General features: G+C 49.2%; 5 protein-coding genes across 5 annotated transcripts; 1 reads left to right on the top strand and 4 right to left on the bottom strand.

Moving 5' to 3' along the window:
* Positions 1 to 3704: 3704 nt before the first annotated feature.
* On the bottom strand, positions 3705 to 6793 carry LOC149282039 (phosphoenolpyruvate carboxykinase, cytosolic [GTP]-like). Its single transcript, XM_089498657.1, has 9 exons — positions 6570 to 6793; positions 6296 to 6477; positions 5872 to 6075; positions 5402 to 5589; positions 5152 to 5314; positions 4837 to 5061; positions 4535 to 4666; positions 4257 to 4352; positions 3705 to 4159 (listed from the first exon to the last, which is right to left on the bottom strand). The coding sequence occupies exons 1-9, from the start codon at positions 6791 to 6793 to the stop codon at positions 3705 to 3707; spliced, it is 1869 nt and encodes a 622-aa protein (XP_089354783.1).
* A 20449-nt stretch (positions 6794 to 27242) lies between these two features.
* Positions 27243 to 31446, bottom strand: LOC149282038 (RNA-binding protein 38). Its single transcript, XM_089498697.1, has 4 exons — positions 31279 to 31446; positions 29270 to 29393; positions 28838 to 28892; positions 27243 to 27540 (listed from the first exon to the last, which is right to left on the bottom strand). The coding sequence occupies exons 1-4, from the start codon at positions 31444 to 31446 to the stop codon at positions 27243 to 27245; spliced, it is 645 nt and encodes a 214-aa protein (XP_089354823.1).
* Positions 31447 to 35130: 3684 nt separating this feature from the next.
* LOC149282037 (mRNA export factor-like) lies at positions 35131 to 38074 on the bottom strand. Its single transcript, XM_089498652.1, has 11 exons — positions 37991 to 38074; positions 37808 to 37912; positions 37271 to 37363; positions 37069 to 37155; positions 36871 to 36957; positions 36289 to 36360; positions 36072 to 36179; positions 35742 to 35848; positions 35591 to 35666; positions 35296 to 35490; positions 35131 to 35217 (listed from the first exon to the last, which is right to left on the bottom strand). The coding sequence occupies exons 1-11, from the start codon at positions 38072 to 38074 to the stop codon at positions 35131 to 35133; spliced, it is 1101 nt and encodes a 366-aa protein (XP_089354778.1).
* A 713-nt stretch (positions 38075 to 38787) lies between these two features.
* Positions 38788 to 43002, bottom strand: LOC149282036 (meiotic recombination protein SPO11-like). Its single transcript, XM_089498696.1, has 13 exons — positions 42880 to 43002; positions 42518 to 42654; positions 42124 to 42212; positions 41797 to 41863; positions 41307 to 41415; positions 41083 to 41169; positions 40767 to 40803; positions 40535 to 40644; positions 40326 to 40425; positions 40069 to 40106; positions 39593 to 39669; positions 39110 to 39221; positions 38788 to 38907 (listed from the first exon to the last, which is right to left on the bottom strand). Exons 1-13 carry the CDS (start codon positions 43000 to 43002, stop codon positions 38788 to 38790), a joined length of 1206 nt encoding a protein of 401 aa, XP_089354822.1.
* Positions 43003 to 51790: 8788 nt separating this feature from the next.
* LOC149282035 (bone morphogenetic protein 7) lies at positions 51791 to 67781 on the top strand. The gene is made up of 7 exons (XM_089498648.1): positions 51791 to 52121; positions 62856 to 63048; positions 63639 to 63787; positions 66301 to 66498; positions 66869 to 66945; positions 67129 to 67239; positions 67632 to 67781. Exons 1-7 carry the CDS (start codon positions 51872 to 51874, stop codon positions 67779 to 67781), a joined length of 1128 nt encoding a protein of 375 aa, XP_089354774.1. The 5' UTR covers positions 51791 to 51871.
* Positions 67782 to 69545: the final 1764 nt, after the last annotated feature.

Raw genomic sequence — 69545 nt, 5'->3', positions numbered from 1 at the left:
GTACAGCAAATATGACAGCTAAGCGTGTTCCTGAACGAGCCCTTTGGACGCCGGTTACGTGTTCTTTGCTCCTTGACCCGAGTTGACAGTTCTTTATGTTACAAGCACTGATCTGACACACATTGGCCCCAAACCTAAATGACCGCTGACCCACGCAGGTGATGGAGCCTTCAGCTGCTTCCTACTCGCAATTCTCCAATTTACTGGAATCAGGGTGCTTCCTAACTGGAGGGCAACTTCTGGGGGAAGACGCAGGGGTCTTGGAGTGTGGCAGAAGGCATTTTATGTCTCATGAGAGGTGGGGCATGGGGGGTGATCAGGGAGCCCACCCTCTGAGGGCATCTAATGGAGCCCTAAACTTCAGCCCTAACAGTGAATCCTGGGCCTAGGGTTGCAGTCAGAGGTCCTGAAAAAAACTGAATGGTTCTGATATACCGGCAGCAGAGCAGGGGGTCTCGCAGGGTATTTGGGGGGAGTAAAGTTACAACGGAGCCCATATAACACAATACTTCTAACCACATAGCGACGGCTCTTATCAAACATCTCCTAACACCTTTCAGAGACTGAATCAGGGCACTAAGACAGGCGCCCAGCAGGTTCATTTGACATGAAATGTAATGGGGAGGGAGAACTGCATGCGTGATGTATGTGTATGTGTGTATGTGTATGGCCCTTGAGCTTATGTTACTGTATAGTAGTAGTGTGTGTGTCAGTGTATGGTGTTAGCAAGAGTGTGTGTCAGTGTGTCTGCGTGTGTCAGTGTATGGTGTTAGCATGAGTGTGTGTCAGTATGTCTGCGTGTGTCAGTGTATGGTGTAAGCATGAATGTGTGTCAGTATGTCTGCGTGTGTCAGTGTATGGTGTTAGCATGAGTGTGTGTCAGTGTGTCTGCGTGTGTCAGTGTATGGTGTGCATGAGTTTGTGTCAGTATGTCTGTGTATGTCGGTGTATGGTGTTACCATGAGTGTGTGTCAGTATGTCTGCGTGTGTCAGTGTATGGTGTTAGCATGAGTGTGTGTCAGTATGTCTGCGTGTGTCGGTGTATGGTGTTAGCATGAGTGTGTGTCAGTATGTCTTCATGTGTTGTGTATGGTGTTATATAGCATGAGCGTGTGTTAGTGCTTGGTTCTAGAGTGTCAGGAGTGAGCCTAGGGTTAGTGGTGCAAGGGAGAGAAGGGATGGAGATAGTGTGAGTGTGTGTAAGTGTTATAGCGGTGGGTGTTAGAGTGAGTTTGAGTGTTAGTACACGTATGCATTTTAATTGGGCGGTAGAAGACATTCTACACCCAAGAGTCACTAACCCTAGGCTCTCTAAACTGTACTTAAAGAGACGATCGAGGGCCCAGTGGGGTCTCAATTAGTTGAGGTTTCGGTTTGTGCTCCCAGGTTCGAGGGTCTCAAAGGACCAGGAAGACTTTATAGAACAATCATTTCTTGTAACCAAACCCTGAATATAAATCAGCGGTGGTTCGGAGGTAACGGAGTTGTGCTCGTCCTAGTGTTTTTTTGCCCCCTGCTTGCTGTGCTGATGGGGGTTGGCTGCATAGATTCTACCCCCAGAATTTAAATGAAAGCGCGGCGGTCGCCTATCTCACTGAGTGCCTGATTTGCTGGCGCAGGAAGGTGTGAAGAGATCACAGACTTGGGATTCCCAGCCCGAACGAGACATCTGATGCAACAAGAGCCGCAGATGACAGCCAGCGTTTGGCCAAATTCCACCCTCCACCCGGCTGAGCACACCTCCTACTTACCCCTCGGATTTAACCTCTTCACTGAAAGCTAGGAATCTGCCTGTCCCTTTAACATGCACACCTAACTCTGAACAGAGAACCAGGGGCCACAGGGGCCAATAATAACCAGAAGAAAGAATCAGGACCAAAACGCACCTCACACATACAGGCGAACTGAGACGTGAATGAATTAACTCTTTAAAGACCAATTCTTTGTACATCCGCTCCTTTTGTGCATTTACACAACGAGCATTAATTCATATTTAATGGGAGCAAAGTCCCCCAGTGTTACCCGCCGCGCATGAACCCGTCACCCCATCCTGCCGCTTCCGAGCCACCGCTTTACATGAATATCAAACAAAGGTTAGCAGGAGAGGTATGGAACAAAACATGTTTACCCGAAAACACGGCAGACATTCCATGCTAAAGGTTTCAGGGGATAAAAAAATTCTGTGATCTCCGAGCCGGGAACCCGTACGCTGCACCTCCGTCTATCGTTCAACACATCTAGGGGGATTTAAAAGGACCCCGTAATAAAGAATAGACTATAACCCACTTCCTGATTGTGTTCCATATATTCCGTGTCTAGATTGTAAGCTCTGTGGGCTATAAAACCGCGATTACCCCCATCTGGGCTGCAAAGTTGGAAGTGCCGTATATATATATACCTGTAGGAGCCATTACCATACACACGCAGTGGTGAGGAATTATTAATCCCTCTGCGGCATCATCCGCCGCTGATACCAGAAGCGTCCGGTGAGTCCGTGACCCCGTGGCCTAGTTGGAAAAAGTCCATTAAGCGTTAATACGAAGTATCCGGCCAGTCTGGGGCTCCCGCAGAGATGGCTCCTGGCCGCCGTCCCCCAGAGGATACATCCTTCTGCCCCGGTTGCTGCTGACTTGTATGTAGAAGTAGTTTTAATTGTCCGCCTGGTATTTGTGACATTACAGGACCCACCCAATAAACAGCAAGATCGGACAATACCGCCCCTCTCAATATACTGGTGGCCCAAATTCCGAGACATACCCTCATACCCAGCAAACACTCCTAGAAATGAGGGGCATCAGGGGAGGAGAGAAGGGCATCGAGGGGGCATCAGGGGAGAAGAGAGGGCCATAAAGGGGGCATCAGGGGAGGAGATACGGGCATCAGATGGAAGAGGGGAGGAAAGAGGGGCTTGGGACAGCAATTGGGCAAACTGAACAGGGACACTCGGCAGGTATGTAGTACAAGAATCAGGTGATATTCTGGGTAATATTTAGAGATGATATCAGATTTCGTGAGACGTTTGTATCTTTTTATCACACTTATAAATGGTGCTTAATTAGAGTAATGAGCAGGAACATTCCAGTGGTTACTACGGTGATTGCTCCACTTTTATCTCTTTCTGAAGTCTCCGTCTTATAATGTGTATAAAGCGGACAGAGTTTGGTATTTTCTGCTGAACGTTCGCATGCAATACAGATGACAGAAAGTGCAGCTTTCTTATAAAATTTAATACGTGAATTTAAACAAAACAGCAAGAAAATACAGTAGATATTGTAAAAAAATGTAGAATAACTTGTTTGCCATAAAATCCAGTAAACCCAAGAAATCTATAAGATTACCTAAACATGCAGCGCTAATCGGCCGGCAGCCCGGCTTCTGTCTCCTCCGCCTCTACTAAAGGACCCTCTCCTGCCTTTCAGCGTCTCCCTCTTCTCCTGCCTTTCAGTGTCTCCCTCCTCTCCTCCCTTTCAGCGTCTCCCTCCTCTCCACACATATCATACAAAAGGTTCAGCGCAAGAATGGAAGACAGGAAGTTAAAGGTACAGTACATAGTTTGTCTTTGCGATTCTGATTGGTCCTGACACAGGACACGAGGGACGGGGTAAGACCGCAAGAGGCCCCTTTCCGTGGTTCAGAAAAGGGTCTTGCCCCTCAGTAATTCTCTATGTCTCTGTGAGATGCTCCTCACGCTCCTCCACGTGTTCTCACAGCTGTTTGATCCTCTCTTCCAAGCCGTCTAACTCACGCTCTATCTCATACGGGAGATCTGCATTCACTTGATCGTCAAAGTACTTCCTAATGTCTCGGACCTCCTCTTCCCAAAACTCCTTGGATATTTCGAAGAGCTCTTCCACATGGATGTCTCCCAGCCCCTTCAGATTGAGGGAGCCCTCTGCCGGGATGTAGCCGACGGCCGTCTCTTTGGCGCAGTCTTCTCCGTCAATGCGGTTGAACATCCATTCGAGAACGCGTATGTTCTCCCCGTAGCCGGGCCACAGGAAGCTCCCCCGCGTGTCTTTGCGGAACCAGTTGACGTGAAAGATCTTGGGGAGCTTGGCTGAGGGGAGATGCTCCATGCTCAGCCAGTGGGCCAGGTATCGGCCAAAGTTGTACCCAAAGAAAGGTCTCATGGCGAAGGGGTCGTGCATGATAACCTTGCCTGTTACAAAAAGAGAGAAGCTTTTAGTTTGATGAATGATGGTGGATCATGAGTTATTCATTCAGTGGTCTCTGTGCATGCACATTCCGATATATACCTTTATGCTCAGCAGCGGCCGTTGCCTCGGACCTCATGGCGGATCCAATGAAGACCCCATGCTGCCAGGTTAACGCCTCGTATACCAAAGGCACACCTATAAATCACAGACAGGGTAAAGTTATACGAAACAATAAAATGGACAATTAACACTTCATATGCCCGAAAATCTAAAAGCAAAGGGTTCCCTGCAGAGAAACAACCAAACTCCTTACTGCATTACAGAATGTATTCCAAAATCAGCTGCAGAATACAAGGGATTTGCATTAAAGCACTCACCTTCTGGTCTACGGCCGCCGAAAATTATGCCTTCTATAGGGACTCCCAGGGATGACTCCCAAGCGGGGTCGATGATGGGGCATTGGCTGGCTGGCGTGCAAAATCGGGAATTCGGGTGGGCGCAGGGTTCACCTGGAGAGAGAAAGTAAAGCAGGTTTCAGGACACTATTAGAAAAACAAATCAGTAAGACGCCGTGACATTTTGTTCTTCACGATCTGGTGAATCATGGGGTAACTATTCTGCCCCTTCCCACAGACGTAAAGCCAGTTTAGAGTTTAGTACGTAAAGTATAAATTGTTACCATCCTCGGGTGTCCATTCCTTGTTCTTCCACGAGGTCAGGGTAAGTCCGGGTTCCAGGGTGGCGTCCATGCCCTCCCAGTAGATTCCGCCATCACTTGTCTCTGCCACGTTCGTGAAGATAGTGTTGGTTCGAATGGTCTCCATGGCGTTTGGGTTGGTTTTCACAGATGTTCCAGGCGCGACTCCAAAAAAACCATTTTCTGGGTTGATGGCCCTCAAGTTTCCTGTAAATCACAAACCGTCTCATTGTCAATAAAAGCAAAAGGAGACTTATCCGAAGTGGCGCATGTGGGTTTGACTTGCAGAATAATTACCATATTCATCAAACTTCATCCATGCGATGTCATCCCCCACGCACTCAATCTTCCAGCCCGGGAGAGAAGGCTTCATCATGGCTAAGTTCGTCTTTCCACATGCGCTCGGAAACGCGGCAGCAAAATACTTTTTCTTGCCCTCAGGGTTGGTAATCCCCAGAATCTGTACATTAAAGACACAATCGTTACATGCAGCGTTCCAGACAATGGCGGGTATCTGAATCTTCAAAAGTTGGACTGGTCTTCTTACCAGCATGTGCTCGGCCAGCCACCCCTCTTCCTTGGCAATGCGGCTGGCGATTCTCAGGGCGAAGCACTTTTTACCCAGAAGAGAATTGCCTCCATACCCGCTGCCGAAGGAGATGATTTCCCTGCGGTCCGGGATGTGCGCTATGAGTGTCTGCTCGGGGTTACAAGGCCAGTTATTGACCAGAGGTTCTGAAACAAGAAGAAATGAGGCTTATTGACCGTTGCGGGACACGGAGTCTCGTCAGCAGTCAGTAGAAGAATAAACCTTCTCTACAGAGAAAGAGTCCTGTCCGTTACAGGTCTTCCTTGGGGAAGGTCATTTGTGATCATCATGATCCAACAAATATAAAGACTTTTGTCTCACTGCCTCTTTCTATTAATAATACTTATTCTGCCAGCGTCGGAGGCAATGTGCAGAAACGGTTCATTTAATGCATGATTTCAGGTGTTGGGGTCCCTATAAATCCTTACTTTTCAGGGGTAGAGGGCAACCAACAGAATGAAGGCACTTCACAAACTCTCCGTCCCCAAGCGACTCCAGGACAGCTTCCCCCATGCGCGTCATGATCCTCATACTTGCAACTACGTAAGGAGAGTCGGTCAGCTGGATCCCAATCTTGGATAAAGGAGACCCGATCGGCCCCATGCTGAAAGGGATGACGTACATCGTGCGGCCTGCAAAAAAATGATGAGTTGAAAGAGGAACAATGACCGTGTACAGGGTAATAGGTATGGGGGATTCAACGTCAGGACTGGCCAGCAGGAGAAGGGCCTGAGCTCATACACTGGCCGCCGCGTTGGGCAGCAGCCGGGGGAAGTCATGATGAGGGTTAAAGGAACATTTTTATTACTGAGCCCCAGAAGCGTTAGTCCCTCTGAGTTTTCACATTCGTACCTTTCATGCATCCCGGGAATCTCGATTTGAAAGCTTTTTCAAAATCGTCTTCCGACATCCAGCGCCCCAGTTGGCTGATCCCGCTTTTGGCGACGGGGACAGTGTCCCTCTGCTCCTGAGTCACTATCACCGTTTTGCTCTCTATTCTGGCAACGTCCCGAGGATCCGTCCGCGCCAGCCAGCTGGTATACAGAGAGAGGGAGGGGTGAGTACGTTGTCGACGTCTCCAGAGAGGGTAGATTCCCCAGTGCGTTTGTTTTTTTGGGACACTCACCAGTTCTCGTACTTGTGCAGCTTTTTCACCATCCCGGTCTCCTCCATCTGCTGAAGGATTTTCTTGTTCTCATCTTCGGAGCCGTCACAGATGTGAATGTTCTCTGGTTGGCAGAGACGTGCGTTGGTGGCTATGTAAGCGCAGACCTCGGATGGCAGACTGTGCAGATCACTGTAGGTCACGATGCCAGTGACAAGGAGCTCTGGCTTCAGCTGGGACGGCATGCTGGCGGTTAAAGGTCTCACGGGTATTCTGGGGAGAAGTAAAACCCAAATAAACTGTCTGGTACCGGCAGCTAATGTGCAGTCTGTGCCGGTAGCAGCAAAGTCTCAAACTGGCTGAGGGTTCCCGGCAAAGCTTGTGATTCTACTCAAAATGCACGAAGGGGCACAACGTATTCTGTTATTGTTACCTAGGAAATAATAGATAATATGTAATAAATGGATTTATTTCTCATTAACTCTTCAAGTGCCTGGGGAGAGATTACAGGATCAATCGACGATACATAATAGTTTCGCTTAGAACCACGGGAGGTAAAGGAAGCCATCGCTAGTCAATAACCAAGGCCAGGGGTAGAACATTGGGGGGGGGCATGGGGATATTGGAACTACCCCAACAGGGTGGTAGGTTACAGATTCAGGATAAAGAGGGGTCTCTTAGACTCAACCCACCAAAAGTTTGATCCATACAGAGATGAAGACAAATACACAATATACACGAGACGTATATATATGTTAAATGTCACCGAGAGGCGACGCGGCGCTGCTGGGGAGGAATAGAAAGCCATCTATAACATAATAATACAATAAATATTTGGCTTCTATTCTACTCACCGCTTGGAGCTTCACCTCGGGCAGAATGTGTATCGATCTTCTCCACGTCTTCTCCAGGTAAGAAGTGAGTTTTCTTCTTGCTATGACTCCGTCCTCCTTAAATACCCCAGGTACGTCCCTCCTACCACCACTCCTCACCCCTCTTCCGTTATACCCCAGAAAAACACCCCTCGGGGGAGGGGGGGTATTTTCGTCATGTCTTTGTCCTGAGTCAACAAACAGGTCTCGTCCCAATAGATTTGAGAACAACAAAATGCCTTCGAAAGCTAATAATTGAAAGGCTGGTTATGACATACTCATTATCACTATACAGTAGCAAAGATCAAGCTCAGGAACAAAGATTAACCTTATGAATGCTGTGCAACCCATCCATCACTCAAAGGGTTAAAAAGCCTCTGCTCGGGATAACACTGTCACCCTTTTGCCATTAACCTAGAACGCAGAACCCCAGTAACCCAACGGAACATAAGGGGTCCTTCCAACCCTTCCCAACCACATATCAACTACTAGAGGGCACTTACCCCCACGTACCCAATATTAAGCCATTCTCATTAAATCGATCCCCACTATGGGACTACCTAGACATGGGCAACAAGGGGTGTAGAGCCTTCAAAGGAGCCCAACAGGTTAGATGCCTTCCAGCTGGGGGTGTATTGGGAAGTTCTGCCCCTCCAGCTGAGGGGTAATGGTCATTTCTGACCCTCCAGCTGAGGGGGTAATCGTTGAGTTAGTTCATATCGAACGACATTCTGTCCTGCGCCCTGGAGCCACCTTCGGGGTGAGGATCTGGACCCCGGGGGGTTACAGGGGGTTGGGGGGTTAAATGGGGGTCTCTCTCGCTTGGTTCTGCAGGCACAGTAGGGGTTATGAATCACATTAGCCCTTACAGCTGGGGCCCTGACCTCCCCTGAGGGCCACATTATTCCAGGGAATACCGGCTTGTATAGCACTGGCAAGGGATAAAATAAAGAGGGTCCCACTCATGAAAAGCGCAGGACTCTCGCAGGTCTCTCTTGCAGAGACTGTCACCTCTGACCCAGTTGTAATGTGATGCCACAGTCGGGAGTTACATCAGACGCAGTCAGCCGCAGGCTCGCAGGTGATTGGCTGGGGCCTGTGGGCTCGTACAAGGTGTGTGGACTCTAGAATTGGAAGGCGATGCCGGCCGGCTGCAGGGAGGCGAACGGCACAGAGATACCATGAGGTTCTACCACTACCCAACAACAAAGCCCAGAACCCGCACTGCACCCTCGCCTCTGACACCGTCGGAGCTGCACATCTAAAAGCAGAGGGGAAAGAAAGCCTAAGAAGTTTCTTAGTATAAAAAAAGATATTTGGAACATTGTGAAATACTTTGTCTAAAAGTAACTGTAATTTAGTGATAATTTAGTAAAATATAATTTCTGGAATGTGAATGTTGCTGATCCATTTATAGAGTTATAACAGGTGAGTCTGACAGACTTCGCATCCAATGTATTTATTGGAGTTGGAACAGAATTATTAACTCTACGAAAGTCCCCAAATTACATTATAACCTCATTATTCCCCATAAAGACCCCATATTACCATATAATCACTATAAAGACCCCAAATTACCATATAACCCCCATAAAGACCCAATATTACCCTATAATCACCATAAAGACCCCATATTACCCATTAATCTCCATAAAGACCCCATATTACCCTATAATCACTATAAAGACCCCCGAATTACCCTATAACCTATTACCCTATAATCACCATGAAGACCCCGAATTACCCTATAACCTCATAGGGTTCACACACATATATCCTGGGGTTTTCACAATCCATCTGTACCCACCGCCGTATACATCGATCTGCCAGAGAGTCCCCCTATAGTATCATTAACCTCAAAATATTTTGTTCCCTATAATACCCGGTTGGGTTTGGGGTGCCCCCGAATAATGACGTCCTGTAATCGAGCAGGAGAACCATTTCTACTTCTAGATTGTAAGCTCCTTGGGGCAGGTCCCTCCATACCCTCTGTTTCTACCCAGATTGTTATGTGATGTGCTACATGATTTGTCCTGTTTACCTGTTGTACAACACTGTGGCATGTGGTGGCACTTTGTGAATAAATACATAATAATTACACCAGCAGCACATTGAAGGACTTCTACAAGGTCTGTTCTCATGGTTTAGAGCTCATGAGTGGATCGAGCACTTGATAAGCAGCCATGCTGCTTCCATCTGATGTGTTGAGTGGCATAGGACCTCGTGGGGGGGTTCTTCCTAAATCTGATGTCAGGCCGGGCCGATCCAGGTTATATTCAGGGAATAACAATACATGGTGATTTTGCAAGACGTGTCCCTTTGTTGCTGTCCCTAAGATTCTGTCGGTGGGAAGAGGGTAATCGGTCATTAATCTGGATATTATCTTTAATTACCCGTCCGGTATTATACCACACAAACTTTTATCAGCACTGTTTGCACATTCTGTATTTGTGGCGGGTGGACGCTGAATGTGGGTGAAGGATCAGCACAGCCCGAGCGTGACGTCCCTTCAGGTTATTCTACGAATTCTTGGCACCCGGTTAGCGGTTAACGAGATCCAACCTTACGCTGGAAAACAGACTTCGCAGGAACAGGACAACCCAGGAACCTTGTAAACAGGCCCTTTCTCCTGCTCATCTCCCACTGGGACTACCGCCAACCTAACCAGCGTCATAACAAGTGGCTTTAGGGGACAACATTACCGCTTCGGCCGTGATTGAGCCATGGGTGGGGGACTGGTGGGCACCCCAAATCCCCACAAACTTATACACAGTCCCCACTCGGACACGAAAACTCAGGTGGGGTTTGTCAGAAGCTTGAGGCATCATAGCGTTCATCTGCTGGAAGGTGTGGGAGATCAGGTTCCACACTGTGTAAAAGTACAAAACTGGAGACCCCAACAGAAGAAATTAAATAAAATATCGAGAATGGCTTTTTATTAGAAAATTATACTTCAGCACTCGGTGGGGGCAGCAGTAGGGGTGCATCTCACATCGAAGACAATGACGTGTTTCGCTCTCCGCGCTCGCTCATAGGTTCCGTACTACAACAAGGGCCGGACCCTGGGGTAGTTTAGTAGAAACATCCCATTACTTGCTACGGGGGGGGGTTAGGACACTTTTTAGACATTACCCCCTCCATATGTATTTATAGACAGCTGAAAAAAAATAAAGACAAAAATAATATAAATACACAGGTCTGGGTTATCATGTTCTGAAGGTCTGTCATATGTGCCAGGAGACAAGGGGTTAATGTTTGAGCTAAACGGAAACTATAATAAGCCTGTTTTTCCTCCCCTCCCTGGCAGGGACCTTTCACCCTCAGTGACAAACACAATGTTCCTATGCTTTATCTCCAAGGACCGAGCGTTGCTTTCTTTACTCCTCGCCCTGGCCGGAACGCTCTGCACCTGTTTATAGTAACACCTGAGGTATTAACAGGGGGCAGAGGGCCAAAGCCCCCCCAGCTCTCATAAATAATTTTAAGTTTTAAGTTTTTCCCATTTAGTAAAAAGTGCCATAAAAATGCTGGTGAGATGAAAATGCTTGCAAGTTGGGTGCACAATGTATAGATCAAACCGCCTGCTCGGCACCAAGCAAACCCCGATTACAGAGAAGCCACTGAGCTGGAAGACTTTAGCCTTTAGGCTGATAAAACTACATGCCCCCCCCCCCAAGTATTTGCATTCCCAGACCCCCGGACCCTATATCTCCCTTGATGCCAGCTTCATATGACTCCTCTCAGCCATCAAGTACCCACACGGCAGCTCGAGCTGTGGTGTTGGGTCTTTAGGACACCATTGGTCTGGTGATGGGGCATTAATGGTCACTGGACCTCATAAAATGACTGTGAAGGTGAAGCTTGGGGCTGCTGGACTCCCATAGGGGTAATTAAGTACCTAGCAGTACACCCCAGGCAGCATGCATGTCCTATTTGGGGGGTTCAGGGCTGTTTCCCAGCAGATTGCCCCAGGTAGACAATGTGGTCCTTTTCAGGTACAGCCCGGCAAGGACGTCCGTCGAAGGCATCAGTTTGTATCCCTATAAACCAGCTGGAGATTCCAAACTCAGCACCGGACCTGACTGCGCATGCAGCACCATTGAGCGATCGGGGTCCTGAGCCTGCGCTGAGAGACACACAAGATTGGGGGATTTTGCTTCAGGACTCAGCCCCGGGAGTCGACGTTACGTGATCGTGACGGCGATGTTATTTCACGAAGGAGCAGAGTCTTCTGAGAAAGCGGCTTCTGGACAAAAAAAACCCCCGAATGACCGGGAAGAAGCCCTCGGCTCGAGTAACCGGCCTCCTTATCTGCCCGTAGAATCTCGGCTTTATCGTCGTCTCTCCTCATCTTTATGGCTTTGTTTTTGTCTGTTTCACAACATTCTCTTCATGTACATTATGGCTCAGATTGCCCCACGATGGTTCCTGGAGGAAGAGTTCATTACCTGCTAATGTCTGCTCTGTAACATCAGGGGTAAAGTCCTGAAAACACTTTCCACGACCTGTCAGAGGGTCAAACCGCCGGTACCGGCACCAACATTCTAGCCAAGGGGTATGTAGATAAAAATCACCGAAGGTCCAACGATCGGAGCACATTCAGACCCTAACCCCTAATAGGGGCCACAAGCAGCTGCCTAAGGAGGTTACATGGGGGTGATCGTTTCTAATCAGCCGCCAATGAAACGCGGTTTTGCTCGATCCCCGTTATGGAGAAGGCACCAGTCGGGTCTCGCTAATAACTCGATGTCGGAAATGGCCGGTTTGGTGCAGTTTGGGCAGCGTTAGGCTATAGTTAAGCCCGGATGATAAATTATATTTTTGTGTTCCGAGGATTCAGGGTACGTGAGCGAGGCCAAAGGTCGCAATAACAAGACGTTCTTTAAAATGTTTTCAAAATGGAAAACAGTCCTTGGAATTTGACATAAATAGCCGGCCGCGGAGGCGAAAGTTCGGGTTTTCTGTAAGAATGTCTCAACTTTTTGCAAATTCATGGTTTTAACAACGAAAAACAAAATAACTGAGAGAACTCGTCAGTTTCCATAACACGGGGCGAGACACCCCAACGGGGTGATTTCCGAGTGTAATCAGCGCAGGTCGGGGGCGACGTCCAGATGCAGATATAGCGTTCCCCCGACTCATCCACAAGCGAGGGCACGAGACGCCTTCACTTCCACCGCGTGGCCTCTGCTGTGGCCCCCCAAGGCAGGGGCGGCGGGGGGGCATATTTCTGCTCTAGTTCACTTTATTAGCTCATGGTTATCCAGAATGTTCCTGATCTGCCCCAAAGCAACAGACGGGGGACATTAACCTGTTCTCAATGAGGGGCGTTGGGTTAGAAATGGGGCGATGCCCCCCCCCCTCCGCGGGACAGGTCTGCGTCTCGTGATTTGTGGGGAAGATGAGGCAGAAGCTTGGAGTTTGTAACCCGACGGTCGGCATTCTTCTTCAGCATTCAGAACACCCCGCGGCCCGTAAGAGGCCCTCACCTAATATATCGGGGATCTTTAATACAACATGTGGAGGCGGAATAAAGGGTGCTCTGCGCCCCCAGAAAGTGGGGTGAACGCGGACCCCAATAACCCCGCCCATTCTGTGAATGGGAAATAAAAGAAGGCAACCTTTTCACCCCTCAAACGGGGCGTCCTGCTGCCTTGATGTGGCTGTGGAGTAATTAGCAGGTTGCCATGGTGACTGCTCCACATTCAGAACTGGTTTGTATCTGAAGAGGAGTTGGCACCCCCGGATCTTCTGATTTTCCTCTTAAAATGGGAAAGTGTTTACGTTTTTAGTTAATAAAATCCTAGCAGAAAATGGACAAAAACATTGTAAATCTCCCCGTCATTTAAATTCAGTTATTGCCTCATTTCATTCTAATTAACCCCCTGGGGGTGGGGGGCCCCGGTGGGACCCCCTGTATGTGTAACGCTCCGACATATCCTTACACAGAAGAGGAAAGCGATGGAGGCGGCGGACGTCTGACGGAGAAACCGCCGGCGACATCAAACATCCCACTGCAAGGGGAGCACTGCCCCCAGGAGGGTAAATTTATCTACTACAACTTTAGTTCAAAAAGGCTAAATAACTGGAGCGTGAAGACATCCAGCGATCCGTTTAATTGATCAGAGCGTGCTGGGCCGCCTCCGCCGTGCGGTTAATCTGTGTACTCTCTCTCTCTCTCTCTTGTCCGGTGCGTTGGGCCGGGGACTCGGTCGGGATCGTGGCATTGCAGAAAGAAATGGATGCTGATAATACGGAGAGTAAACGTTACTAAAGCCCCTTCTGCCCCCGTCGGAGTAACCGGCCGGCGACGGGATTAGACGAGCTGATAACGGAAACGTTCAGTGTGTTGCATGCGTCGATGCGGACCCGGTGCCGCTCGGCTCTATCAGGCTCTCCAAAAATGACGTCACCGCCGGCGGGAGCCGTGTGTAACGCTCTAAAAAACTTAACAAACACAGAAACTGCCATTCAGCCCATCTGGGAGGCTGTTCCACGTATCTACGCAGTAAAAGGCCTTCCATTATATGGAGGCCCCCTTTCCGAGGTTTTAGATCACGGCCTCTTCGGTTATTACCGGCGGACTTAAACAATCTTTATTTAGACGGATGTGAGGACAGGCGGCGCGGTTATTGGTTCCGCCAGTAGATGTCAGCAGCGCGCCATCCGGGACGCTTCAGTGAGTGAGCACTCTACCGAGACAGCCGTGAGGGGCATAACAGGCGAGAGCCGTGAGGGGTGTAACGGGTGAGAGCCATGAGGGGGGTTATAAGGGGTTGAGAGCCGTGAAGGGGTACAATGTTTACAATGGCTTTTGGGCTGAGGAACATCTCGTTTGGTTCCCATGGTGATTATTCCATATTTTGCACTCTGCTGGGTTTTCAGAGATTCCACTGTCAGGAACCCGGCGGATTTGCCTTTGGGTCAGACTCGGACTGGCGACTCCCTCGCGAGGAACGCGGTGGGTAAAAGCCGGAGGCAAGATAAGAGTATGACGTGAGTGTGGGTTGGAGTGAGTGAGTGAGTGTGCTTGCTTGAGGGCACTTGTCATCTGGGAAAGTGTTCTTCTCAGGAGGGGTCCCTGATGCCCCCAGACTTCACTTTCGCCTCAGTAAGAAGGTGTTACCTCTGTGAATGTTTTTTACCCTGTGTGGGGTAAATAAAGTCTTATCAGCTCCTTTAACCAGCAGCGTGAATCAGCAAATCTCGGGGGCACCGCGCGGCGTAAGCAGCTACACGCCCCGGCCAGGGATAATTGGTCCGCTGGGATGGGGCATGTATGGGGTCAGTCTCCTAAGCAGTGCAATGTGAATGTAAGGTATGCTTAACCCCAGGAATGTTTAATGGGAATGTATAGATCGAGACCCTGCATGAAATACACCTTATCTACATATGCAAATTGTTCATTTGCATATGGTGCAGTGTGATGATCTCACCAGTTGGGTGGCAGGTGATGGTTCGAAAAATCTGCAGTTCACATCATGATCAGCCAGCCCGACATCTCTGCCACAACGCCTAACCCTGATCCTGAGCAGCGTTCTAATGTCTTGTGATGGGAGTTGTGAGGGGAAGGGCTGGTTGAGTGTCACTGTGCGTCTCAGTTGCTATGGTAACCCATTTGGCTGAACGTTATCTCCCCCCTATGCGTTGCTCCTGTCGTGTCTGTGTGTCTATGCGGAGCGGGGGGCTTGTAACGCAAACCCCACAGAAAGCCACTTGGGAGCAGCATCAGGGGGTCTGGGGGGCTGTCGCTGCCTGTTTACGGCTCGCAGCGAGGTGGTCTCGGATCATGCTGCTTCCCCTCTGGCAATGAAAGGGTGAATGTACGGAGGCAGCAGCACTCATACAGGGGGCTGTTTTTAGGATCGGGGCGTCCCCGTCTCGTGGGGTTTCGAAGTTTGGGCTCAGGTCCAGTTCATTTTATTTTGGGCTTCATGTGTTTGTTTTTGGGACTTTCTCCTCTCGCTGCCAGCGACCTTAAACTTCTTTCATCGTCTGACGATTCATTCATAAAAAGTATCTCCCGGGGCTTTGCAGGTAAACATCGGCCCATATTTAGTAAAAAGGATCGCGCCGAACACAATGGGGCCTCTGTACAAAGAACAATTCTGGGGTAAAAAGCAGGAACGTTCTGTTCGTTACCATGGTGACTGCTTCACATTGTACCATGTTCCCCCGCTCATGCTGCCGACCAGCCGGGGTATACCTTGGATTTGGTTGCTTTATGCTTTGAAGACTGAAGGGACGCAGGGCACTGAATTTAGGGCCACATATTGGCCATTCTTTGCTGACCCATCCACATGTTGGGTGTATTACGCACTTAATCCGACACACTGCATGCGCAGCTCGGTGATGAGGGAAATGTCCTCTATCCCGGGTAATGGATCCGGTGGATCGGGTGGGTTACTGAGGACTAATGGATGCGGTGTTAATCTACGGAGACGTCCGGCAGCTGCTTTTGGTGCCGCTTTAGCGGGTTCTCTACCGGCTGCCGCGCTCGACGTCCTGGAGGGGCTTCGGTGACGTTGGCGGCTTTTAAGGCTCATTCGAAGCGTTTTTACGGTTGGAGGCAGTTATTGCGATTGACCCCAAAACCACGGTGACCAAAGATTTCTATCGCGACATAACACGAAACGAAGAGAAACCGTAATCCGATGGATACGGAGCTGCGTTTCTGGAGCCGTCGTGCAGGAAAAGATTGAACAAAAACAGAGAACTCTTACCCGGTTACTCCACGGAAAGGAAGTTCGCGCCGGTGAGAAGCAGCAACGCGTTCCTCCTCAACACGGATTTTTTCCCATTTCTGATATTTTTTATGTGTTTTTGGTCTCCTTCTGATTTACTATCCGTCCTCCTTCATAAATAACTCATAGAAGTCACACTTTCTATTACGCTGATATGCTCTTAGAGGATTCCACAGAAGGGGTCTTCTCTATTAAGAACAGCTTTTATGTTAAACTGTTCTGGTTCCTTGTATATATGTGAGAAGAGTCTGTCCTCGGGGGTCCGTGTCCGGGTTTTAATGCACCGACTAGCGGGGGGAGTTAATTGGTCCTGGTTTGTAAGATGCCGTCTGACCGCCCCCCTGGGGTAAATATTAACTGAAATGTGCCTATTGGGGGGATGCGAGATCCTATTGGGGGGATGCGAGATCCAGACGTGCACAGACACGATGCACAGGAATATTAATAATAATAATAACCGCTCTTGGACCCGCGAAGCTCCCATTATTCTGTGTCCTGGCGGAGAAACGCGTGGGGCGCCGAGCCAAGGACATTCTATGCCCCGGCACGGCAGCAATTCCAGGAGACAGCTTTCTAGTGAAAAACGGCTGGAGGGAAGCCGGGTCTGGAGAGCCTGGGAAACCAGAGCCTCTTCTCCCCATAACATCCCGTCCGTACCCGGCCCCCAGCCTGCGCTCTGAAACCCGATTTTACAGCTTTGCGCGGCTCGACTGGAACTTGTCACCTAAATGAGGCGGGTGGATGTGATGAGCGTGTACGGCGGGTGGATGTGGTGAGCGCGTACGGCGGGTGGATGTGGTGAGCGCGTACGGCGGGTGGATCTGGTGAGCGCGTACGGCGGGTGGATGTGATGAGCGTGTAGCGCGTGGATGTGACGTCTCTGCGCCGAGCCCCTCGCCGGGATCTCTTCTGATTAATCACAAGTCCTCTCGCTCGCCGGGTAGAAATTACCCCCGCTGTGTTTGGAATCGCAGCTGCGCGCAGGTCTCCGGCAGGGCAGACGGGGTAATAAGTGGGTTAGAGATTCTCTCTGGAGAGGGGCAGAAATCGCTAATTCGGGGGGCTTCCTCGCGTTTATTCAGCAAGTGCGTCACAAAATCATAAGGAACGCACGCAATGCAGCAGACATGTCACAAACTGGGAGAGAGCCTTCATTAATAATCTGTAGAACGGTCAAAGGCTGAGAGTGATGGGAATGGGATAAATCCGTTCACCGCAGGCCGCCATACGCGGAGAGAGTGTTACTCTGGTCTGTGAGAAAGTAGAGCAGCCCTTCCCTGTGGAATAATTAATGGTGGATCTTGTTATCGGATGGGTTAGCTTCCCTGCGGTGCTGCGTCAGCCGTGGTGCTCTTTAAGGATTCTGGCTGAGATTAATAGGAGTTGCAGTTCAGTAGCAGCTGTCCGGCCCCTCCGGACAGCGGCTGTATCTCTCTCCATATATATATCATTCAGGGTCACAGAAAATTTGCAAATAAAACCCAAAGGTTGGTAAACAGGTGACTAGTGGCACGTTACATTTATATAGCGCCAGCAGATTCCGTAGCGATGTTAAAATCAGTAACATAAGAGATCGCTGACCTGTTGGGGTCACCCCCCCCCCCCCCCGTGCCAACATCCCCCAGGATGCACCGAGTCACAGCTTCCTGATTGGTCGGCAAAACTGGATTTTTGTGTTTTATAACTGGTTCAGGACTCAGATGAGGCCACATGGTGTTTGCAAACCACCCCATACAGGGGCAGTTCTATGATTTGTAGCAGAACGCGTTGCAGGATTCCTCCGATACAAACATCTCTTAATGAGACGGGAGGAGCGGCTCTGGGGTCTGACCTTTATCCGCGTATTAAACAGATTTCTTTCATCTCCTTCTCCATATACGGCCGTGAGATAAAAATAGCAGATATGCTGAAACTTTCAAACCGCCCAGGGGCATCCTGGGGCCGAGAGCGGGAGCCTGTGCTGCCCCCCACAACGAGGGTAAAAAGCTTGCCGTATGCAAACATTTCCCCTACCTGATTTTATAAAGAGCCAGCCCTGTATAAGGTATAGTTAAATCAGTGAGCCGGCCTCCTGTATAATGTATAGTTAAATCAGTGACCGGCCTCCTGTATAATGTATAGTTAAATCAGTGACCGGCCCCCTGTATAATGTATAGTTAAATCAGTGACTGGCCCCCTGTATAATGTATAGTTAAATCAGTGACTGGCCCCTGTATAATGTATAGTTAAATCAGCGAGCTGGCCCCTGCCTAATGTATAGATAAATCATTGTGCCGGCCCCATGTGTAACGTGAAGTTAAATCTTTACTATATTAACCTTTTTGGCTCCCGGTCGGCCCTGCTCGGACAGGGTACGCACTAATAACACAGCAGGTATCAATGAGTTAATAGAAGCTGTGTATAAGCTGCAGCATGGGGGTTTGAGAATATTTGCATCTCATTTGCATAGCAACGTCCTGGTGTGATCTCTTCACACAGAGCTCTCTCCTCCCTGTCCAGTGACATCACTATAATTATCTGTCTAGGCCACAGATTAAGGGGTGTGGTTAGAGGCTATTTAAGTAACTGGGCGGGGCATTTAAAATAATTATGCCGATTTCTATACACATTATCGGGGCTTTTAGGGCAGTAGAACCCTGCATTACCCTCATACCCAGCAAACATTCTGCCCCTCGTGTCCGGCACCCATATATATCATTGTGATACCCGGGGCCGAGCCGGCCCTTATTACTGTTATTAGTGAATATCGCTCCGCTCGTCTGCTTATTGCCCCCCATTAACTATCCAGTCTGCAGCCTCAACCCTGCCTGCTCCTTTTAACTTAACACCCCGGGGGTTTTAAGCATCACCAGTGCGTTAGGATACCTCAGCGCGGGGCAGTTAATTGGAAGCTGGGGCAGGTTAATCCTCCACCTCGTGGCGCCTTATTGCCGAGGGAAACCTGCGCCGCCGGGAACCCAAACGCAGATTAAACACCGAAACCAAAATAAATGGAGCTTTAACCCTTTGTGCATCCCACAGACACAATGCTTCTCACAGCTCCGGGGTTAACCCCCAAGCGGCAGGGGCATCATTAGCGTGACGTTGGCAGCTCGCGGTGAATGGGGCTGTTTGTAAATGATTGAAGCGGAGTATTGTGCCCCAGGGGCCCTCGCCAGATGCTGCGTCACGATGTCCCGGGGGGGGGGGGGGCGAGTCGTCAGTAATGTCCTGACACTGAATTATTTATTAGGACGGGAAAAGTCACACAGAGGAGAAGGAACATGAATAAAACAACGACGAGAGGAGGCCGCGGCGCGCAGGAATGCGATCGCCGCCTATTAACCGTCACCCCTGGAAAACCGACGCGCATGTCCGGGGCCCGGCCGCAGGCCAGGAATCTGCATTGTGTGAAATATTTGGGGCGGGCACGCCCCGGCGTGTAAACATCGCGTTTAGGACAAGAGGTTTAACGCTTTCAGTGCCAGCCGGCCACCCATCGCAGTCATCGCCAGACGGAACGCACCGAGCCCCCGGTGATAGAGGGTAAAATGGGCAAAAGTAAATCGAAAAGCTTTAATGCCCTGGAGCGATAGATACGTTTCCGCTCCACAGCAGAGCCCTTCCATCGCAGGTGCAGTGCATGCGCGACGCGGGTTGATTTTGTCTCACCGTTATGGAGTCCCGATCCTGCGCGTTCCCAGCATCCTCTGCTTCCCGCCTAAGAATATGTGGCTTTTTTTAACGGGTCCCTGGGGCCCCCCTCTTCAGCTCTCAGAGACATTAAAATAAAATCCCTCCCTGAGAGCCGAATATAAAAAGAACGGAAACGCTCCCGAAATCCCTCGACGGACTCGGCGACCTCATCTGCACCACGAAGCCTTATGATAAAGGACACGGCGCCCGAGTCCTGCACCGGTACCCAGAACCAGCAGGCCACGGGTCGCCTTCATCCTATTGGCTGATGCCACTCATTAACCGTTTGGTCTCTTCGGGGCTTGGGAGGAGGATTTCCAGGCTCTCGTCTCCCAACTCTAAACAGAAACCCGCATTATTTCATCTATTCAGATGATTCCTCTTTTTCACTGCGCTTTCCCTAAGGGGGGGGGGCGTCGGGATTTATTTGGGGTATTTGTAACTTTTCCCGAGAAAGGGTTTGAAATCTTTCCCGTTTCTATAAAGTGTTTACAGGAGGAGCCGCCGGCGGGGACTCCTCATGCGCGGCTTGTTGTGGTTACAGAGTGAAGTTGGCAGTCATGGCCGCTGATGGCACTTTCTGAGGCTGAGCGCATTTGTGTTATTCTGCCCCTGTCTTCTGTCTGCCCGTCTCTCTCCCTCTCTTTAAACTAAGAGAGGTCTCTGCCAGCTGCAGATAACCGTCTCTCCGCCCCAGAGATCGCTGGCAATTATCACCCATGAGAGAGACAATCCTTTTATTTAACTGTTTCGGCATTGCGTTCTTCTCCCTCCTGCATCTGGAAGAGCTTCCCCCCCGCGAGTCTGGCCAAGAGGACCCTAAAAGATGGCGCGCTACAAATTATTATAGCGTGGAATAAAATAATTGGGTTTCTTCAGTTTTTACTGGCTGTGTGGCCCCGCCATTGGGTTTTACTGGCTGTGTGGCCCCACCATTGGGTTTTACTGGCTGTGTCGCCCACCATTGGCTGTATTGGGTTTTACTGGCTGTGTGGCCCCCTCATCTTCTTTATTGGGTCTTTATGTTGGGGGTGTTTTCGGATTCTAAAACAATTATGCGGCAGCCGGTGCGCTGCGGGTCATGACCGCCTTCCTTCTGTTATATGTTCTACATTCCTAAAAGTTCTATGACATTCTACAACGGGGCAGACGGCTCGGCTCCCCAATCACACCGCAGACGGCAGAGAGAGCAACCACCCGACGGTCCTGCTGGAGAAACGTGGCGGCCCCCACAGGCTCTGAAACTCACGCAGTTCAGTCAATATTTACCCGCGGCCTCGCCGCCCAGAGCGCGTTCCAGAGCTGAGCCGACGCGCCTTTGTTTGAGAGTCACACCGAAGGGGCCGCTAACCCAAATAATCAATATTTACTTTAGAAATGCTGTTGGGGAGCGGAACGCGGGGCCGGCGGCGCATTCAGCAGAAGTGATTCCGGAACCTCCTATCCTTTCGGTTCCGATCCGTGAAACGCTGCGTAATGTTTGGGATAAAAACCTTATTTATTCACAATCGTCGCTTCGCCCGCCACACGGAAAGTGGCTTTTTGTTTATTTATTTATTCGTTGTTATTATCAGCATTATTATTATTAGTATTATCATTATTATCAGTATTATTGATAATAATAATGATAATACTAATAATGATAAAAATAATGATAATATAACCCTAATAATAATGATACTATATTATTAGTATTATCATTATTATTATCATTAGTATTATTAGTAGTATTATTTATAGTAATAATAATGATTAATAATAATAATGAAACTAATTGACAATAATAAGAATACTAATATTATTATTAGTATTATTGATAGTAATAATAATGATACTAATAATAATAATACTATTATTATTATTGATGTTTTTCTGCCGAGATCATCCCCTGTCGCTGCTTTCAGACGGCTTCGCATCTTCCTTTCAGGGAAATGACTATAATAAACGTTGTGAGACAGCTGACATCTGGGATTCTGATCCGCAAAGTATCAGGATTCCGCGGTCAGCCGCCTCGGATGGGGTTCCTGTCCACCTTACACCCTTCATTTTTACTCAGCGAGATTCCGTTCCTTTGTACAGATCTGTGTCTTTTGCCCGTTTCCCTGTGAATTGTCTCCCGGCGTGGGGGGAGGGGTAGCGGTTTCCCCCCTCCCCTTGCTGGAAGTCACCAACGGTTTGTCGAACATCTGGAGGAACTAACAGGTCTTTGGTTACATTCTCTGGGGACTCAAAACCAGCAGATTGTAAAGACCCCCCAGGAGAGCAGGAGGGGGGCAACGCTCTGTATCTGCCCGCGTGGGGGGGGCTTTGGTGATGAAGGCGGCCGTGCATGACGCTCCCACCGGGTTCAATTCTAAGCACTTCAGATAAATTCGAATTTTGTTTTATCTTTAAAGAGGCGCTTTTGAGCAAACAGGTGTTTTGAGCAGATAAATGCTGCGGAGACATTCAGCGCTCCCGGGGGGGGGGGGGGTGATTGGGGTGTGTTAGTGCAACGCGGTTAGGAGACCCCAGCCAGGTGGGCCGCAGTGTCTTGGGAGGGGGCAGGCAATAAAGTTTTTTAATTTTTTGGACAAACTGCGACCTCGGCTCATTTTCTGTGAAGTTTTGAGTGTAAATCAGTAAAGGTGGCGGCTGACACTTTATTCCACCCCGGTGTGTCCGAGGAGGGCCGGGGTGTGAGAAGATACAGGTTCTAACACGTCTGTGAATGGACGGGCACCTGCCCTGCGCCAAACCACGACTGTTAATCACCCCTGTAGAGAAGGTTATTGTGAAGGAGATTTACTGATCTGTTAACTGCCACGGTGGATAATTTATATTCCGAGGATCTTAAATCCCCGCGGAAGCCTCGGCGGGCCCCCGGAAGAATGATCTTTTCCACGTTTCTCTATGAATCCTGTAGAAGATTCTCATGGCGCTCGGGGTCTGATCCGCTTTATAGACGCAGAGGAGGGATCCCAGCCAGGGGCCACACGTGTCCTGTCACCGCAGGGCCCGACGTGTGCAAACAGTGCGATCTCTGCATTGTGTTATAAATGGGAAGGCAGCGAACGGGTTAAGGGGTCCGCCGTGGCTGTGTTGGCGGCTCCCACCCCCCCCCCCAGCGCCGTGAAGGGCCCCTGTGTTCGGAGCCGATTTGGCAGCCGCGGCTCCTTTTGTCCCCTCAGCGTTTCCACTGCCCCAAAGCTGTCAGCTCTTTAACCCTTCTGTGCCCTCCAGCCCACTCCCGCAACACTGCACACAAGGGGTTAAACGCCTTCACATCCATAGGAGGTTTAAAGGGCCACGTCCCATCTAACTATTTCCCTTCTACAGATTCCCCGCGCTCCTTGCGCTCAGAAGCCCTTCTCTCCCGGGGTTGGCGGGGGTACAGGGGGCCACGATGCCAGCGCTCGGCACCCCATAATCTTTTAACGTTTTTCACTTTCTGTTTGTTGTGGTTTTGCACATTTTTTCCTAACTACAAAAAAAATCGGGGATTATTCCAGCGGAATGTGGAGCGATCACCGTGGCAACGGGGGATACTTTACTCTCCATTTTCGTGGCTGAGCGGGGCCCGAGCCCTCCTTTGCTGCCCCTGTTATTACACATGACGCTGTGTGTTAGCGTGAGGTGGCTGATAGGCACCAATCAGCCTCTTATCGCCCTCCCCAGGAGCCCCGGCGGCCGACCTCGTGGCAGCGAAATTCAGAATCATCTGACTTTGTTATTGAAGTGACAGCCTGAGTCACACGCCGAGAGACGCTTAAAGTGACAGTAACGCGTCTAGGAACGTGGCCCTTGCAGCTTCACGCGTGTGTTCGGGGATCTCGCGGGATTATGTGGCCCCCTCTTTCTTTAGTAACGATTTCCTTGCTAAAACCTCATAGAGATAATCTGCCAGTCGTCTAAAAGACCAGGAGACGAGGAAGCCTTGTCTGAACAGGAGATCTAGGTCTCAAGAGCTTGCAATCTACTTGTGGCTAGGGCTGAGATCAGCTCTTGGTTATTGTAAAGGCCAAGATTTTCCCAAATTACTTTCCACAAACATCATTTCTGTCTTCGAGAGCCGAGCGTCCGTCTCTGAGTCTGCCTGCTTGGTGTGATCCTGGACGATGTACAGAGACGGCGTTCATATGCTCGTGGTACCCGAGGCCAGTACTTCCCGACAACCGGGGAAGCAATGCATCCAGTAAGGGTGGAAATGTGGCAAAAAGATGGCTGCGGGTTATACCATGCGCTTCCCTAGGGCCACATATGGAGCTGTCCAGACATCGGCCTAAAGGATTCTATGCCAGCTCCTGGCGCTTTTCTCATTGGTTACGTCGTGTGCTGAGGGTTCCTCCGACGGGTCGGTTTGTCAGGCCGATCGCGTGGAATTAATAACATTAATCAGGAGTGGGCTTTAACCCTCAGCCTGCTCAGGATGATGTGAATTGTAGTCCGTCTGCAGCGTTATTATAGGACGCGTCCTGCTCCGTCGCTGGCCCCTGGGAGATCAGGGTGCGCAGGTTTGATATCCCTGTAACCCTTTGGTGAAAGTGTGTAATCCGGACACCCCGCCTCAGCCCGTGGCCACTTTCTGACTTAACTACTTGTCTGCCGGCAAGCGAATGTTTCTGTTTGTACAGAACAGCCTTCACAATATGACTTTACTGACGTATATATCCAGAACCCCACACACTCTGCATAGAGCCCAAATCGCTCTGCAGCGGCCCTCACGTCTGTATCTTCCCATCAGCAGTAGAGTGTAAACCTCTGAGCCGAGTAAATGGGGACATTTCCTAAAACGAAATGATATTTCCACGAGCTGCTTTACTGTCTCCCCCAACGCGCCGCATCCGTTATCCGTAAATTATTTTTATAGAACCATTTCTCATGGAGAGCTGGATTTGGAACGTGCGGCGTCAGTAATGGGGGCGCACTTGTTTAAATTATTTAATATTTTTTAAATTAATTTTTTTTTCCAGCTTTTCTCTTTCAGGACGGGAGGAGGAGTGAGAGATGGTTTCTCACTCCCCTCCCTGCAATCCCCCTGCACCGATCACACTGTGATCTCTATGCAGGTCCTCACAGACCTGCATAGAGATCGCAGCGTCTCTGTGCCTCATCGGAGGGCAGGATATCCCCGCAGGGAATGCCCGATCGGGCAGTTTACAGTGTAACAGCTTACCAGCTTTCATGCCGGAAGCTGTTACAGGAGATCGGACAGCAGAAAGCCGGCAATGCCGGCTTCTGCTGTCAGTGGGGAGTCCAGGCTGTCAAACGAGAGCCTGGTCTCCCGTGCAGCGGCAGGGATGTGTCCCTGACGCTGCACGAAGGGCTGGACGTACCGGGACGTCCTTAGGGGATTCTTAATAGGCGGTTTTTGGACGTCCCGGTACGTCTATAGGGGAATGAAGGGGTTAACGAATAACCTTAAAATATCTCACTATTTTATTAAATGGAACTGCACCTTAAGAGAAGTGACTCCGGGTTACTTGGGAGTCTGTATGGTTACAGCGCAAAGGGAAGATCAGCCGCTAACCCTTCAAATCAGTTACAGGCCAGACCCCCAGCTACGGCTCCGCACAGCCAGGCCGGACCCCCAACTACAGCTCCACACAGCCAGGCCAGACCCCCAGCTACGGCTCCGCACAGCCAGGCAGGACCACCGGCTCCTCCCCGGTTTATACAAACCACGCATTTGGCGCAAACATGAAAAGAGCACACAGGCTACTAAATTCATCATTAAATTTGTTTTATTTTGCTTCTTATGGTGGTTTTTCCACGCCAAACGAATACAAACTCCGGCAAGAAAATCTCTTACCGACCAATCGGAGGCGTTATTACTTCTATAGGCGGTGGCAGAATCTCAATTGAAGACATGGATCAACTCGTGGAAACTCAGAAGTGTGTTGGCTTTGCCCCTGCACAGCGCTTTATGTAAATTGACCAATTAATTTGCATACATTGTCATCCAACGGAGGGACTGGCGAGCCGGCCGCGTCACCTCCGTCATCTGATCGATTAATCTCTCTGTAAACACTTTGGATAAAAGGATCTCTTACGGCTCTGAGTAGATTCTCTTCCACGTGTCCCTTGTGCTCCTAACTGCGAGAAATATTAACCCTATTAACCCCGGCCTTAAATGCCACCTGTCTTGATCTTAAGGGGTTAATTGGCCACATCAGCTTGGCCCTTTAAGATATTTTTTTTTCCTATTTACACAGCTGTAATTCTGCAGCACAATTTATATATGAACAAGGTTAAAAATCCTAAAATTATAATAAATACAGTGTTTTTCCTCCCCGACGACATCCTGCACCACACCAAGCCCCATTGCCTGAAAGTGACTCGGCCCTTACCTAAAACTATCCCACTTATTTCTCCCCAGTTCAGGGACGGGCAACATAACCCCAAAGAAGCACTGGGCTGCTAGGGACAAGCAATCCGACGCCCAGCCGCTACAAACACGGAAACCGGCGCAACGTCTGCGAGAGAAGACATTTCCAAACGCCGCACAAAGAATGCGGTGAGGTCGGCCGGCGGGAGAGACATTTGATCTGCACACGTGACAGAGAGCGCAGCGGTCGCTGTATAGCCGCGTTGGCTCCTCCCAGATCGCACCTGTATGCAAATCACACGCATTTCAAAAAGGTTCGGCTGAAACCCTCTGAGCCACGTCTGCGTGACAGAAGAGATTAACCCTTTACTCCGGTCTACCGTTTAACTATTTCACGCTGGGGGACATTTGCCCAACGCGACCTTTATATATTCCTTCCCATCCCGACAACAAACTATTACAGTGCTTGGACTACGGAGACCCTGCACGGGGGCAACGCCTGCCCCTAAACCCCTCCCACCGGCACCTGACGACAACGCTCCTAAACCCCTCCCCCTGGTGCCTCGCTGCAACGCTCCTAAACCCCTCCCCTGGCACCTTGCGGCAACGCAGCCCTCCGTGACGCAAATATTTAAATCAGAAACTTCTTAGGAGAACAAAATCCACAAAATAATTTAAACTGAATTTTTTTTTGTTGGTTTTGAACACGATGGATCGTTCCGTTCACAGTTTCATCCATAAATTTGCAGCTCGGGTGAGCAGGAAAAAAAAAAAAAAAGTCGCAATAAATATTCAAAAATAGTTATTTCTATGATAAGGCATCGCTGAATATTAGTTTATAGAAGAAAAATGTATAAAAAGATTGGTTTTTGTTCAGCTTTTCCGGACGGGAGAGACGTTGCAGTCACTTGAAATCTCTTCCCCGGAGGCAGAGTCCGGTGTTACCCAGAATCCCTTTCTCTGCACGGCGATTAAAAGAAGAAAATAGCGTCAAATAGCCGAGTTTCCCATAATTTGAATGGAAGTCCGCAGCGCCCAGGTTTTTCCCTTATTGTGTGAACATAGATATTTTTCTCCGCGTTACCGGCATCTGGTTTCACGGCATCCGATCCGGCTGGAGTTGCTGAGGTTGGTACTGAATGTACGCGGTCGGTGCGGCCCCCGTGGTGCTCGCAGACATCGGTTGCTGGGCCGCGTTTGTGAAGCTGTAGCCCACGTAGCCGGCGGCAGGGGACACAGCGTAGGGATACTGTTCGTAGGACGCGGAGGTGTAGTGCGTGTACGCCGGGGAAGCGCTGTAGTCGATGTACTGAGACGGGAGAGACGGAAGGGCCGTCGGGATGACGACGCTTGGCTGGATGAGGGTGGGGGGGTAAATGTACTGCGGCGCCAACCTGCAGGAAAACAGAAAAAAAACATCAATATCCCAGAACATGGCCGACTCCTGTAACCATATTCAGTTCAAAACACACCCATGGGCTGTGATGTCACATGATGCCCCCCCCCCCGTCATCGCATCATCACCCCCCGTATGAATCCATATCTCAGCCGGTAATGCCAGAATTTACAACCAGACCCCCTGGCACAGAGCTGGACTCCCCCAAAACCCCCTGTGCCCCATTCCATGTCAAGAACAGAAGTGTCTCCCCGTATGACAGGAAGTTTAATGTCGCCGGCGAAACAGGAAATTGCCTCCAATCTATATCTGGGGTAGATAAAAGGAATCCCTGAGAAGTTGTCAGGAGGCGGGACAAACAGCTGGACAGACAGACAGCCGGAGACCCCACACCAGCCTCGCCGCCTGATTTACACAGCGGAGGCAGGCGACTCCAGCAAACTGCCCCAGGTGACAAAGCTGGGGACAGGGAGGGGTGGTATTACTGGGGTAACAGGGCAGGAACTCAGAGCCCATCTGGACAGACCAACACAGTAACAGGACAGACAGATGCCCGCTTGCAGGGAACAGACTTTCAATGTGAAGCTTTACGGTCAAAACCAGATGAATTCTGAAAAATAACCGGACCCCCTATATGCACTTCACGGCCTCGTCTCCTTATAACCGCCCCCTTAAGACAGGAAGGTTAGACTGCAAGCTCTTGGGAGCAGAGCCTTCTTCCTCTTTCTAAACACACACACACTATTATATATTAAAAAACCCATACGGTCTTCCCAACCCAGCACCCCCCACGGCAGCCAAAACATGCCACGAAGGGTTAAACGAGGCATTGTTTGAGCGCCTATTGTGCTCGCCAGGGATTTTGAGAGCAGCTGCCGGGTCCAATTAGAGGACATGAGCTAAAAGGAGGGGGAGAAGCCATCGAAAGGGCCAGACAATAGCTGGCGACACACGGCAGCGAGAGGCCCGCAGAACATCTGTCTGAGTGTCCCCAACGGCCACCAGCCTGCGGCATTCGGGGGCTCTTTCGATGTGCGAGGAGGGTTATACGGACTGGCCGCAGGGGGGGGGGGTTGGGCTCCGGGTACAGTCTAGGACGGCTCCGGGTACAGTAACAAAAAGGCTTCACAACCTGCTACTAAATACCAGAACAGAGGAGGTGGGGCAGGAGGGTAGTTACAGAAAGAAATGAAAATAAACTTACAACATGAGACAAGCAAAAGGAGTTTACAAAAAAAAAAAAAAAAAAAAAAGTATATAAAAGTAACACAAACAGGAGAATATTAACCGCTTACCCGTACGGTCTCTGGAGGAAGGCCGGGTGTAACTGCTGGACCCCGATGGTGAAACCTGCTGTAAAGCAACACAGAAAGGGTTAATAGCAGCACCCCAGGCACTCAGTTCCACTCTAGAACACATTTAACAGATAAGGGTACGTACGTTAGGGTGTCTTCATGCCCTACACGTTAACCCTTTCAGCGAGTTATTGCGCTACCTGCCTCCTCCTGGCTCTTACACCCCCCCCCCACTGAACGGATCGGCCCAAAGATTAGAGACGTTACCAGCAAAGCACGAAACATACAGAGAAATGGGGAACCCTTAACGTGTCATTGAGCGGGTGGACGCTTAAAAGGGGCTTCACATGTTTGCGTGTCATGTGTGTCAGGCACACGCTACCAGGCCAGAGACGCCAGCTAGGATGGAGCGGGGTAGAAGACAACACTCACCACTCTGGAGGTTCCTCGGCTTGGCTCCCAAGTAAGCGAGGTTGACGTTGGCTTTCCGGCCATCGATAATAGGGTTCGGGTCCTTGCAGGCTCTCTCGGCCGCTGCTCTGTCTGACATGGTCACCTACGGGAAAGAAGCGGATCACTGAACACGCGTGTGCCGATTTGTCTGACCCAGACACGGGCGCCTTACGTTACCCTGCCACCGTGTCACCGAGGGAGTTATTTGGGAAACGGCTACAAAGTGGCTCAATTTCTGCCCCATTCATTCACAGAGCAGACACCACAGGTCAGCCCATTATGTTTCATGCATTTTTTGCCCCCCCCCCCAAAAGAGGAGAAATGTTTCTGATTAACCCTTATCTGTAATTTCTAAATCAGAAAGACCATCAGATTTTCAAAAATAGAGTAACAGCGTCTCCTCTGTGACCCAACGTACAACGCTACGGACCCTGTGGCGATACGCAGAAGGTCCGACTTTATTGCATTTAACTTTAAGTAGGGGAAAAAAAAATGAAGTTCCATAAAATAGATTAAAGAACCCGAGCCTTTGGGTCAAACACGTGACCTCCATTAGCATTCTGGTTTCCATGACAGCGATGTGTCCACTTCCTGACTATTTCACCAATCGCAGCGAGAAATCCTCCTTAATAACAGCTGCTTAGTGACAGAGGTATGCGGCCGGTTATCCAATCCCAACAAGAACAGGACGAGGAGCCGATAAAGGGACCCCTCGGACCATACATTACTAATAAACCAGGCAGTTTGAATTAAACATCCAACGTCCTCCTTGACCGACAGTCCAGAATCCTGGTTAAAAGAGTGATAAAACTGGGCACATCTTAAGGGCCCACAAAAGGACAGTTGGGGGTCCGTGACCGGCAGCCATGCAAGAGGGGCTTTATCCCCCACAAGGACAAGTCGATATCATTAAGGTCCGTGACAATTATTTCCCAACTCTCAGCACTTAAACCGAAACCAGCCTTGTGCAAAACCCAGCCGGCGCCTAGAGACCCCCTATACAAGCCCCTCGCCAAAACCAGGTCGGTGCCTAGAGACCCCCTATCCGAGCCCCTCGCCAAAACCCAGCCGGTGCCTAGAGACTCCCTATCCGAGCCCCTCGCCAAAACCCAGCCGGTGCCTAGAGACCCCCTATCCGAGCCCCTCGCCAAAACCCAGCCAGTGCCTAGAGACCCCCTATCCGAGCCCCTCGCCAAAACCCAGCCGGTGCCTAGAGACCCCCTATCCGAGCCCCTCGCCAAAACCCAGCCGGTGCCTAGAGACCCCCTATCCGAGCCCCTCGCCAAAACCCAGCCGGTGCCTAGAGACCCCCTATCCGAGCCCCTCGCCAAAACCCAGCCAGTGCTAGAGACTCCCTATCCGAGCCCCTCGCCAAAACCCAGCCGGTGCCTAGAGACCCCCCATCCGAGCCCCTCGCCAAAACCCAGCCGGTGCTAGAGACTCCCATCCGAGACCCTGGCCAAAACACGGCCGGAGACCCCCTTTCATGCCACCGTCACTAACTGCCAACTATTTCCAGCTCGTTGCGCACCGAGTCCTGGCGAAGGCACCCAAGATGCTATCACAACATGTTTACTCCACAAACACTCCCCTGTATTCAGTAACAACAAAGTTTATTTTAAAACAAGCAACAAGTGAAGCTGCAGGGGCCGGAGCCGCCGGGGACTTCGGACCCTGACCTTGGCAAAAAAAATCCCAGAACATTAAAAATAGCGATGACCTAATTACCGGGCAGCCGGCCTCCTGTGCCAGCGGGCACCAACTCCAAGGACGCGTCAACCCCACGCAATGAGAGCAACTGGTGCAGTTACCGTGGTGACAGCTTCACTTCTAGCACTTCGTATCTGAGCCCCCAATAAACACCCAACAAGGGGCATTAGTGGCACAGAAGACCTCAGGAACCCCCTCCCGACCTTCACAACCTATCAGCAGCTTGACAACAACTCTCAGCACAGCAAGCTAATGCAGCGGCGGCCCCAGATACTCACAAAGCCGTAGCCACGGGACTTGCTGGTCTGTCTGTCGGTGATGACCACGGCCTCCTCGATGTCCCCGAAAACCTCGAAGTATTTCCTGAGCGAAGAGTCCGTGGTGTGGTAGGGAAGCCCCCCCACGAAGATCTTGGTGAAGGTGGTGTCTTTCTGCACCGTATGCATGGCGCCGGTGGCATGAAACATCCAACCCGGGAAGCGTCTACAGAGCGGGCCGCTGGGGGGCAGAGGGTCAGGCCAAGGTGTAGCCGAGGGGGGCGCAGGAATCCATGCATCAGCCGAGCACCGGAGCGGCTGCTCTGTCCCCAAGCACACCGGGCACAAGGCTTTGTACTGAACCACAGCTCGGCCCCCTATACACAGACCCCGCCCAGCCGTGTACCGCCCACACAATGTGGCTTAATGGGAGCTGTAGTTTTTAACACTTTTTGTGCAGAGGAACCAACACATACCATAGTGCGGTACAACATTAACCCTCCGCGGTCATCTTGGAAACAATATAATATAACGTAGTAAGTAACCGGGTGGAGTTTCCCGGCGTCAGTCATTACTTAAAATTATGATTAGTGCAGACAGGGCACCGCCGCCACATGAGCCTCACCGAGCCCGGGGCCCTTGTCGGGGGAGTTTTTATTATTTGCTGATATATATAGCGCCATCATATTCTGTAGCGCTGTACAATGTACTGGAGACACCGATTCAGAGGCCACCACGATGTCAGCTCTCTGTACGGAGCCCATAAAGCAAACAATGGAGCCATCTCTGTAAACACGGCACATCGTAACCCTGCCTGGCAGCAGATTCTGCCTCTAATACCCTAATATCGGTTAATATCGCATTTTGCTTATTACTGTATAATGCGCTCCTAAATTTCATTAAAATTGCACGAGTTGTACAAATACACGTCTGTGTCACGTGTCAGGACTACCACTCCCAGCATGCCTTGCAGCCCCCCCCCCCTGCGTGGAGTTGTCCCCTCTGCTGCAATTTGACTAAGAAATACATTGTTTGCAAATCAAATCCCCGCCGCAGAAACCCGCGGAAAAAGAAGAAACTTCTGCGAACGGCCGGCGGGGACTCCTGAAATATTAACCCTTTAACAGCCCATCGGGAAGATTCTATGCAGCGACTCGCCAAATGGCACCAATACCCGTCTTCATGGAAACCTTGACATTTCATTATTTAAAGATACATATAGATCTCACCTGCATTCAAGTTGAGATCACCCATAACAGATTGGGAGCAAAAGCAACAACTGGGGTGTTATATATAATCACAGCGGGAGTCAGCCCCAGACGGTGTGACCCCTCAGAATCTGCCCCTTTACCCTGAGACTGGGACAAGAACCAGCCGATCACACACTAGAAGCGCAGAGCATCTGGCAGTGGGGGCTTCCCTAGAAACTTCTGCCACGTTAAAGGGACCCTCAGCCATCACTCATCATGTAGCTGACGCTGCACCGCGCTTTGCATGGCCGGTGCCGTAACTTCCACACTGGTGGCACTCGCTGGTCACGTCTTCTTTCCGTCCCCAAGCCAGGGGAATAATAATGTGATGCCAGGAGGCGGCCAGGGGGACGTTCCACGTTTGGGTACAGCACCCGAAAACACAAAATAAACGAATTGCAAATCCGGGACAATAATTTGCTTGGAACTGAACCAAAAACCCCAGCTTTTCCCGTAAAGATAATCCGCTTCCCATCGACAGCCAGTTCTGGTGACACCAAACGCAGTCACCTGACACCTCACGTTGCCGGTAGAACCCCGTTTTTTATGGAAATAATGGAATAAAACCTGTTTTTTGGCTTTTTCACCCACAGGGAGCGGCAAAAGATTCTTAGCGGCTATTTTCCTGATTGTTTCAATCCTGGCCAAAGGAGCTGACAATCAAACGGCGCGGACAGCCATGCTTATACCCGCGGTACACGGAGCTAATCACGCGCAGCACGCGGGGTCTTCCTCAGGACTCCTCGTTTCAGGGGCCACGCCTGGCAAGCACTTCGTGTTCCAGATCCTTTTTTGGAGTTTTGCCGGTGGATGCCTGTAAACGAAACGTAGAAAAGGCTCCTGGAGGTCGTTCATCACTCGAGCCGTCATCACGCCCGGCACACGCGTGTTTAAAGAAGAAGTTCACGGGCTGAACTCACTAAACCCAGCTGCCTGACATAAAGCAATAACCCTGCAACAAATTGCTGGATCAATTAGTCCTCCCCAGGACTGAGTAACAGTGCATCAGGACATATGGCTTTAACTATTTCAGTGCAGGACAGATTTTGTGTCAGGAGTAAAATTCGCTCTCCTCAGCCCCCTTCACGGCCCTTACGGTTATTACACTTATATTTACACAGCGAGGCCGCCGGATCAGGTTACGGGCAGAACGATTGTTACTACAGGTGACCGAAACAGCAACAAAACCCTTCCAAAGGGCAACAGAGCTACCCAGGGGAGGGGTAAATGGGCCACAGTGCCCAGGGCATAAAGTGAATTAGTCATGTTCAAAGTTACTAAAGGGTTAAACATGCATCTAAACACTTTGGAACTTGTTAGCGCCGCCCACTGCTTCCCGCGTTGGCGTAAAGCGTTTCACATTGTAAAGAATCAGATCGCACATTTTCTTTGCCGCCGGCCTGACAGACACTTATTTGTTATCAACCACGAGGGGATTTCGCTGTGCGTCGGAGTCATCGCCGTCTCACTCGGCCAAGACAAACAGATGACATTTGGCAGCAGAAGACAAATCCGGCTGCAGCAGATAAGCAGTAAAGTAATTCATTCTATATTTGGTGATAAAGGTGACAGAAAAAGAGAACAAGGAATGGGGGGTTGTAATTAACTCTTTCTCTGCCAGAGGACACCAATCCCAGATTTAGCAAGGGCATAATGTAAAAGGAGTGGAAAGAAGCCCGGCTAACTCAGTCGGTGGACCATGAGGACCTTTTATCTCTCCGGTGTTGACTTGAGCCCCCTTTTGGGAATACAACTTGTTAGGATGTTTACTTTACTGAGAGGGTGGTAGGTAAGTGGAGCAGCCTCCCAGCAGAAGTGGTAGAAGGTAATACAGTGAGGGTATTAAACATTCATGGGATAGACATACGGCTCCTGAATCGAAGAGGAGCCTGACGACTGATTAAGCAGGAGAAACAGACAAAATGGGGGCCGATCTGCTGGCGTGTTCTGGGTTTCTATGCCTGGTACCTGCGCTGACCTTAAAAGCTAACTCCATTCGATGAGTCTGCATGTCAAGCAGGACTCCTGGCGTCTACAAAGCTGTGTGCCAGCCGGCAGCTGGCGCCACCCTCTGGCAGGAAGCGGGTATTACGGCGCCTCGGACTCCATCGGCTGCTTTGGTTCATTTCCACGTTAGTTTAGTGTAGATATTGAAGAAAAAGTTCTAGTTCTACTCTGAAAATCCAAATACAATAAATAATAAAAAAGTCATTTATTCATTTATAAAATAAAAACCAACAAATTAATTTGTTTTCATTTTAGACACGTTTAAGTGTTAAGGCGGGATGTTCCAACCGCATGCCGATTCCCAACATCCACAACAGTAACAGAATCTGCCGCGGAAAACCAACAAATAAACAGAAAACCCCCAAAAGTCTGTGATGTGCGAATGCAGAGCGAGCTGTGCCTCCCGCGGCTGACGGTGTCTGTACAGGCGCATCGGATGCAGTTTTTACGGGCGTCCGGGTTTTGTAAGGTCGATGCTCGGCTGGCGCTGCTCGCCCCGGGTCGTACGTCCAATCACCTGTAAAATGTCGGCAGAGGCGTGTGAATGGTCACAGCGCGGACCCCACAAGCAGCTCCCATCGTCTTCACCCATCAGAGACAAACGAACCGATACCTACTACTTCTTGTTCCTCGGCTTCAGCTCTTCCGCCGCATTGCGCAGGAAGATGTAGTTCTTCTTTTGTGGATTGTAGAACTCGTGGCCCTAAAAATGCACAACAGATAGTTTAATCTCCACATCAGGCAACTCTGGCACAGTTACATTAACAGACAAGGAACGCACCTTGGACCAGTCATAGCTGGAAGAATAAGCGAAAATGTTCCCGTTGTGATTGAAGGAGCAGGCGGAAATCGGCTGGTCCAGCTGCTCCGACGTCTTCAGTTTGGTCCTCGCGTCTTTGTCCCAGAAGCTAAAACGACCATCAGAGCCGACGGTGGCCAGAGTGCCGTGCACCGGATGGAAAGAGATGCCGTTCACCTGCAAAGCAGAGATCTTTAAACCGGTCTGTGCGAGAACACCGAAAAGCCCCCTCCAAAAGCACTCAGAATCCGCCTCCCGACTGCCGAGTGATACTCACGGCGTAAATGTCCTGGGGCGCTGTGGTGTTCGTCCCGTTGGACCGATGGCATTTAAACGTGAAGTTGTCTTTGGCTCTAGAAAATACACACAAGCTTGTAATAAGTGCCCAGCTCGCCCTGCTGGTGCCCGGGTGCCCGCTTAATACTCACGGGTTCGGGGGGTTGATGTAGTGGATGGCAACCCTTCCTTCAATGCTGCCCAAGGCAAACCCGGTCGGCTTGTTCTGTTTGTCTTTGAATATGGCGACGCACCGGTGCTGGGAAAAAAAGACCCTCGTTAACAAGACAAACCCCACCTGACAAAGTAAACCCCAGGAGGTGAAGCCCCCGCACTGGCTGCTGTAAATCACATGATGCTGAGATAAACTCCAATGATTTGCAGCCAACCACCATGTCAGTCAGCTGCCCCCAAGGAACACTCCAACAGACACTGCTTGCCGCACTACAAGGGGTATTACCTGATGTTGAGGGGGGTATTACCTGATGTTTAAGGGGTGAATCTATCCTCCTGAACTCCGACGGCTGGTTCTCCAACTGGTAAACGATTAACCCTCTCTCTGCAGTGGCTACAACAGCCATTGGGTACACCTGAGAAAAAGGGGCAGGTTAATGACATGTGCCTGATAACAAAGAGCCAAAGAATGCGGACTGCGGTAAGAACCCGTGGCCCGGACATACAGCAGCTCCATTTACTCACCACGTCTGCGCAGTAACATCGCTCAGGGAGCTGTAGGGTCATCAGCGGGGTAGGAGAACGAGTGTCCCAGAACTACGGGGAAAACAAACCGGGTCCATTAACACGCAAAGCTCCACATTCACACCCAGGGGGGCCAACTCCGGCCAGGAAAGGAGTCTGCCGCACAAACACACCGATATATCAGCCGATACGCTGTGCGGACGCAAAGAGGGGAGGGTGCGGCTTACTTACTCCCCATCGCAGCCCCATATGCAAATGAAGACATTGAAAAGATATAATTAGCATTCTGTACTCTCCCAATGGAGATCTGCACTCCCTACACTCAGTGGTGACAGGGGGGTCACTAGGAGGGGCATTTGGGGGAGACAAGATATTTCACCCTTACCCCACCGGGAATAAAGACTCCCCCAACAAAAAAGGGCGAGTAAAGCCATTAACCCTTTGTGTGCCCTAGCATTGGTGCTTTTTGTAAGCTCCAGCTCCTGCTGCGACATCCATGACCAACATAACGTCTGTCACGACCACAAAGGTCTCCTCTTGAGAAACACAAAGGAACAGAAACCGACGGGACCGGAAGTTTACCTTCAGCGTTTTATCCCAGCTGCCGGTCATGACGCAGGTGTAATTGGGCGCCTTGATCCAGTGGACGGTCTTTATGGGCGCGTCATGCTGCCAACAGAGACATTATTAACACAACCGCAGCCGGCGGCTCATCAACTAAACGCAACGGAGATTCGGCAGAAAACGCTCCCAGCGGGCGGGTTATTCCGGCGCCTTTACCTGCGCGACTTGCACCGACTGGTTACTGTTCAGGTCCCACATTTTGGCCGTTTTATCGCATGAAACCGTAAACACTTTGCTTCCATCCTTAAAACAGAAAAATAAATGAACCAGCTGGATACCAACCGCGCAGGGGCGGGCACACATGCCAGACACGCCCCCACGCTGAACCAATCAGCAAACCGTGACATTAAGCACGTACATCACTCCAGCAAACGTCCAGCACGGGGCCCGTGTGCATCTGCTGGGCTTTGGGGATGGTCTGCCCGTTATCCTGAACCTCCCAGCAACGGACCTGCAGAGAGCAAAAAACCCAACGTTGCCGGAGCAGCCGACAGGAAGTTGGTGCATCGCCCAAATCCTTCCCGCCAATTCAACAGCATAATGCAGTCTGCAGCGCATGCGCAGCTCGCTCTGGAAAACCCCAGGGGCCAACTGGAGGTAATTCAATGATTCCCGCACTGGGTGCACCTGGGGCAAAAATGTCATGATGGGTACAGAGGGGCAGCGAGGAAAGCAGGGAGACAAAGCCCACTTTATCATACCCGTCACAATACATGGGAATCTGGGGGCCGCAGAGTGGGGACGACACCCTGACAGGTAGTAAACGCAGGCGCCCGGTGACGGCATCAAAGGTATCCCGTCTGAGCACTGCCACGGGAGGACTAAGACTACAAAGTGCTGACTGAGGATAGTGCGTGGGGACGGCGGCCCCCGCGTGAGGCCTCCGGTCACTCACATCATTGGCCCACGAGCCGGCAATCAGGAAGTTTCCGGGCAGCGTCGGGGGGCTGAACGCCAGGCAGCTAATGCTGTCGTCCGGCGGCGAGGTGACTTCGATGTCCTGCGTGAGATAGAGGGACAGTGTTTAGAAACAGGCAGAAGCCGAGCCGTGACTGGAGCCGCCGGAGGAACGCGGTACCTTCATGGGGTTGTGGTTGTCTGTGGTGCTGCCGCCAAACATGCCGGTCCCAGTCGCTCCAAACCCACCGGTAGTTCCAAACATGCTCGATGTGGTACTTGAAAGAAGAGAGTGTCAGTAATTATCCCCGTATCACCGCCTCGCACCCGCATTACCTCCCCCCCCCTGCCGCTATCCACCTCCAGCGTTACCGCCTCCCACTCGCATTATCCACCCATCATGTACGCTGGGACCCACACACGTAACATTTCCCGTGCAACTGCTTCCCACGCGCATTACACCCCCTCCTGTACCCGGTCTCCGGCCCCGCTCACTCTCTCTCTCTGCAGTCGCGCGCTGCCGACTTCCGGTGTGAGGAGGGGCCGCTCTGCTCGCCTCTCTCTAGTTTGCGATCGCTGGTATCGGAGGATTCACACAGCGACCCCTCGCGGAGTCTCCAGGAACCACAGCCAGCCCTGCGCCTGGGCTAAAGAGCTGACATTCACTGGCTGGTGCAAAGAACTGACATGCTCCATAGGAGTCACTGTGCTCTGTACTGTATCTATGTATGATTAGGGCATTTTAACGCAGTCCACGCATCCATCCAGCTGGGGAAATCTGTGAGGCACGCGACAGCCACACACGGAGGGCAGGACGCTGGGGTCAGGTATGTCATTTTATTGCAATAACCAGGAATTCAGAAACTGAATGAGCGTGAAACTAACCCTATAAAACAAAGGGTTAACCCGACAGGAACAAGGCACACTATACAGTCTATACAAGAATTTGCCCACCGAAGGGGGGCTTCTTTCTGAGTCTCAGATCCAGCCACCGTACTGCAGCTTATTGGGCAGGTAAACCCTGGAGAGGTAGTCGGGGGCCAGGGTGGACAGCGCTTGGAGCTCAGCCTTCGTATTACTTGCAGCCATTATTTCAATCTATAAAAAGCAACATAACGAATAATAATGTTAAGCGTCCGTCTGATATTAACGTCTATCCTCCTTTAACCCTTTAGTGTGTAAAATACTATAACTAGTCAGGAATGCCCCTAAATAACCTCTGGCGGAGGATTTGTGGGAGACCGGGATGAATGCCAGTTATGTGCCCACCCTTTGCTATCCTCCATTGCCCGACGCTCACCTCCCTCTTCCATAGCGGCTGGTGGGACATGTACTCTCTGCGCTGTAGGCTGGACAGTTTCCTTTGGTCCAGAGGGGTTAATGGAAGCAGCCCCTGGGGGGGGACGTGTAACCTGTAATGGAGGCAGTTCATTTGCATGGACTCCCCTGCCAGCCTCGCTGCTAAACACATGAAAGTTCCCCAAATACACTGCTGGGGGCATTGATTCCCTGCATGTGCACTGAAATAACTGGTAACCCATTGGTAAAAGCGCCCCCTAGTGTGAAGGGTATGAAGTATCAGTAAGGGTCCCCTTGGCATCAGTGATGGAGGAGCTGGAGACTGAATCCCTCCGCATGGTTCTGTTACAGATGCTGACATTCTGGTTCTTGGGTTTCTTTACCTACTTCTGCATCTGTTGTCTGCTTTTCACCCAGGGGTGCGTACAAGGATTACACTAAACTGCTGGAATTAGACAAATAAATCCCCACTCGGGGGACTGACCTCTCGATGTCGGACGGGAGGAGGCCGAGCCACGAGACCGCAGGAGCTGTCAGCGTCGGAGCCTCGAATGACATCGACTGAGACAGACAAACAAACGTGGACAATGCACCGGAAAACTGGATCGATACAAGTCTATCGGCTCCAGTCGAGGGTCCGGGGGATAATCTGCCCCTCCACGTGGTCGGGGTAATTCTGGGGCTAGGACTCCAGTAAACCTTCTAGAGAGGAGCGCCTATGGCTGGATGTCGTAACACAACCACAACTGCCCCAACGATGGCCGCCGGAGTTATAGATCCGGTTCACTGCTGGACATTTATGTCGCCTGAAACCTCGCTTCTCATGTCAGATGTGGACATCGAGCGCGAGGTTCAGGATCATATTCACTAAACCTGCCAGTCTCCCCGCAACCAACCGCCTACTGGTTATGGCTGTCGGCCCCCATTCCCTGCGTTTTTCAACCAAAACCTGCTGCTCACCAGAGAGCCGTACTTGTAGATACACATTATTTCAATACCTGGAACAAAACACAGAAAAGTGATTATTTCTTATAACAAAAAATGGAGGCCGCGTTCCCGTTCCACCCGCGGGATAAGTATTTGATTAGTCATGCGCCGGAACGCAGTGTCCTCTGCGCATGAACAGCTGGTAACGAAGGCCCTCAGTAGGCCATAACCACAGGTCTCCATCCAGATACCAGCAAACCTAAACCCTCATCCGCTCGCTACCCACGAACCGTGCGGATCTGCGTCAACCAGCGAGAAAATGGGGACATGGAGGCGATCCCACAGCTTCCGGGTCAGCAGCCTGGTGCTCAGGTCAGGAATGCCTTTCCCCTGCAGAGAAACAGGACACAAGCCACACGTGGATTGTGTGTCGGGTGCAGCGTGGATAGGGCACGGGGTGTCACACAAGGTCCAAGGAGCCCAGGAACACATTCCTTACCGTGATGAGGATGCAGGGTCCAAATGTGCAGCAAAAGCCGTCATCCAGAAGCCTCTGGAACGTGGCGTCCTTCTCGATAATGAGGATGAATTTGGCCCGAGAGCTCATGTCTTCTGCATTAAGGAATGTGTTTAAAGGACACGGATTGGGGCGGAAATATCACATTCAATGGAAGGATCGGCAGAAATAACTTAATTTTACTTTCAGTGGAGATGAAGGTCGTAAAGGATACCGGTGATTCCTTCAATGTTGGCCGGCACAAGGACTCCCTGAAAAATACAAGCATTTGTGTTTAATGAGCTTCATGTCTAGAAACATAAGACCGGGGCACATGAAGGATCCAGTTAAGGTGGGAATCCTGCCACAGTCACCTCTGCCAATTGCCCCAGACATGAAGACAAATGACAACATGTTTTCCAAATGAGAGCGGCTCAGGGGAATTTGTTCCCAAATGTTCCTGACCACCATTGGTCGCTGCTCAGCCCTACCAGTAGCACTGAGATGTTATCCTAAACCGTTTGGAGAATTATAGTTGCTCCGTCGCTCACCGTTGAGCTTCCGCTGCAGTCCACTCGGGTCCCGTCTTCCTCGGTAAACAACAAGTCACCTGCGAGACATCCCTTGGACGTGGAGAGCTGAGCAAGACAGAGCAGATGAGGTTTAGCTGACGATATTTATTAGGGTTGTATTCCTTGCTCTTGGGTTAGTGAATACAGCCCTGTACACACAGATAAAGCCTATGGGTTCATGATGAGGCTATCACCCGACTTACGATGTGCAGGCTCCATCGGGGGACCCTCAGCATACACGAGATGTCACTGATAATGCTGTCGACCACCCTCTGGCTGCCATACAGCTGCACGTCAGTGTAATAAATATCCCTGGTGACAGAGAGGACAGAATGAGGACCACCATCACCAGGTGACTCCGCCTGACATCATATCCCATGATCCTGGGTAGCGCGAGGGCCGCATGGATTCCTCTCATTTCTTCCATATGGGAGAAGAAAATGCCGCTCAGGGGCCCAACCTACCGCCGGACTCACAGAAAATAAGCATGTTTATTATTTAGATTGGACCAAAATACGGGGCCTGCAGGGTGCTTTACATCAAAGTATTTTCTCTAGAGAGCTATCTGTACAGGGGCCCCAGCAGCGGTGTGTCGGGGGTCCCACTCGCTTTCTACAGACGGTCATATTATAAATCCCACATACCGCGGAGACCATGCTCTCTGGTACGGGGACCCCACTCGTTGTGACTCACCTCTTGGTCGCATACGAGTCGCTCTGCACTAGTCTGTAGATCACAGAAAGGAGCTTCAGTATGAGCGCTGTCAGGAATAAATCACAGCAATTTAAACATCTCACCCCGGGGCGGACAAAATGGCTCCAGCAGCTGAACTACACGCTCACAGGCCTCATCGGCAAGAGATACTCCTGACCTGGAGCCATCGGAGGACCAATGCTCCATCATTGGTCTACCACTATTGCCCCACTTGCCCTAACCCAAAGTCAGGCCTGTATAGCCACAGTTTCAGTGCCTCCATCCTGTCTTCAATCAGTCTTTACAATGGCTTTTACCCATCCTCACCGAATCTCTGTGCCGATCTGGGACAATCACTCATCACCTTTCGGGTGGCGCAGTCTTTCACCATCTGTAATCCGACGGAATCACTGAACCTGGTAATGGAAACTGCCCGTTATACCCACAGGGACGGCAGGAGGCCATGACTTATCTCCAGTTAGTGGGACAATAAAGCCAAGGGGTTTATCAATGTAAATCACAGGAAGAATATGCCCCGGAGTCCGTATCCACAGCTTGGGCAAAAAATAAGCACAAACAAGGAAAAGTGAGACTAAAAATGGACTCATCGCGGAGTTATTTTACTTAAAGTGTGAAGGGGTAACTCCAGCCAACTCTTGGGTGAAGCTGTTTCTGGGGGCTGCTCCCGGTGGTCACATCTGGTTACTCAGGAGATACTCACGCTACGTTTTCCCAGCTGGACCTGTTCTCCAGGATGATGACGGGCGACTGGTTCTGGGACAGACTCTCCAACACCTTCAGAATAACCATCTCGATCGCGGTGAGGACCTGAGGGCTGAAATACTGAGTGTAAGGAGGCTAACCAGACCCAGAATATGTGGCCTGCTTGGGAGGTGCTATCAGCTGCACATCACTACCGGGGGTACTTCCTGCCATGAGTGGAACAGTCAGGCTCAGTTACCCCAATGAGGGCAGTACAAGTCCAGGTTTTTCGGGTCGTCTCCTGGTTCGAACTAATTAGTAAAATGGGCAAACACCAAAAAAATGTCAGTGGAGTCTCACTCACGCATCTCGTCTGGTCACCGGCTCCTGAGCCTGTTCTGAAGCTTTGGGGCCCTGCTCTTCACTGACTTCCATACTCCGCAGCATAGACGCCCGGTGTCGCTCTATACAGCGATAAAAGTCAGGGCTCAGAGTAAACGCCATGTCTGGAGGAGACAACAGAAAACAAACAATAACAAATGTTTAACTAAAAAAAAAACCTAAAGGACAGGAGAGCAGGACACCCGGTGCGTGGGATCAGCGGGCCGATCGTTCTCCTTCTAACCAGATGTTCTCTGCTCCTCAGTCACATGGCACCTTCTGATGACATAACACTTTATGTCCTGTGACTGTACCTACAAAGCCAACCAAATGAGTCATGCTGTCCGGCACGGATGATTTGCCAGGACTGGCCCACCTTCAGCCGGGTTCTGGCCCCAGTTCAGTCTTCTTTTTAAAGGGTAGATATGTGACAGAATGCAAGGTACTCAGAGATGGCTCCAGCCTGGCTGTCAAACAAAGATAGTGCAGGTAGGAACTCCATTGTGTAATTAATCCCATCAATAGGATTGCTGCTGGGGAATTAAAGGATGGGTTGTATGCATGTAACTGTTTATCTGTTAATGCAGTTCTGTGGATATAGGAGTCTATGTTTTACAACAATAAACTGTCAATTCCTGCTGTACTCAGTTGAAGGTAGTTGTAATTATTGGGTACACATAGCAGGGTTCCAAGGTGTGATGCTCCAAGGTTCCAAGGTGCTGGAATTAATTTCATCTGGGTGATCTCTGGTTATTACAGCTCTCTTGGTGCCCCCAGGGGGCGCTGTCTGCATACTTGTATTCCGCTTTAATATAAGCGAAGACACCCAACTCTCCAGTCCTAAGACATAAATGTTAAATTCACCCGGAACGTCCTGCGCGTCGTTGCTGTCTCGAGTTTTCTTCATTTGATATGAATAAGTGATACATTTCTGGGTAATTGTGTGAAATGGAGACATGAGAAGCCGGCATACGGACGGTCCGCACCGGTTGGGATAATAATACATTATTCCTGCCAGCGCCTTTCTGTGTTAGAAGGGCAGCAGGGGCCACTAGGACAGGTTGGTATTTACATATCTGCCCGCGTGCGGGGTATCTGCTCGCCGGTCTCCGGATTCACACCTCCTTACACGTGGAGATTGATGTTTTTATGAAATAATATTAGAGGTATGCAGAAAGGAGCCCGGGCCGTAAATCTGCACGTTTCCGCTTAAAAGGTATTTGGCTTTCTCTGCCAAAAAGAATTTTACCAGCAGGCGCTAGTCACCGCCGAGTGAGTGAAACATCTGTCCGGAGTTCACCTCCACGCAGCCTGGTAATGCAGCCGGACGTATAACTAATGGGGAGGAAAAAGAGATTTCACTTTATTGACTGATGATCCTCTAATCTCTCAGATGGATGTGGTTAAATTCCGTTAGCGTTACCGCTTTGCTTGGGTTTAATTCACAGAAATGTTCACACGAGAAGCTGGAGAAGACTTTCCTCTTTATCAATACCTGCTTTAAACGAAGAAGAGGTGGAGGGTCTTAATCCACTCGGTCTAACAGACAGACGCTAGGGATCCACTTGGTGACCCTAAAACCTGCCCTGCTGGGGGGACATAAGGCCAAAGCTATGCCTTATCGATGTATATAGTGCTGTCATATTCCGTAGTGCTGTGACTCTTGCCCGTAAAGCATTGAACGCCATGAAGTCCGGGAGATAGCGTGGGGCCTAAATATCACATGATCGCCTAAAATGGAGACCTACAGGAAAGAAGAAGTGAGTAGATTGTAAAATACCCCTCTGCCACCCCATATAACCCTTTCACAGCATATGCCCGGCTGGCTGTTGCGCTCCTGCGGACGGCGCGTGGGGTGTAGAGTAAGATGGGATAAGGGGTCTGGGGTCTGCGGTTCATCCAGCTGGCGCTCTCTCTGAGCTGATTCCTCTGCGCTCTGACATTTCCCGAGCGGCTGCCGCTTCCGGCCCTTTAATTGGTAATTGGCCTTTTGGTTTTCTGTACATTTACTGGTAATTTTTTCCCATCTGAAACGCAGAAATGATGAATTGTACATTCAGGTCGAGACGTCTAGCGAGGCTTCCTCCGCGGCTGTATCCATTTCACTGTTTTGTTGTTTTCCCAGAAACAGCTTTAAATATACGCAATTTCATTAAACTTCCCTGTAAATAAAACCTTTTTTTTCTTCTTATAACCAACTATGTTTCCTAATGATGTCTCAATCCCGGGAGATCAAAGGAATCTGCATGGACCAAACCGTGTTTATCAGGAATTAGAAATGGCTGCCGACAGCAAAACAATAAAAAATCTCCATTTTACTGTATTTTTTAAAACTGCTGCTTTTTGGATAAAGTTAAAATCTTCATCTTTAATTATAGGGCCTGTCCACTAAACCTCGAGCAATTCAACGCGGGCCGAGCCCCATGATATCTGCTGAGTCTGCAAGTCGCTGCCGGGTTCGCTTTAGTGAATAACTCATTGGGACTCCATTCTCCGGCGTTTCGGGTGGCTCTCGGATTGGCTCTTAGCTCCGGGGATACACAGATGGTTTGTGTTTGGTTGGTAATAAAGGAGGTAAAACGAGTTGAAAATAAACGTTCTCATCTGTTTCTTTTTTCTTCTTCTTTTAACTGAGAAGTCAAGTGCTTGGCTGCGTTACAAACATGATTAAAAGCCTTTCTCCCCCGAACCCAAAACGGCTGAAATTAACGTCTCCATTACTGGAGAACGAATGCACTGCTGGGGCCGCCTGCCTCCAGGGGACTGGCCAAAGATTTTAAAGGACCCCATTATTTATTGGGAATCACTGTGGGCAGCGGGAGTGTTGGCGCGGACCCTTCGCTAGCACACGGCAGGCAGTTTGATCCACACATTGGGTTTCCGAGACACGAGCCTGCACCCGGGCAGCTGTTTTTCACCAGGCATCCTCGCCCACGTCATTTAGAGAGTGCGTGCAATGAAAGGACATTCATACAGACAATTCCTGTGGAATAAACCCCGCCAACCCCTCTCGCGCACGTTACTGCGAGTCTCAGAGCCTCCTGAGGTCTCTCTAATTCACCTAGTAAAATCTGATTTGCACGTGAAGTGCTCCGGGCGACGCGTCTCCTGGGGAGAGCTCCAAACGTGTTTATAAAATGTGGCACAACTCCATTAAGATCTTAGCACTAAACCCCAAGCAGTTAACCAGATCCACTCAGTTCTTTCAAAGTGATAAAGGTTAAAACGGTTTCCGGAGACCACGGCGAGCAGCTCTGAGGGTGAGCGCACACTCACAGCACAAAAAGTGACACAAAAGCGCCTGGCTACATGATGATAAACAGCCCAAGTTAGCCAATCTAATTAACCTTTCATCAACATCTTGCGTAATTACATTTAAACGCAGCCTTAAAAGTAATACCCGGCACTGCTAACGAGTGACGCTGTAAACATAACAACCGGCAAACGGGATATAATGAACCCTTACTGAATCCCTAGGAGATGTCCTAAACACGACCATGAAATAGAACGCTTTGTGAGAATTATGTTACAGTCACATATATCTCAGTATATCACGGCAGCTCAGTAAAATGACCCTGTTATTAATTAACAGAAGGACCAATTCGGGAGGAAAGAAAGTAATTGCCTAAAACTCCTAGAAACACAAAGAAAGTCTTAAAACCAGTAAAAGACCCCCCAGCAGATCAGCCCCTTGGATTTACTGCAGAGGGTCAGTTAGATGCTGGTGACGGTGGAAACGTCGCGGGTCACTGGGCCGCTGTAACTGGGATGTGTCTTTACAAACGTGCCTGGAATGATTTAACAAGGAGATTTTCCCAGGACTGGGTTCCTAGTGTGTGTGTGTGGGGGGGGGGGGGGGGTATTTACCTATTAAAACACCCCCTTAAAATTCCCAGATTTTTGTAGATTTAGCAATAAAACTGCAGAAAAGTAACCAGAATTCTGCCCCAAGGGCCAATGTTATGATATATAATCGACCAGAAACGGATACAACGGAAATGGCGAGGGGCAGAGGATATAACGCTGGGGTCGATGGGGCAAAAAGTTGATGCAAAACCAAGATATTAAATAAATAAAATGAACCCCTAGTGGTTTATTTATCTCTTAATGGTTTTCCAACTCAAAAACATGGCGATCCATGGAGGCGCTGCCGGAGACCAGGAGGTTTGACAACAATTGCTGCTTTAAACAACCCAACGGCGACCTCCACCTTCCACTCCACCACTCCTCACAGCCTTCCCTCTCCCCTCCGTCTCTCCGCCCTTCCTGCTGATCTGTCTGAATGGAAGGCTTGTTAGGACTTAGCCGGTGCAACTGTTTACAGAGAAGATCATTAGGAACAGTTTAGTCGGAACAAAAGGATGTTTGTTCCAATTGTCTGCGCTCATTTGACATTTCAACGGAGGCCAACAGCGGACAATGGCGGCCTATGGAATCTGTAAATTGTCACAAAAAACTTCCGGATTCACCTTACACTCTTTCACGTCCAATAAAACATCACACAATGGGCTGAGGATTTCAGCATTCATTTTATTAACCTCTTCACCACCTTGAAAGAGTGCACCATGGGTAATTCTGGAACATATTTACTATATAATGAAACCTATGGATGTGCGCGGAGGGACACCAGAGGAGCCAGGGGGTGGCGGTTCAGGGAAGGAAGAACTCCTGGATGTGGATTCATGGGAAGATTTGTATCTCCCAGCAGTTGCATCGTGGGGCAAGTGTATCTTTCGCTGAAGGAGTTATGGGGCAGGTGTATCCAACAATGCATTTACCTTCCCCGCTGCCTTAGACCCGACCTGCCTTTCTCCTCGTCTCGTATGCCGGCGCCACGTGTCTTACAGGTACACAAGGCATTTTAATGCAGTCTCTGATCAAAGATCTCCTCTGTAACCGGCCATTGAGCAGCCAGATACCGGTGGCCTGATCACACAAGCGGGCAAACTGCCTCCCTGTTTGGCAGGAGGGAGACTACCCCCCAGTGGTGGAATCATAGGGCAGCTGCATCTCCTGATGGTGGAGTCATGGGGCATGTGTGTCCACTGGTGGTGGAATAATGGGGCAGATGTATCTCCGGGGGTTGAAGTCACAGGGCCGGTGTATCTCTTGGCGCAAGGCACTTAGTTCGTTCATTGAGTGTCTCTTTTCTGTCACTTTCTACCCCATTAACCAGCTCTATGGAATATGCTTTATATGAGTAATATGATTTTATCGGTGTCTGGCTACCGACCCCTGGGTTTTTAGACAGATGTTCTCATTTCATTTGTTGTTCCCGATTTTCCAAAATCTCAGCATTTAGAGTTTTAGCAGCAGGTGGATACCCCCAATTTTAACAAATGCTTCTGATTAACGGGGTACAAAAGAGAAAGTTGGGGATGATTTGACGTATTAAAGGGATGTTGGGTAATTGGATTCACGTTGACCTTTGAACTCAATCTGTTCCTAATCGCTTTAATGGGCTCAGTGACCCCTTGAAATACCAACATCACATCCAGGAGGTCAGCATTCCTGAGGGTAAAGGGCAGCTGCCTTTAACAACTACCATGACCCTCAACAAGAAAACCATTAGAGGCTGAGCTTGCCTGAGTTTACTCACCTGCCCCTGAGCCAGGATTCAGGACAGGGAGAGCCGCACCAGGCGGACTCTTTTAAGTATGAAGGATTGGAATAAGGGATTTTGGCTGTCAGATTTCCATTACATTTTGCCTGATTCAGCAAATAAAAATCTCGTTTAAAAGATTCTTTAAATCCTGGCAGATGGTTTGCAGCCCATGCGTGGAAACAATCTCTGGCAGTATTTTTATTTATGGACTCGATAATATAAAACCATTTTCCCTCCTCCTGCAAACTGATTTTGTAAACCAAATGACTTCCCTTCACGGCTGCAACTTGGTGTTAACCAGACCGGGATCTGGAGCATATGGACTGTGATACCATCAGCCAGTTGGATCCGGTCCATGGATCAGCGATCGGCCAGATATGCAAATCGTTGGAATGCCAAAGACGGCTGGTTTCGAGTTCAGGATGTTAGAGGAAGACGTCATGTAACCCAGAATGCCAATCCACTGGCGGGCACATTAACCATGACATGGAGCAGTTTACAATTGCAGGACAGAACTTAACGTTGTGGAGCCGCACTGAAACTTGGGCTCAACCTTTTGAAGCTGTTAGTGGTTCCCACCGCGGGAGGGTGACCAAGACATGCCCCGCTGGTTGTTAGAGATAAAGGAGGAGGTCACCCAAGGTGTTTTTACCTTGGGCGCTGCTTGTAGGTCTGGCTCGGCGCCTTGGCACAGTCTTTCATAAGTAAGTGGGCCAACTGGGGAAACCAGAGATCTCCCTTGTCACTAGCCTATTGAGCAGCCACACACTGGGGAGCTGATCACCCAACAGGAGGGTGCCCTTAGAAGACAGAATTGTGGGGCTCTGTGGTCCACTGTTTCAGGGCTTCATCCCGTCGTTAACAGAAGCACCGGTCTGAAGATGGCTAATGGCCAGACTCTCCCTTATAAGTATAAGATTTTGGATTAATGCTCTTTCTCTCCACATGCGCAGAGTCTGTTACTCCATGATCCAAGGCATGGCTGAGATGGTCTCTACTCTGCAGAATGGTTTAAAAAGAAACACCCCCCCAAAACAAAAAATAAATAAATAAAATAATCCATGATCTGGAAGTTGTCTCTGAGTTGTCACCTTTACAGAAATACTCTACCCTTATCAGTGGAATAATAGATAAGCGGCCGGAAATCACCCTCCATTAAGAAATAATTGGTGGCTGGGACCTGCGAGGCATGTTCACCGTCTTTTGAGGCTGGAGGTTGTGTATTAAATTCTATATATCTCTTCTCTTTACAGGGAGGATCATTTGCGCGGGACCCTCCTCACCTGTTTCTGTACGTCATCTTGTTATGTTATATACTACTTGTTATGTCCTGTCTTCCCTTTGTACAGCTCTGCGGAATCTGATGGCGCTATATAGGTAGTGATAATGCTGGCGTGCTCTCCGCACCTGCGCCTTTTGGTCTGCTGGGTTATTTCTAACAGGAGGCTGCAGGGCTGATATGAGGAGGGCAGGAGGGATGTGGGGCCCAGAGGCTGTTTGCCTTTTCTTGAATGTTTCTTTCTCAAGGGAGATCCTTATCGTGCTAATTGTTATCTGAATGCAGGAGCCGACCTGACACATGTACAGCAAACACAGAACCTGATAAGAGGGACTCTCCAACCTGGACTGTTCCCAAAAACTCACCAGGAGCTTTATCCGTGGCTGTGCGGCACGTTCAGAATTGCTCATAGCTTATTGCACGTTGCAACACTGTATCTCTTGGTTGCGCTGCTGTCCACTCGTATAGACGGTGCTTTTGATTCATGCATTCCGTAGCAAATGCTTGTACGCTGTAGATATCAAACATGTTTACTCTTTAGTCTTATTGTAGACCAAACATCACACCAGTTTCCATGCCCGCAATAATTTGGGTAAATCTCACATCTCTCCGCACGGTACACGTCAGCTGCCGGAAAACCTTCACATATGAGGTGCTGCTCGTTGTTCGACAAACCATGAAATCCGATTAAATAATAAAATTAAATGCAGTTGTTGTTGTTTCAATAATCGGCATTCTCAGGGAGAAAGCTGGAGCATGAAAAATGTTATTCATTTGTAGAGACCATAATCTCAGGTTTATTCTATGCAGATGGAGGAGAGCGTTTACAGAGCAGGTTAATGGCACCATCCCGGCCACTGCGAGCGTTAAGGATGAAGGTTAATTAAGTGTTAATTAGTGGGGCTGGATTTACATTTTAAGGGGCCCCAGGCATACAATCCACACAAAGCCCCACCATTCACTAATCCTGGAGTTGACCTGACTTCATTCTCAAAAAGATAAGATCCCAGATGGGAAGTTAACTAATTTTTCTTTACATACCGACCCAACTCCTCAAATGTGTTGATTTTCACTATCTATTTATAGAGACATCTTATTCTCCCTGGTTGCGCTTCATGGCGGAATATGTTTCATTGGACTGGAAACATTCTCTTCCTCAGTTATAGTCGTGGGAATAGTTTTGTATATCCTGAGGCAGAAGCCTCGGACACGGAGCCAAATTCATGGAGCGGACACCAAGTCGTCCATGTCAGTAAAAGCGCCACAAAGATCGAGCACGCACAACCTGGACTGCTCATCTCTGTATTCTATGCAGAAATGGGCTCAGAGTCGTCTCACAAGTACATTTGGCTAAAGCCAAAAACTGCCCTGTTACATAAGAGATCTTCTGATCGCTCCTTACGTGCTTTGTAACAAAAAGGCAAACTTTTGTCATTCTGTTCCGAATAAACAAGTTGGGATTAGTGGCCGCCGTGTCTGTTTCTAGCAGGAGAATTGCAAATGACAGACTGTCCTTAATCTGTTTACTTTGAATTACTCACCGGAGAGGAGCCCACCCTCCGAAGATTTACAAACATCCGAAAAGCAACCTGATGTCTTTCAATGCGAAGCAGTTATTCCTCCTCATCCTGCCTCCTCATCTGCTCCTCCCACCACATTCAGACTCCTGTAATCTCTGTCTGACTCCACTAACCACCACTTTATACTGTGTTAGAGCGAGAGAGACGGCAGGGCATGCTCTACAGGAACCAGACCGCAGCACTGTGACCGCCCGTCAGCTTCCACACACTGACCATGACCGGCTTTAGCTGATACGCACCAAGCCCCAGGTTGACCCCAGTCAGGGTGAACGTCTGCACGGAGGTCCATGCACTGGTTTTATTTAATGCTAATTTATTTCGGATTTCCCCTCCGGAGAGACGTGCAGGTGTTCTAAGTTTTGCCACAGACACCCAAGGGAAATGACTGTTCTCTTAAAGATGGAGGCGAGTCCTGTACTCCTTTGCGGCTACTTGTTGCTGAGGATAGTCGTGGCTGACTTCACACTGGACAATGAGGTCCACTCAAGCTTCATCCAAAGGCGTTTGCGAAGTCAGGAGCGCAGGGAGATGCAGAGGGAGATCTTGTCTATTCTTGGACTTCCGCACAGACCGAGACCTCATTTGTACGGGAAGCAAAACTCTGCCCCGATGTTCATGCTGGATTTATACAATGCAATGACAGTGGAGGAAGAGGAGGCTGAAGGCTTTTCTTACCCTTATAAACCCATCTTCACCACGCAGGGGCCACCACTGGCCTTTCAGCAAGACAGCAACTTCCTCAACGACGCAGACATGGTCATGAGCTTTGTCAATCTAGGTAAGTGACAAGGTCCGCCGGCTTAAGGTGTGACTGGTGCACCCTAAGATGCCCCTCAGGGTCACTCTGGCAGTGCAAGGGTTACACCTGCGTGCAATAGACCTGCGTCCGCATGCTTATCACATGTATTAAATGTGCAAAATCTGGCAGGACACCGACGTTCTGCTAATCGGGAGTTGAACTAGTTTCTAACGTAAAGCACTGCGGAATACTGCTCGACCATCACTTAAAGAGTATTAGGGTCGGTCTCTGTCCTTGGGACATCTGAGATCTTAATATTAGTCCATTGTCTGTCTGACATACATAGTCAAGGAACGGCTTTTTCAGGTGGAAACGTCTCCACTGAGCATTGTCCCAGTAATTTCATGGGGCCCGTACATGACGGAACAGGTCTTTGCGTTGCTTTGAAGTAGCAATTACAGAGTAGGATGAGAGGGAGGAAAGTCTGATCCTCGCAGAGTTCAAAGCCTGGAATGAATGTTCAGTGATTCACGCTGCTCCGCGCAGCACAAACGGACATTAGGTTACATAACAACCCACTTTAAATCGCCTGTTGGACCCCTTCCTGGCCGTACTGGAGATTACTGCCCCATTCCCAAACGTACAGCTGCTTCAGCATAGTAAAGGGGGTTACTTTCTGTAACTGATTAGCGGGTAAAACAAAGATTTTCACAGCAGATAAGACATTTTTCAATGTCTTAAAAGTTCAAAGCTTCCTGGGTTTTTATTTCCAGTTTGGGTGGCTGTGAAACATTTTTATGGTCCTAGCAACCTCAGCTGGGAGCCGTGCCATTCATCCATAACTCTTAGTAAACAGGAATTTCACAATGTTTGCTCTTAGCTAAGGTTGAGCTGTGAATTCCAGGTCAGTAGATGGTATAAGGCTTACTCTGTGCGGCTGCTGTGCGGACAGGTCAGGTGAGAAATGGGAATCCAGGTAAATAAGTACTGACAAAAGGTAACATTTACCACAAGGTGGTAGGAGGGCAGTAGGTGGAGGGTCTGGAGGTAATTGCTTCATCACATCGCACCGGTTCAAAGGATACTGTGTGTGTTGGCTTTCTGTTACCCTTACCTGTTGGTTATCTGTGTGTGTGTGGGGGGGGTGTGAAACGTGGCCTTTATGTTCTTTAACGTGTATTCGCCGCTAAAATCTTTTAAAAATTATTTCTAAGATTGCCATGTGTTTTAGGAAAGACGTACATAGATATATGGCTTTAGAACCTCTGTGGTGCCCGTATGGAGATCCAGCCAGCTGGTGTTTCGGTGGACATGTGACGGGCATTATATTGACCAGTATCCGCTCTGTGTGATGTCATTCATGGTTGCGTTTCTGGTTAAACCGGAAGCTGTACCTGGAGCTCAATGTATATTCTGTCCCTTTAAACCTTCAGATCTGCACTGAATTCACGTGTTTCCGGACCTGTCTCCATATCACCAAACCAGGCTATAAATGCACGTAATGGAAATGTTTTACTTAGTTTTTTAAAGAAGGTTTTCACTTAAAATAAACGACAACAAATGTCTGGAGAGTCTTCAGATGACGTTAGGGTTAGAATGAGATTCTGTATATAGAACAATTCTATGCAAGCAATCAACAGAAACACTCTGGTTGTCATGGTGATTACTCCACATTTACCTCTCTGCTCCAGGCTCGCCCTTTATTCATTATCCCCCACCAAGTTGTGTTGTGAAACACGCGATGGTTTCCTCGGATGTTCAGCCAATAACATGCAATCCGACACATCCTCGCAACGCTGGCCTTGGCTCCTGCTCCACAGACCTCCGCCCTTTGCTAAAATCATTAAAATGATCTCCGTCACGACCTTGGTGAGTGCAATACACATACATTTCACACGCGTGCCACAACCTCCATGAACAGGTCGTACGAGCAGGAAATCTAAAAACATCTTAAAAAAGGGAAAAGAGCAAGAAACCTGACTCGGCGCCCGTACAGATTCTATTCCCCAATAACCAACGTGATGTTTCGTAGAGGGTGATCCTCAACTCACCGGCGTCTCTTAAAGTTACTTTATTATTTCGGAGCATAATGGGTGGATCTAACCCCCTTGATGTAGAAACACTCTGTGTGTCATGCTATTTAATTTTACGGTTAAAAAGCCTTTAGGGTCCAAACCTTCACAGAAGTCATTACACCAGTTTATTCAGGGAACCTGTCCTCCTAGAGTCCTGCACCAGTTACACACTTATGGTCTGTTGGGTAAAGTAAAATTTTCCTGCGGCTAGCCCGCTATAAACTCCTGCCATGTGACGGGGAGCTTTCCATCTAAGCCAGCGGTCAGCCTGCTCCATGCGACGGGGATCCATGTAACACGGAGCGTGCTATTTTCATACATAATTATATGTCCATTCCCATTCAGTCCGTTTTCAGCGCTGGTGACAAACGATGGCACCGACCGCTAGACATGTGGGACGCCAGGCAGGGTCCCAATGGCCATAAAATCTTTTCTAATATGCCTCCCGTTTAAATATAATAGTTTGCCGGGGAAAAGAGTCTGAAAACTGTATGCAAGCCGCACACCGCATGCATGTTTCATGAAACGTAGAGATCGCGCGTGTAGATACATGCGCACTCATTCCTGGCCTGAATTTAAGACGCATGTAATTACAGGCTACACTTCAACGCGCGGAAACATTTGGAAATACTTTCCCAGGCGCTCCGCTAAAAGGCTGCACATTATATTTCCAGATTTTTAGGGAAACTAGAAAGTCATCATTGATTCCAATACTTACTTTGTAACGTGTGCATTATATTATATATATATATATATATATATATATATATATATATATATATATAGTCAAGTAATTATATGCCCTTTTCTGCACATCTTGCCTGTGGGGAGGGGGGGGCAGGATCCCTATGGATCCAGTGCACAAAGCCCATCATAAGGGCTCCCTATGCTACCCTACATTTCCCCCAACAATATGGCTGGTATCAGGGGCTCTCTGCTTCCTCACACTGGATCCCCAGTAACATGCGAATCAGATCAGGCAGCGGATTGGTATTTTGGGCCGAGCTGAGTTTATTTAGCTGAGGGAGGGAAGGGCCTGGGGTTACACGCAGTTATGAGAGGATTTAATCTGCACATTACATCAGAATCTTGTGAGCCAGCTCCCCGATCACTCCTCCTGTACCTGGGAGTCGCACTTAACACTATCCACGCAAGGGCAAGGAAAGGTGTGGTGCTTAAAGGGTTAACCCCACTGGAAGGTCATTAGAGATAAGTGGGTTTGGATCAAGTACCCGATTTTGAACTGTAGATCAGTCGAAGCCCCATCAGATTAACCTAGACGTTCATATCATGCCTCCACGTACCACGTGTGTGTCTCATTTTAATGTCTTCTGTTGGCCTCTGTGGCTGCCGGTGTTACTGTCCACCTCCCGCAGCCGGTATTGCTGTCTACCTTCTTGTGCCCGTTTTGCTGTCCAACTTCTGGTCTGAGCATCTGGTCGCACTGGGCCACTGAGTCATGTTCCTTTGAAAATTTCCTCCCTCCCTCACGCAGTCAGCTCCCCCAGACCAATATGCCCGCCACGCATAAAGCAGCAGCGTGACACGTACCTGTGCAATATTTGTGCAAACTGTTGGGTCCTCCATGAATCCCGCAGTGCTCGCCTGTTATAATCTGCTGAGTTATCACGTCAAGGAGCCCCAGGCCCCGTGCGCCTGGTAAACATGCCCTGATGTTGATTAAACTAATCAGTTCTGTTTACAAATTCTGTGGAAAAAAATCCTGCAGAAAGAGAGGCCGGGGACCACGTTCTAGTCAAGCTTCTCTCTGGGTTGTAGACAGTTGGAGCTTCTGGCAGGACACCGATGTTTAGCAGTCTCTGCCGGGTCAGACACCATCTTGTCCTGAGCTTTGCTGGATCCTGGGCTCATCTGACTATGTGTGGCCCTAATTTTACATCAACAGGGATCCCGAGGAGTCCCCAACCCCAGGGCTTTTCACAACACAGCAATGACAAGTTCATAAAAAGCAGAGGTCATATACTTAGGGGTTTTTAATATAAGAATGCATAATATATTCACAGCTCTCTTTGAAGTAAGCTCTGGTGGCACGCTGTTTCTGCGTGGCGGGACCCCAGGAATAAGGTTTCTTTAAGCTCTGTAACATGTCCTTGGGGGAAATGCTCTGTGCAGCTCGCAGGCATTCGCAGCTGTACCCTGGCTTGGCTTAAGACGATTTAACTGGAAGGGGGTGCGCTGCATTCCAGCTTGTAACAGGCCCGCTGCTGGGGAGCGGCCAAAGGTTGACACGGATGTCACACTGTTTTCTTCTGCAGGATATAAAGAGCCAGCGGCCAGCTGTGTTCACTGTACGCCTGCCATCCTCCCTGCTTTTCAGAGTCCATCAGCGCCGTCTGCGCAAATCAAATATTTTTGTGGTTTTCTGACCTGCGTTTGAACCGGTATGGGAACCGGCCTTCCCACCTCGGATACGGCTCATTAACCCCTGCACTGCCAGGGACACAGCTGCTAAGGGGAGGCACTTGGTGGGGTTGGACCCCCTGCTCCAAGGGTTCCCAGTTGAAGGGGACTGTAAGATGGGGTCTGGCTCGATACCAAGCTGCGTCTGTCCGAGGAAGGGATTTCCCGACGTGTTAACGCTCACTGTTTCCAAGGATTTTAATTTAATCAGAAATATGTGAATAAAAACTAATTCATTAAAACAAAATGCCTGTTTTTAGTAAAAGTCCAAAGCACCAACTGCATGCACATTGTGCCCAGGTACCCCTGGCATCTAATGGGTAAATGGGGTAGATCTCTGCTCGGCTCCTTCTTTCGCTCAGGGATCCTCCTGATTGCCCGTAAACATATTTGAGGACCCATGTGTCCTCCTGACTGCTCGCTTCAGCCATGGCTCTCGCTCCCATGTAGAGAGCTCATTTAACTCCGTTTATTGTTTTTGGCCAGAGAATAAATATAAAAATATCTTTAAAAGTGTAAGAAAAGACTGCACATTTTTAAAGGTAATTTAAGCGCACTTATGTTGGGGATATATTTCCCCTGAACCTCGGAGCTCTCCAGGGGAAGAGTCAGGGAGTGAAATATGGCTGAGAGACCCGCGAGCGCATTCCAGCTCCATAAATCTCTTAAAAAGCTCAGAGCAGCCACTCATAAACCAGGCCTGCATTTTCGAGGGACAGCCCAGCGCGCAGGCGAAGACCCCCTAACCCACCAGCTAAATATCATAAGTAGCTAATGGCTTAAAAATGTCTTCCACGGGGCACATGTCAGCAACCCGAGCGGGTTTGTCCTCACAGGCTTCCTGTTTCTGTTTGCTGCAGGATTATTATTATTCTACGTGGAAGTATCAGGAAAGATGGCAGCTACATCCCAGATATCAGGAATGATTGCCTAAACTGTAACGCGGTAAATCAGGTTTACTTCTTCTAAAGCTGTACTGTCCCCTTAAACAAGGGAAACCGAAAAACACGACAAACATGTTAGGAGCTGAGCTCGTGGTTATAGTTTCTTAGCTGCTGTGTAATTAAAGCAAACCTTCTGCAGATATGGCCAAGCGGCGCATGCACTTAAATTATTTCTTTGTTTATCTGCCAAAAAGCATTTAGTTTTGGGTGGAATTTGAAGGTTCCAGCTCCCATCACCATATTCCTGTAATCGCTGGCACGCCGACGCCTGGGCTGTATCACCATGAAACACTCAGAATCCTCGGGGCTGTCAAATCAAACGCTTTCCTCCTGTTTCCGCCCCACAATATAGAGTTTGTCCCCGTGGGATCCAAGTGTTTGTACAATAAGCGCAGACATTTAACTTAATCCCTAGATTGGTTCTGACAATGATATGACATGAGGCACGCATCCCTCCATTAACCCCGGTTACTGTGTCGAAGAAGGGCTGTGTCGTCTGTCAACAATTTGGGCAGAAGTACAATTTCTTCCCTTGAGGACAATAAAGGGGCTGAGAAATCACAAGAGCGAACGAGGGGGAAACAGGCTGAGGAGACGGTAGGAGTCAGGAGAGAGATTCCCTCGTAGCGAGCCGGACCAACAGACTATTAAAACGCGTGGGGCAAACAATAAGATGACGATCTCAGACTCCTCTGCCTCAGGCTCCATGTCTCCAACGTACTTCCAGATCTTCTACACGTTTTTGAATCTAAATGTGTAAACAATATAAAATTCTCTTTTGTACCGGGACAAGCCGTTCTGAGATGAGATCAGTGTAACGGGGTAAAATCTTACACATTTTCCTCCGACAGGTTGGGCAGCGCTGGGGATTTCAGCTCCTCTGCATGGTGTCCCACGGTGAAAATCCGCTCCTCTCAAGCGCATTGAGTTATCAGCGGTCCGGAGACTTAAGGCTTTAGTGTAATTGCTTTATTGCCTGGGAGCCTGAAGCTCTCCTAATCCACGGCTTGTGCAAACATGTTTAACGTGCGTTAATGTGTTTTCCGAGCGGCCCTCTCAGCAAAGCCCCACTCTCCTTACTTGACATCAGTGGCAACATCAGTAGCGCTGTACAAGGTTTCAAAGGTTTGGCCAAAGACGTCCATGTTTCCAGTTTGCAGAGTAGCCTGTGCCCGGAACAAGAGCCTTTGTGTTTTCCCGTAGAGGGACGGAGCCGGCCAAGCAGGGATTTTAAACATAAATGGATCCTGTGGTTTGCCAGAAGCTCTCCTGCCGCTTCATGTAATCTCTGCTTGTGATTAAAAAGATGTTTCATTCGGCCCAACAAGCAATTTCAGGCCTTTCCGAGTTACACGAACTAAAGAAATTGGGGGTTTCCAGCTTTTTAAACCCATTTGATAAAATATCCAACAATTACAGCATTACTGACCTTTCCTGGAGGCAAATCCAGCACAGAGCGTGTAATAAATAATGATTATATACATAATGAATGAATAAATATTATATACGTATATATATATATATATAAAACTCCCTGCCGATTTCATCTACAGGGAGGGCAGCTTAGAGAATTAGCACCCCTAGGCTGGAGGTAAAGCACCCCTGTGTGAGCGTCAGCCCCGTATATAGGGATATTGCAGAGAAAGTGGAAAGTTTTTGATATGTTATTGATATGTCTGCGTTTGACATCCTGGAGGGTGACATTCCCCTTTAATGCATTCCTCAACTTCCAGCACCCGGAGGGTTAATGCGCATGTGTCTGTAAATATATTTCAGTTCACCCCCCCCCGCTGCCATGTTCATTCTTATTAAAATCCTTTGGCCCACAGGCTGGGAGCAGATGTAGCCAATACTTCAGAGTCTGACGGGGAAGGGAAGTCTCAGGCGTTTACCCGGAACATGTATGGGTCGCTGCGCCATTAAAGCAGGGGATTTATGAGTGAAGGTGAGGAGATTGGGGGGCAGAGGCAGAAGAGGGAGGGGCAGATGATGGGGTGAAAAGGAGAAGAGGAAGATTAAAGGCTGGGTGCATACAGTAGAGGGCGCATCTGGGGGCATACAGGCAGGAGAGTGAGAAGGCTAGGGGGCATACAGGGGAGGGGGCACAGAGGCAGGAGAGCGTGAAGGCTGGGGGCATACAGGGGAGGGGGAGAGGCTGGGGGCACAGAAGCAGGCGGCAGGTGTGGAATAAGATGCTGTGTCACAGGTCACACAGGGGGTGATACTGGGGTCTCTGGGGCAGCAGAGTAAGCAGAATGAACCCCCAGTGGAAGCACTCACCTCCCTCTGTGGTATCTGTCAGCGCTCCCACAGCCTGACCAAGCACTTCCCTCCCCTAATTGTGGCATCCTGCACTTCCTGTTCCTGCTCCACACTGCTATCGAGCAGACATGTTCCGAGGGGGTGGGACCAATTAGAGGTTTCCATGGAACAGAAGGTCCTCTGATCCGGTATAATGAAGGGGATACCTGACCTGCAAAGTACCCCGTGTCTGGTATAACAGTCCCTCTTTGAGAGCCATATTACCCCCACCTGCCCCAGGGCTCACAGGCACTCAGGAGGGAAGTCATGATATTGTACTGTGTGCATGTAGCCCTCCCAGCAATGGAGCTTGTGCCCCATTATTACCCGGGGTGTACCCCAATGTTACCTGCCACCGGGTGTTATGTATAATGAGGAGCAGTCAGCTCGATGCTATGGTTGCTCTGGTAACAACACCAAACATACTTTTTATTAATGACTGTCACTGTGTGACCTCCCCGTTCTGTATAAACCGCAGAGGAGCCTGAGGGTCAATCTAGAACCTGGGATCTATGAGATGTTATCTGCCCGGCGAAGGGGTAAATGACCCCCGCGGGACCCGTTCCCTCACCCCTGGAAGTCTTTAGTGTTTCTATTTTTGGAAACAAAGAGCCTTTTTTTACAGCCTGCGTCGGTCTCTCTGCGTCTCCCACTGCAGATAGAGGGATTACGGGAACAGAGGCCGCCTTTCTTCTTCTGCACCTGCGTCTCGATGCCTGATGCCTTCGGTTTGATGGAGTCCAAGGCCTGGGGGGATTATTTCATTTACTTCTAGAATGTGCTTAAAGGCAGCTGGTGGCCCTTCCCGCTGTGCTTGGAGAGGCGCTCGGCTCCAGTCACGGAGCGGCAGCTCCATCCGTGGAGTAATAGGTAGCGACCACAACGTGAACAATTTCCCTGGCAGGACACTAATTGAATCCATCCGATGGGCTCGCGGTACAAAGATGGGATTGTTTGCCTGAGCCGCGCACATGTGCCGAGCTTTACGTGTTCAGTTTACATGCGCGCCGTTCCTTTGACATCTGGCCATTATGGGATCTGAGTCATAATGTAAATAGTACAGGGACGGGTAGCTCGGGGTAATGGGGGCATTACTAAAAAACATGCCACTTAACCACTTGGCTGCCAGCTTAGACATGGTTTCATGACATTCATATCAGCATGGGTTTACAAGGGATCGGTCCTGTCAAACTAACCTGATCAGCTTTTATGAGGAGGTGAGCTCAAGACTGGATCGGGGTGAATCGCTGGATGTCGTATATCTTGATTTTTCCAAAGCATTTGATACGGTGCCACATAAAAGGCTCGTACATAAAATGAGAATGCTTGGGCTGGGGGAGAATGTGTGTATGTGGGTAAGTAACTGGCTCAGTGATAGGAAACAGAGGGTGGTTATTAATGGTACATACTCTGAGTGGGTGACTGTTGCTAGTGGGGTACCACAGGGGTCAGTTTTGGGTCCTATTCTTTTTAATATATTTATTAATGACCTTGTAGAGGGATTGCATAGTAAAGTATCAATCTTTGCAGACGATACTAAGCTCTGTAACGTGGTTAACACAATAGAGGACAGCGCACGATTACAAATGGATCTGCATAGGTTGGAGGCTTGGGCTGGGATGTGGCAGATGAGGTTCAACACAGATAAATGTAAGGTTATGCACATGGGGAAGAAAAATCCAGGCTGGGAATATGTATTAAATGGGAAAACACTGGGGACGACTGACATGGAAAAGGACTTAGGAGTTTTAGTTAACAGTAAATTTACCTGTAGCGACCAGTGTCAGGCAGCTGCTGCTAAGGCAAATAAAATCATGGGGTGCATCAAAAGGGGCATAGATGCCCACGACAAGGAAATAATTCTACCCCTGTACAAGTCACTAGTCAGACCACACATGGAATACTGTGTACAGTACTGGGCACCAGTGTACAAGAAAGATATAGTGGAGCTGGAGAGGGTTCAAAGACGGGCAACCAGAGTAATAAGGGGAATGGGAGGACTACAGTACCCAGAAAGATTATCAGAATTGGGGTTATTTAGTTTGGAAAAAAGACGGCTTAGGGGGGACTTAATAACTATGTATAAATATATAAGGGGACAGTACAGAGATCACTCCCAGGACCTATTTATACCCAGGACTGTATCTATAACAAGGGGACATCCTCTACGGCTGGAGGAAAGAAGGTTTCTACACCAGCACAGACGGGGGTTCTTTACAGTAAGAGCGGTGAGATTATGGAACTCTCTGCCAGAGGAAGTGGTGATGGTAAACTCAATAAAAGAGTTCAAAAGGAGCCTGGACGTGTTTCTTGAAAGCAATAATATTACAAGTTATGGATATTAGATTAATAGGGACAGAACGTTGATCCAGGGATTTATTCTGATTGCCATATTTGGAGTCGGGAAGGAATTTTCCCCCTGGTATGGGGCAATTGGCATCTGCTTCATAAGGGTTTTTTGCCTTCCTCTGGATCAACACAGTAGGGACACAATATGTATATAGGTTGAACTTGATGGACTTTGGTCTTTTTTCAACCTTATGAACTATGTTACTATGTATATAATAGATTGTAAGCTCCCAGGAGCAGGGCCCTCTTCTGCTTTTGCCCTAGTCTGTCTTAACGTGTCTTAATAGTATTGCCCATGTTGGTGTCTTGTGAAAGCGCTACGTCACCTGCTGGCGCTATTTAAGTAAGTCTAATGCATTAAAAGGTGATGCTTGTTCAGTTAGATATTTTGAGCAAAGATGTTTCCCTTCCAGGGGCCGGACGGACCCTGAGATTACGAGATAACACTAAGCACATGCGGCCACCTCACAGACCAGCGAGCTGATTTCTTTTTTATAATAATTTTAAAATGCTTTATGAATCTTTTCTGCGTTGCTCTCCGGGTGGCACGTGGCCCTCGAGCTGCCTAATCCACGATTCTAAGCAAATACGTCGATGTGACGACAGCTTTAAAGCCCCGAAACTAAACCCATTAAACAGAACGGAAAACTTTAACAGGTTCCTCGCTTTATTTTCTTTCCCAGTGGAGCATGACAAGGAATTCTATCACCAGAAGCGCCATCACCGCGAGTTCCGCTTTGACCTCGCCAAAATCCCAGAGGGAGAAGCCGTGACGGCCGCCGAGTTTCGGATTTACAAGGATTACATCCGAGAGCGCTTCGATAACGAGACGTTCCGGATCAGTGTGTACCAAGTTCTGCAGGAGCACCTGGGGAGGTGAGCGAACGCCATTCGTTTATCCCAAGCGGCGTGTTTAGAGCGCGCGAGCCACGCCAGATCCATCCAGGGTTGGCCCTTTATTGAGGTAACATCAATGCCCCTTGAGACTCGAAAAATGCGCAGCAGCACAAATCATCACAAAATAATGAAGAAATCAGTCTTTTTGGGACTTTTTATTTTGCGAATGTGTTTTGGTGATTATTTTGGGGCCGTGTTATTTGGGTGTACAGACAGGCGCCGTTACTCTGTGATGGTAACTGGGTAAAGCTTGGATCAGTCAAGCCATGGGGATAAAAGTCTCTCATTATATATAACGAGAGGAAGAGAGCTTGTCGGGTGAGCACACGGCTGGGTTCAGGCGACACTGGCAGCCCGCAATCTTCCCAAATATATGCCGTCCAGAAGCAGATCCTTTCTTTTCACTTGTCTCCATGCAAACGTGCAGTTTTCATATTATTTTGAGTTCTCCCGGGTAAGGTAAGATCCTCACAGTTATTCGGGCTCTGTGAGAGTTTGAGGTTCTCACAGATTACATAGGACTGGTGGCTTTTATCTGGTGGCTCCAATGTTCTGCTCTGTATCCGTAGGGATTCGGACCTATTCCAACTCGACTCAAGAACCATTTGGGCCGCAGAAGAGGGTTGGCTGGTTTTTGATATCACAGCGACCAGTAATCACTGGGTGGTGAATCCACAACACAACCTTGGCCTTCAGCTGTCTGTAGAGAGCTCGGACGGTAAGTGATTGATGGCAGGATTAGGACTCTTTAGAGCCCCAGGACACCTCGGTACCGTCTGTTAAATTTCTGTTTCATGTAGATCAGTAGGGTCCTGATCAGTGTGTGGAGCCCACGCACTCCATTCTCATCTCCTCTATAAAGTTTCTATATCTGTGTTGGGAAAGCATGTGGGGCCAAGGAACTAGACTAACTGGTAGTCATCGGGCCACAGCTTACCCCACAACCAAAGGCTGAGTTTCATCAGCACCTTCTTCATGATAAGAAATAAAGAATGGCTTCCCCTGTAGCAACACTGGGTCCAAGTATTACTGGAATATTAGATGACACTTTGTTACATCCGCAGCTTTGAGAAGAGCCTTTCTGCTATGAAGCAGTTAAAGCTCCTGCAGCCCATCAATTTAGTCTGAGGCGGAGCGGAGAGGAATTATCTTTAATTAATCTGGGTTGACTCCTCCAGTGAGTTTTCCAGAATCATCCATTACTGTCCGGGTTCTTGGCCAGCAGATCGGACATTCTGAGCGGTGGGATGTCCTCAGCGGATCTCCACTGACCCGGAAGTCAGCGTCAAGTATCACAGAAACGCATTTCACGTGGTAAACTCTTTCAGTGTGTACTTATATGATATGTAGCTATAGATACTTGGAGATCTATTTACCTCCCGCCCTGTATAAACATATTAAAAAGTATTATATTACTACGTGAGTAGCAATTCATCACGCGTTATTATATATAGTATGGTATGGATTTAAAATAAGGAACCCTACATACATCCCAGGTCAGGGGGAAGCTACTTCTCGTTGCACTCTTCACTTCCTGCCGTGTCTTATATCTGCTGAAGGTGCTCATGCCAGCGAGTGCTCCGGGAAATGTTATCCCCGCTGATGTGAGTTCAGATTATAATTATTAAGTGAAACGATGCACTCTTTTTATGCAAAACAACTTTTAATGTCTGCCTCTCTTTCTAAAAACAAAGTCCGTGAAGCCTTCCTCTGGTTTATGCGACGGGTCACAGGTCTCTGGCTTCTCGCTATTAACGGGTTAAAGGCAGAAAAGAGTCCCCTTTGCAGCTGAACATGGGTCTCCTCCTCATCACATGTGTTCTGTGGAAGCCGCAGCAGATAATATCAGTAAATAGTGGTCGGAAGGCAGCGGGATTTTGTTTATGTTAAAGAGAAACCAGGAACACAACACAGCACAGAGCACTTGAGAGACCTCCCGATAATTACCCAGGCATGCGAGACATTTCTGTTTAACCTCTCCAGGATCAGAGGCCTAGCGCTCTAGCCTCGCGTACCTCTGGGCTGCAGATGTCAGAGGCTGGGATTACTGAACGGGGCCTGATTGAAGTTAAACTATTAAAAGTAATAGATCCTGTCCAGAACAGAGCTCAGCAGGGACGGCAACCTAATACTGCAACGCGCGGGGCAAAAACACAAACAGGAAAGGTCAGGGTACGTGAAGTAGTGGCTTCAGTGAACAGACTCTCAGCAGAAGCAATGGCCATTCATTTGGTGAGCAGATTACAAGCAATAGGATAAATATATTGTTCATAAATCAGAGGGCGTCTCGTAACTTGAAATGAGCAAATGCATTATTCCACTTAATTACCAGATCCATTTCAACAGATATTTCTGTATCTATCGAGTGACTCATTTGGACCTCTGTGTTAAAGCTCTGAAGACGCAGATCCATAAAGTGAGGTCATGCTGGGGTTTGCGGCCGGCAGGCAGACACGGGCCACACGGCCGGCATACAGGCACTTAGGAAAGAGAATTAGAAATGAAAGAAACTTTGTGGTGTCGTCAGTCCCAGCCCCACGCAGCTTTTAACAGAAAAACACCCAAATTCCTCAACAGTTATTAAAACGGAATAAAATTGTACCATTAACTATAACAGCATCCAGAAAAGGGGTATGAGGGGGGCAGAAATCCAGGGTCTGTGGGGGGGGGAGAGGGCAGAAAGCACTCCCGACAGCGCGGCCATAGCTGCCTTCCTGCTCCGTGTCTCCAGGTTAATGACCCAGGAGAGCTGCTTTAACGGGCAGCGCCGGTCCCCTGAATGAATTACCCGCAGGCTGGAATTTAAGATTCTCCCGAGGAAAACTTTTATACTTTTTAAGCAGCGAGTTTTATGGAGCTTTTTCATTTTAAAAGATCTTTACAGAAATATAAGCCGGGGGTTGGGGCGCTCGCTGAGTTTGGCGCTCGATGAATCTGTAATTAAGAAACATTAACCGTAAAGTGGCCTTTCTCTTCCTTTCCCACCAATCAGCAGCAAAGCATCAGGAAATTCGACGTGAGATTGGAAGGGTTTGGAATTCCTATTACCCCAAAACGTCAAGCATCACTCGCGGAGATTGCACAACGCTTGGCATTCCTCTCAGGGGCAGCTCGGCGCTCTCTCGATGCACGCGGCCCATGCGCAGATGTTTTGGAAGGCGCACTTTGGAGTCAGATTGTTATTAAATTGAAACGTTTCCAACATTTAATGTTTCCCTTTTTTATTGATAGGGCAAAGCATTAACCCCAAACTGGCTGGTTTAATCGGAACGAACGGACCGCACAATAAGCAGCCCTTCATGGTGGCGTTCTTCAAGGCCACGGAGATCCACCTGCGCAGCATTAGATCAGCGGGTGGCAAGCAGAGGAACCAGAACAGGTCCAAAGCCCCGAAGAGCCAGGAGGCGCTGCGGGTGGCCAACATTGCAGGTTGGAGTCTGCCTTGGCCGTGACATGGTTAAACGATCCATGGCCAAAATTAATGCATGGCGCGAGGGCCAGTGCGCCCACCAATCCATCTCCCGGGAGCCCATCCTAGCAGGGCAGCCCCTTAGTCACTATATTTCCCATTATCCTGTTTATTCGGCACTATTATTTTTTTTTTATGACAAATCATTGGAAAACGGGCAACACGGCTGCTGGTGAATTTGTTTCGATAAAATAAGGTGGGCTTTTTTATGAGATAAGCAGATATTTAAGATATAAGTGAATGGCGGACATATTGGGCGCGCCCCCCAAATGCCTGTCTGAGACGAAGCTTTTGGTCACAGGATTTCTTTTTTTTTTTCTTTTTTTACAGAAAATAGCAGCACGGACCAGAAACAGGCGTGCAAGAAACACGAGCTGTACGTCAGCTTCCGGGACCTCGGCTGGCAGGTGCGTCCACAGACCCCGCAACAGACACTAAAATATTGTTAGATAAAGCGTCTCTGAGTTATGGCTTATTATGGGGTCTCTTTGTCCCCCAATTCCTTTAACTGGCGTCGGTACCATCTGCTGCTGTCCCTAAATAATCGCACAAACATCCGTGTAACAGAGGCTTTTTTCCATCTGTCCCAGGACTGGATCATCGCCCCAGAGGGATATGCTGCATATTACTGCGAAGGAGAATGTGCCTTCCCGCTGAACTCCTACATGAATGCGACAAACCATGCGATTGTGCAGACTCTGGTAAGGTTAGAGGCTGACGATCTGTGAGGCCGGGAGCGGTCCAGAGCTCTGTTATATATTAGAAGGGGCATTTCATTACCCAGGAAGGTGCAGGGCCCATGTGATGTTGGAGGTCAGGTCGCCTCATTATATGATCGTTCCTTTTAAATAAAATATAAAGCTTCCCCAATATATATTTCTACGAGAAGCAGATTATTTCTATTCTATTTCAGGGCGTTGAGTGATGATGTCACATTCTCACATGTGATGTCACACCCTCACATAGTGGTTTAAATGTTACAGAGTCCGCAGCGTTTCACATTCCGGGTTTGTGTTTGTTGCGTCGAGTTGAATATATTTATCATTTGTTTGGCACCAAGTGTAAAGTATATAACGCCCGTTTCTCTGTGTAGGTGCATTTCATAAACCCAGACACCGTACCAAAACCCTGCTGCGCCCCCACTCAGCTCAACGCCATATCTGTCCTCTACTTCGACGACAGCTCCAACGTCATACTCAAGAAATACAGAAACATGGTCGTCAGGACCTGCGGCTGCCACTGATTCGGAGAAAACCGCTTTATCATCCAACTTCATTCTTCACAGTGACCAAAACTGCCATATTTCAGGTGCAGCCCCCGTACAGTCCGATAATTACCCAATCAGTACAATAAGGGTGAAAGTTCACCTAAAGAGAAACCATTTCTGATCGTCTTTCGTAGTCTCACTTTCTTGGTGTGTGAAGTTATCCAATAAGTCAGTTTTTCAAGAAGTTTTAGCATCCTTTACTCGGGGCAACTGTGATTTGGAGAAAGAGGGTGCAAGGCGAGGGTAACCATTATCACCATGCAGAATATGTGGGCAGATCTGTAACGTGTCCCCCGACAGGAGAAGCCCCCACATGTGAGACGCAGACAGAGCCTTCTGGGAGAGGACGCAACACATGCCCAGAAATGTCCCTCTGTGGAGGCATCTACCTTTACATTGGAGACTTTTGGTGAAATAATACATCAACCCACTGCTAAAATCAGGACTTGACATCGATCCTGGGATAGTTCTGCTCTCCAGTGGGACGGACAGAGAACTGTGGGTGACTTTATGATTGTAGACCCCCAAACGGCGACACCAGCTTCACCTTACCAACCTCCCGGATGGAATTACAAGCAACGTTATAAACCTTTAGGGAACTGGCAAACATCACCGCGTAACATCCCGCTGGATCCCCAAGTATGTATACGCGCATGCCCGAGGAATAACAGAAAGCTTGAAGATACACTCACTTGGCGTGAATATAAGGTTTCCATATAATTCCTCGACTCTCCCAAGATATGGGGCAGACGTCACCAAATGATCGCTCCGTCCAGGCTCTGTAATCCTATGACCACTATTTAAAATGTTTAAGGGTTAAATGGGGTAATAAGTTGTTTGTAATGTTTTAACTATTTCACTGCCGGTAGCGTAGGGGGAAAGGCTATTAAGAGTGGAGAATATTACCCTCACCTCTAGGAAATGACAGAGGGGCAGGGAATAAGGGGAGTAATAAGAGATTCCACACACCATCTTTCCACTGCTTAGTAAACCTGCCCCTAATTGGGGTGTTCGTGGGCCTCCCGCAGGTAACGAGAGAAATGTATTTGTGTTAAAACTTGGGAAATATTACGAGCTGCCTTGTTATTCCAAAGACTGGAAATCTGTTTTGTGAAAAACCTTTCTGTACAGCTGGAAAGTAAATGAATAAATGATGTACAACGCTGTGCCTCTGCGCTCGTCTTCTTAGTGATGTATAGGAGAGGATTGTGCGTTTCTTTTCATGCAGGGGTATATAAATACTCCAACTTCCACGGAGCTCAGCTCTGTCACTTACGCAGAGGCGCGTTTACACCCGCAGAGCTCCCTCATGGCTCCATCTGTGCTGCCCTTCCGCTGATTGCTGTCACCCCAGCGGTTAATGATGATGGATGAAGCAGGGAAGGTGACTTGGGGGAAGCTTTTGGCCTCTGACCCTAAAAATCCGGAGCAGATGTTTGGGTAACGAGAACATGAGAATTTGGAAAGTGACCCCAACAAGTTCTGGACAAATCCATAAAGAGACAGAGAGCAGGGGGCTCAGGGTGTCAATCCCTGTAGCTAAAGCCCATCGGACACGGACAGCCAGAGAGGGGCGCTTCTTTATGTGGAGCATTCTGACCTCCTAGAAAAGAGAGGTGTCAGGAGCGGAGAGAGGGGGAGTTAGGGGAGCGGGGAGTGGCATCAGAGGAGTGAAGAGAGGCATTAGAAGAGGAAAGGGGCATGGATTTGGGAGGGACTGGACAAAATGAACAGGGACAG

This window comes from Sceloporus occidentalis, unplaced genomic scaffold, assembly GCF_023333645.1.
Source record: "Sceloporus occidentalis isolate IW3139 unplaced genomic scaffold, rSceOcc1.0.p SCAF_124, whole genome shotgun sequence".
Taxonomy (NCBI): Eukaryota; Metazoa; Chordata; class Lepidosauria; order Squamata; family Phrynosomatidae; genus Sceloporus; species Sceloporus occidentalis.
The sequence above is the reverse complement of the archived record's forward strand: the minus strand, read 5'-3'. Positions and strand labels throughout refer to the sequence as shown.

Excerpts from the sequence above, each read along its gene's own strand:
- LOC149282039 (XM_089498657.1), bottom strand. The coding sequence starts at position 6,793 with ATGCCGTCCCAGCTGAAGCCAGAGCTCCTTGTCACTGGCATCGTGACC. Across the intron at positions 4,667-4,836 it reads GGAATGGACACCCGAGGATG|GTGAACCCTGCGCCCACCCG; the intron begins GTAACAATTTAT and ends TTCTCTCTCCAG. Across the intron at positions 4,353-4,534 it reads CGGCGGCCGTAGACCAGAAG|GTGTGCCTTTGGTATACGAG; the intron begins GTGAGTGCTTTA and ends TGTGATTTATAG.
- LOC149282038 (XM_089498697.1), bottom strand. The coding sequence starts at position 31,446 with ATGCATACGGTGCAGAAAGACACCACCTTCACCAAGATCTTCGTGGGG. Across the intron at positions 29,394-31,278 it reads AGTCCCGTGGCTACGGCTTT|GTGACCATGTCAGACAGAGC; the intron begins GTGAGTATCTGG and ends TCTTTCCCGTAG. Across the intron at positions 27,541-28,837 it reads TTCCTCCAGAGACCGTACGG|GTTGGCGCCGCAGTACATTT; the intron begins GTAAGCGGTTAA and ends GTTTTCCTGCAG.
- LOC149282037 (XM_089498652.1), bottom strand. The coding sequence starts at position 38,074 with ATGTTTGGAACTACCGGTGGGTTTGGAGCGACTGGGACCGGCATGTTT. Across the intron at positions 35,849-36,071 it reads ATTCACCCCTTAAACATCAG|CACCGGTGCGTCGCCATATT; the intron begins GTAATACCCCCC and ends TTTTTTTCCCAG. Across the intron at positions 35,667-35,741 it reads TACATCAACCCCCCGAACCC|AGCCAAAGACAACTTCACGT; the intron begins GTGAGTATTAAG and ends TGTATTTTCTAG.
- LOC149282036 (XM_089498696.1), bottom strand. The coding sequence starts at position 43,002 with ATGGCGTTTACTCTGAGCCCTGACTTTTATCGCTGTATAGAGCGACAC. Across the intron at positions 40,645-40,766 it reads CAACATTGAAGGAATCACCG|ACATGAGCTCTCGGGCCAAA; the intron begins GTATCCTTTACG and ends TTAATGCAGAAG. Across the intron at positions 40,426-40,534 it reads GACCCTGCATCCTCATCACG|GGGAAAGGCATTCCTGACCT; the intron begins GTAAGGAATGTG and ends GTTTCTCTGCAG.
- LOC149282035 (XM_089498648.1), top strand. The coding sequence starts at position 51,872 with ATGCAGAGGGAGATCTTGTCTATTCTTGGACTTCCGCACAGACCGAGA. Across the intron at positions 52,122-62,855 it reads CATGAGCTTTGTCAATCTAG|TGGAGCATGACAAGGAATTC; the intron begins GTAAGTGACAAG and ends TTTCTTTCCCAG. Across the intron at positions 63,049-63,638 it reads CTGCAGGAGCACCTGGGGAG|GGATTCGGACCTATTCCAAC; the intron begins GTGAGCGAACGC and ends CTGTATCCGTAG.